The 72,089-nt window shown below is 36.5% G+C and overlaps 1 long non-coding RNA gene across 1 annotated transcript; it reads right to left on the bottom strand.

The window, feature by feature from the left end:
* Positions 1 to 22,075: 22,075 nt before the first annotated feature.
* Positions 22,076 to 45,140, bottom strand: LOC121063476. The gene is made up of 3 exons (XR_005816020.1): positions 45,060 to 45,140; positions 39,245 to 39,249; positions 22,076 to 22,124 (listed from the first exon to the last, which is right to left on the bottom strand). It is a non-coding gene; the product is annotated as an uncharacterized LOC121063476 (long non-coding RNA).
* Positions 45,141 to 72,089: the final 26,949 nt, after the last annotated feature.

Below are 72,089 nucleotides of genomic sequence, written 5' to 3'. Positions count from 1 at the left end.
ATGAACTAGTATGGCCACACTTAAAGAGTTTGGTTGCATTCAGTGAGAACTACCACGGCTAGATTTAATGAGTAGTGCAATTTATTAAAGCATCAGGTACACAGGTTCTTCGGATTGCCGGTGATAAATTCACTGTCTGAAAAGTACATACAAATATCAAAAGTATGAGCAACTCAGCCAGGCTATAAACACATTAAAAGGTATAAAGTGACTCTATAGAGATTTCTAAGTTTTTTGGAGAGGCACTTGGCATAACCAAGTGTTCGAATCTTACCCAAAGGCGTCCCAATGGGGAAGGAAGGGAGGTTCAGTCCGTTGACTGATCCCAGAAGTCAGAAGGCATCTTTTGCGATGGTATCTTTCCTAACATCCCCTCTCTCTTAAGTCAATGTGTATTATTTTCTATCTTTTAGATTGAGTGACTCTACTCATGCATATCTTGATTATGACTGGTGTGAAATTTTCTCACTTTGCTTTAAAGTTATAGACTAGAAAAAAATTAAAGTGCAAGCTCAGTGAGGCATGGTTACACCTTGGAGGTGGGTAGCCTTTGGGATGGAGGTGTGTTTTGGTATTATAATAATATAATGTGCAAAGTTCACCAAAGTACAGCATTTTGTCAAAAACATGACAGACTACTCATTGGCTCAGGGTAGCATATGTGCTGCTTATCAGTTTTGGTGTGCACAAGAACAATAAAGTTCCCATCTTATCACAGAGCCTGGATGCAGTGTCTCCTCTCTGCTCTACACTCTGTACTCTTCCTCTTAGAGTCAGCACACCAAGTTCGCCCGGTATGATCAACATCGAAGATTGGAGGCCTAGAGAAATTCTATGTAGTGCAGCTACACTGGAAGCTTCTTCAATGCTGTACCTTTTCTTTAAAATGTGAATATCAGTTTAATTTCCAAGTGACCTCAGTCAATTATTCCACAAGCTATTCTCAAAATTGTTTCTGAGTTCATCCAAGGAGCAGAAACCATCTTTTTGTTTTGTTTTGTTGTAACACCTTTGAAAAGTGATCAATTGTCTTTTTACAAAGATGTACAGAAACAAAGAATTTGAATATTTCTATTTGTTTCCTTTGAAGTTTTACATTTTCGATTCTGATATGTATAGGAATATTTAAAAAAAATGAAGAAAATAAAATCTTTGATTTTGTCAAGATCTTTCTTTTTTAATATTATTTTTCAGAGCTAAAGAAATTTGTTCCATGTTTCTTCTGAGATGTTTTAAGTCAAAGGGATTCTGAGCATGCTTCATTTACCATGTAGAGACTATGGAAAAGGCCACTGATCTGCAATGTCCTCAAGACCTTCACTGCAGCATAGAGATGGATGGAAGAGATGTTCATGAATTGTGGATGTGTTTGTGCATGCATAGACATTTTGGGGATTTCCAAGTATTTTAAAACTTGATGAGAACAAAGATAAAAAAAAAAAAAGGAAAAAAAAAAGAGAGAGAGAGAGATAACTTTTTGTTATAAATTTTGCAGGCAAATTAATGAAATAAAAACACTGGTAATGGAATATTCTTTGATTATGATACAGTTGCTGATGTGTTCAGACTGTATAGCTATAGGTTTGAAAATCTTAAGCATAGATTCAAACTGGGTACAAAACAGATTGAAATAAATACATTTGCTTAAAAATATAAAAATAAAAATAAGTAAATAAAAACAATACTATACCCATATCTTTTTCTCTTCTAGATATCTTGCAGATACGTTTTATGATATCTGGTAGACAAATATGTTTGATCTATATTTTGACCTCAATAGCATTTACACAGTCTAATAACTTTTACGACAGCTACTCCTAGGAATTAAGGAACTAGGACAAACCTTTTGAAAGACACTGCAAATTATGAAAATGTATTTACCACTGTTTTTCGAAGTATTTTTGAGTGGAAAAATGTAGCACCTCCTCAGTAAACAAGTCGTGGCATGTAAAAAGTTCAGGAACACCACGTGGGTAACAGCTGAAAACTGAAAAGAGTATGACTATTCTTTAAACACCCACGGTCAATATGTGTAACTTGATGCAAGATGGAAATCACAGGAGAATCACACTTTATCAGTGAAGTGAGTCATTGCTGGTAGAAGTATAAAACGTATGAAGTATAAAAAGTATGACAAAGCTGAAAACCAGAAACAGTTAAAAGTACATTTTTCTCATATTATCTGTGTAGATATTAAACTAAGGAAAAGATAACGTATTTTTAGTAGTTACGATTTTTATATTCTCCCTCTTAAGTAAAAAGAAAATAATTTCTTAGTTGCTGGGTTTCAAAAGTACCCTAACACTCCTTTATTAAAACCATGAGGTATATAATCCATAATCAAATCTTTTAGGCTATTTCTGCAGTAGGAGAAAAAAGGTTGCTGTGAAGAGAGATCATATTACAGCAAATTTTATTTGATAATAAAAAGTATGGAAGGGTTTTTTATTGGACTATAAATACTTCAGTATTTTTCAGTAGGGGTAGGATTAAATGAGAGCATATCCAAAACTAAACAAGCCTTCAAACTGATGTAAATATCCACTTGTGCTTCACACAGTGCCACAATTCTCTTCTAATGTCCCAGTGCAGGAAAAAGAGAAGAACTGGTTACTCATCACTAAAAAGAAAAGTGAAATAATACTTTGTGAGAAAGTTGCTGCTAAGGTCTTCACATGATTACCATAATAAGTAAATTGAATGCTTCTGTATAATGCCTCTGACCTCCCTCTCTTACCACAGGAATTTATTTACTTTTAAGGATATGTGCAAAAAGTTCTCAAGTGGCAGAAATAACCTAGCATACTTGATTCCAACAAAACTGTGGATCTCAACAGTAGTTGATTTTATTATTTAATTTATTATTATTTTTTTTTCCTCTGGATGAAAAATTATCACTTGTATTCTGATTTTATTTGATTTCAGCCATCAAAAACATTTATTATGTCACAACCATTTCTTTACTCAGACTTTTTTTTTTAATGAATTGTGTCTGGAATTTCAGAGAGATTACTGCAGTGAATGAAGCCAAACTAGACTAATTTTAAGGACAAAAATGTTGTTTGATTGCATACCTTTAATCATTACCTATCAGAATACAGATGTAATGGATGCTGTAGATGTAGACATTTCAAACAGCCTTCAGAGATCCCATGTTACATACAGAAAGCTCTTGAATTTGCCTGATAGTTTATAATTAAATATTTTTTATTAGAAAAAATACATCATGACCCACTTAGATGTGATTAAAATGTTTCTCAAGAGAAGCTAATCAGCTAATTACTTCCTTACATTTTCTTTCAAATAAGTCAGTAATTTTAAAATAAACGTTTCTGTACTGCAAGTTGGTAAATAAGTTAGTATTGTTGACAAGGTACAGATAGAAATTATCTCATTTATTCACAATTGGTTATTTCCTCCATCTTTGACCATAATTTATCACTTATAACAACCCACTTAGGTTCTTCACACATGCCCATTATATTAGACTGTTGCCACAGAAGAGCAGGAAAAAGCACGAAGAATCATAGATTCGTAGAATCATTTAGGCTGAAAAAGACCCATAAGATCATTATGTCCAACCATCACATAATACTACCAAGTCCACCGCAAAACCATGTCCCTAAGTGCAACATCCACACCTCTCCTAAATACCTTCAGTGATGGAGACTCCACCACTTCCCTGGGCAACCTGTTCCAACAACTAACAACTCTTTCCATGAATAAATTCTTCCTGACATCCAGTCTAAACTTCCCCTGATGCAACCAGGTCATTTCCTAGAGTTCTATCACTTGTCCCCTAACAAAAGAGACTGACACCCACCTGACTACAACCTCCTTTCAGGTAGTTGTAGAGAGCACTGAGGTCTTCCCTCACCCTCCTTTTCTTCAGACTAAACAACCTTAGTTCCCTCAGCTGTTCCTCATATGTCTATGTTTTCTGGGAACAAAATGTAACCCCTTGTAATATTCCCATGCATTATAAAGCTTGAGTTAATAAATAAATAAATGCTATCAGTGTATATTTGTAGGCTTAATTAGTATGAAAGGAGTCTGCATATAAACAGAACACATAACCTGTAAGGTTAATTAGTGCATCACAGTTGGTGTGGTTCCTTAGGTTCAGATGTGCTGTCAATAAGTGGCCATGTCTCATAGACTTGTTATCAGTTACAGTGGTCAAAGGAAGATTTTTTTTTTTTAAAACTTATTCCCATGATACTAAGTCTCACATTAATCCAAATACCTTCTAGGATGTTACACTATGTCTGTGACAAATATGCCTCCTTATGTGTCAGATTACCCTTAATAATTTAGTTAAATTTCAGAGGAATGGATTATCAGTTTGCAGTAATGGAAGAAAATACCTAAAGGTGAAACAACAAAAGCATGACTGAAAATGTTTTTAAAAGTTCACTTTGGGGTTCTTCTGTGTCTCTACATTTCTCTGAGATTAAGCCAAAATTTTCATCTGGGATCCAACTCCAGGCTATAGACATCTGAATGAGAATTAGGATATGTAAACTCACACAGATTAACAGAAATCTGATCTAAATCAGCTTGTATTAACACAGAGGTGTCTAGTAACATTCAATAAGACTTTGAGCTTAAAGCACATCTACACAGTAGAGGCAGGTATAACAAAACACTAATGGGAGATTCACGCCCTTCTGGAGTGATAGCTAGATGTCAGCTCTGACTTGCTGGAATGCCTCAGTAAAGTTCTGGTGTCGTTACATTGTAGCTTCTTTGATAAAGAGAGCTTTTGTCTCTTCTGACTGTAATCATCACTAAGAATAAGGTACTAACATAAAGCAAAAGGATACCTTTTTGTTTCTAACTGAAGCTGGGATTCTTTTATATATATATACATGTGTATATATTTTTTTTTTTTCTGCATGCTAAAAATAAATATTTCCCTATTTCCAATGTTATGGTGTTGATAGAACATGAAAAGGCAGACAATTTGTATTACAGACTGACTGCATGTTGTTAAAAATTAATGCAACATGAGATGAAAATGAGGGATTCTACAAACTTATTTCTAGACTTGTAATTAGCATTATTCTTTAAGACACTTTGAAAAACTACATGTGGTAGCCAAACTGATGAAATTTGGAATTTGATTTGGACAGGAATTCTTTAACTTCTTGATTTTGTAGCCTCTTGCTTTGATAGGATCTCTGGTTGAAAATCTCATCAAATAGTTTAGTACCATCAAATACAGAATCATAGAATCATTAAGGTTGGAAAAGACCTCCAAGATCATCTGGTCTAACCATCACCCTACTACCAATATCACCCACTAAACCATGTCCTTAAGCACCAGGTCCAACCTTTCCTTAAACACCCCAGGGACGGTGACTCCACCACTTCCCTGGCAACCTGTTCCAATGCCTAACTACTCTTTCTGAAAAAAAATGTCTCCTAATTTCCAACCTAAACTCCCCTAGTGCAATGTGAGGCTATTCCCTCTAGTTCTATCACTAGTTACCTGTGAGAAGAGGCTGACCCCCAGCTCCCCACAACTTTCTTTCAGGTAGCTGTAGAAAGCAATAAGGTCTGCACTAAGCCTCCTCTTCTCCAGGCAAAACAACCCCAGTTCTCTACTCTGCTCCTCATAAGACTTGTGTTCCAGACCCTTCACCAGTTTCATAGCGCTTCTCTGGACACACAGTCACATCCAACTCCCTCAGCATCCCATCGGGGCCCATAGATTTGTGGGTGTCTAGCTTGCCTAAATAACCTCTAACCCAATCCTCTTCAACCAGGGGAAAGTCTTCCTCTCTCCAGGTTTCCTCTCTTGTTTCCAGGCTCAGTAGTGCATGGGGACTAGCCTTAGCAGTGAAGACTGAAGCAAAGAAGGCATTCAGTAACTCTGCCTTCTCTGTATCCACCATCACCAAGGCAGCCACATCATTTAGCAGCACATCCACATTTTCCTTAGTCTTCCTTTTGCTGCTGATGTGTTTGAAAAAGCCCTTCTTGTTATCCTTTATGTCCCTTGCTAAATTTAGTTCTATCGGGCCTTGGCCTTCCTCATTGCATCCCTGCATTCTCTGATAATGTTCCTATATTCCACCTAAGTGGTCTGTCCCTTCTTCCACACCATGTATGCTTTCATCTTCTGTTTAAGTTTTCCCAAGAGCTCCTTGCCCATCCACGCAGATCTCCTGCCCCCCTTGCTCGACTTCTTTCTCGTAAGGATGCACAGATCCTGAGCTTGAAGGAAATGGCGCTTGAATATTAGCCAGCTCTCCTGGACCCTCTTTCCCTCTAGGGCCCTGACCCAGAGGATTTCTCCAGTTAGGTCCCTGAAGAGGTCAGTTAGCTCTCTTGAAAGCCAGGGTTGCAGTCCTATTTTTTGCCCTGTTTTCTCCTAGCAGGATCTTGAACTCCAAGATCTTGTGTTCACTGCAGCTGAGGCTGCCCTCAGCCTTCACATTTCCTACTAGACCATCTCTGTTAGTACCAGATTCAGCAATGCCCCTTTCCTTGTTGGCTCATCTACCACCTGTGTCAAGAAGTTATTTGCAGTGTTCTGCAGTAACCTCCTGGACTGTTTGTTCTGAGCTGTGTTGTCTTCCCAGCAAATATCAGGTTGGTTAAAGTCTCCCATAAGAACCATGGCCTGTGAACATGAGGCAACTGCCTGTAGAAGGCCTCATCCACTTCCTCTTCCTGATCTGGTGGCCTGAAGTAAACACCCACCACAATGGGGCAGCCATGTGTAATGGATACTACCCTTCTGTTCCTGCCACTGTAAGTACTGGGGAGAATAGAGAGAAAATGACTTGCACATCCAAGTTCCTGATCACCCATCCCAATTCCTTGAAGTCCCTTTTGATTTCTCTTGGGCTACATGTTGCCACTTCTTCTCCTCCCAGATGTAGAACCAGCAATGGGTAATAGTCTGAGGGTTGAACCAAGCTGAGAAGTCTCCTGGTGATGTCCTTAACCCAGGCCCTAGGAAGGCACAGACTTCCCTTACAGGAGGGTCCTTTCTACATATTGGACCCCCACCCTATTGTGGAATCACCCACAACTAAAACCCACCTTTTCTTCCTCCTGCTGGTGGTTGTGATAGAGGGGGTTGGCCTTTCTTATCCTGGCAGTATCTCTGGTGGAGAGGGATCATCGCCTTCTTCATCCATCAATTGCCTCCAGGGCTTCAAACCTGTTGCTCAGGGCTACCCAATAGGGTGAGATGGGTGAAGGCAGGTTTCTCCTGACACCTCAAGCCTGGACTTATTTCCATTCATTCACATCCTTGCAGCTTCTGCCTTTGTGTCTGCTGGGGGATGGATACTGCATTCCCTTCTTGCTGGGGAATTCCTGGTGCCTGTTCCTGTCTCCGAGGCCAGAGCTTGGCACCACCAGTCTATCTCCCTCTCTCTGAATCCCATATGCCCCTGAGTTTTTCCACCTCTTCTCATAGATCCGCTACCATGCTGAGCAAGTCTTCACAGCTCATGCAGTTTCTATCTCTGCAGCTGCCCAAAGGTGGTGTGAAGCTTTGGCACTCCCTGCAGCCTGACACCTGGACAGCTGCATGCTTTTTCAGAAGCTCAGTTTGGATCCCCACCTCCTTTTTGGCAAGTATGGCCATGGTCTTCCACCGTCTGTTTGCCATGACCAGTCTATCACAGGAGCTCACCACTGTATCCTCCCTGCATGAACTGCTACGCAAAAGGACACACCATGATCTGTTTGCCTGCCCTGTTCACTGCTCCTGGTTGTTCGCATTGCCTAGGGGCTGCCTTTATAGGACAGGCTGTGGGGGGGGTCCTGGCTCCACCCATGCCTCATCAGCCACCCTCGTAAAGGCTGCTAGGTCCTGATGGCTCCCTCAACTGCCTTGATGGGGCCTCAGTGACGGGAAACCCCTGCATGCCTCAATACCCGCTCCGCTGCAGAATGTGTCTGCCCCGGAGCCGATTGCCATGGCGAGTGTGTCTGTTAATATCTGCACATTTATTGTTGTACAGTTAATATCTGCACAGTTATTGATATCTGAACATTTATAATTTAACAGTAAACATGAGGGACTCACATAGTTTCTTTTATGCTTCCAGTTGCAAGATCAACATATGCATATATTGTCTTTTAGTCAACCCTGAAACTAGGAAAATAATTTCCTCTCATGTCAGGACTTTCTCATTGTGCCTCCAATGGCTTCCTCAGCTAAGGAATAAATACATGATAAAAACACAACGTCTTGTTGTTGTGGTCTAACAGCTGCTTTTTTGTTTGTTTGTTTGTTTTGTTGTGTTTTGTTGTTGTTGTTGTTGTTGTTGCTGAGCATGATGTCATTTGAATACTTCTCCTGCACAATATTCAAAAAATCCCCAAAGTACATTAATTCATAATAGTAATGGGTGCTTATATTTCAGTCAAACCATTGAAAATTAAGGCTTATATTGTAGTCCATTGTATTGGTTTCTGTACGTAATGTAGGAGTAAAATCAACGTAGCAGCGAAATTTGCCACTTGAATTGTCAATGCAGAAATTCAGATGTAAGCATATAACATCAAAAACATTTAACTACTTGTTTGTTGTAAGCATATAACATCAAAAACATTTAACTACTTGTTCTTTATGCAAACTGATGCAAGCCACCACCTTCAACAACTTCAACCCACAAATATACTAGCTATGCCTAAGTCTATCCAGTGAATATAGAAACTGATTTTGGCAATGTAAAATGGCGGATTTACTGTAATGCCCATTAGGATTTGCTGATGAACTTTGAGTTAATTTCACAGAGTATTGGAGAAGATATCAGAGAACAATAACTTGGAAGCCACGGACTTGGACTGGATTTAAATAAATGATCTAATGCCTTTTATTCTCCCTCCCCTCCTCCCCAACAAACTGCTTAAGTAATAATATTTGGTTTGATTGATAACTCTGAAATAAGCAAATTTTTTTATTTTTTATTTTTTTTTGGGTAGGACAGAAATGTGGCAGGAAAATGCCTACATTTCTACTAAATTTCAACTTTCATTTAATAAGATGTAAATTGGAATGATGAACAAAAGCATTTAATCAAAAACTTGAGAGAATTCTGTAATGCTTTTATGTGTTGAATAATATTAATATAAATATTAAAAAAATGCAGCATACATCACTTTATGTGGGTCTGGCACATAACTCAAACATGATTTACATTTTCAAATATTTACTTGGAATATTGTGGAGGTATGATATAGAAACTACAGAAACCGTTAATCAGGCTATTTGATTCTGAACACTGATATTAGCTCATTAATTTCCCTGCAGCTCAAATGTGTTTCCATTAAGTCAAAAATTTGCCATTAGCATTAAGCATGAGTCAAAAGGTTGATATTCCAACTTCACTTATACTGTGTTCTATGAATGTTCAATCTGCAAGCTATTAAGCTGAGATGTACCAATCTGAGTTGAAAATCATAAACACTCCAACTCCTGGCTGGGTGCATTTGATTGCAATCAAGAATCATACAATCGTCTAACCAAGAGTGCTGGAAATAAAATATACTTGGAATTTTGCGAGATCTCACTTACAGGGTGTATAATTCTGTCCTCCTTCATTCTGACCGTTTTGGTTTCCAGTTTGGTTGTTTTCCTACTCATGCAATGATCCTTTAACAAAAGAGAAATTATGTCCACAAGTACATCTGTATTTCATATAACAATGTCATAATACAAACATCATCTTATAAATACATTTTAACGTATATAGCATTACACATGAAACAAACACATGTTTAAAGATCATTTTAAATGAATGGAATAAAAAGTAGTTTGTAAATAACATAAATTTCTGGGCTTTAGGAAATTTTATGGCTAACCAAAACATACATATTTTGTGCTTTAGTCAATTCTTCCTCCTTGTTTCTTAGCTTCTGATTTAGAAATTTTTAATAAAGAATAAAATACATTTCAGACATGTTTTGACATTGGTTTATACAAATCCTGATGAATTCTGGTTTTTTTTTTTTGTTTGTTTTGTTTTTTGTTTGTTTTTTTAAAGCATAGAAAGAAATAGCAACACAAAAATATTTAAATAAAATATATTTTTAGGATACAGGCATCATGATATTAATTTTGCTCCCTATTTTGTCTTTCTGACTTTGATGTGCAGATTTTTGTTATTTTAAAGACTTGTTACATAAAAAGGTTATTTTTACATCACAGCTGCCCCTCTCATCTGTAATGATGCCTTTTTCTAAGCTGAATAAGGTTTCTATATACTTATCATTAGGAAAATGAATTCTTATAACAATCCTGTATTAATATCCATCTTCTTTTAAAGAAAGTTAACAAAATTACAATTTCATGGATATTTTTATTCATGTATAATCAAGGAATAATAGAAGCTACTCAGAGATGACACCACTTTTTATTTCTGTAAAAAGTGCATTTCAGAAAGAAAAGGGAATTTATAGAAGGGAAACTGTTTAGTCCAGGAGGAACTAAGGTCTGACTGTGAAAAGTCTACAAATATTCTCAAAGAGACAACACTTGTTTTCCAGAGTTCCAATTATTTCTGTAGGTCAGTTGGCATCAGACATAATGTCTTAGAGTATTATTAATACGTGTTACTCAAAATATAAAGATATAAAGATATAAAAATGTAAACCCATTTTTAACTTATTATTGAGTTTGTATATATATATATATTTGCTATTATTCAAGCAAACCATATTCTGTTCCTTTTTACAAGTTATTCTCTCAATTTCTTCCAAAAGATCGATTTTGATTATACAAATGCAGTATATGACAAGAACTCATTGAGAGCAACCCTGCAGAGAAGGACTTAGGGGTTCTGGAGGACAAAAGGCTCAACATGAGCCATCAGTGTGCACTTGCAGCCCAGAAAGTGTCGTGTTAAATGGTGTAGCCAACTGTCACGAGTCTGGTCAGATTCAGGGTACTGAATTATCATGGTCACGGATTCACCAACAATGTAACATGCCCTCACTCTAGTTGCGTTCAATGAGAACTATCACGGCTAGGAACAATGTAATTAAGTGCAATTTATTAGAAAACAATTTATTTAGCACCAGGTTGTTGTGGTTTAACCCGGTCGGCAGCTAAACACCACACAGCCGTTTGCTCACCCTTCCCCCTCCCTCTCTGGGATGGGGGAGAGAAACAGGAAAGTGAAGCCTGTGAGTTGAGATAAAGATGGTTTATTAAGACAGGAGAATAATAATAATAATAATAATAATAATAATAGTACTAATAATAATAATGTGTATGAAACAAGTGATGCACAATGCAATTGCTCACCACCCGCTGACCAATGCCCAGCCTATCCCCGAGCAGCCGGCCCCCCAACCTGGCTAGTCATCCCTATATATTGTTTAGCATGATGTCAGATGGTATGGAATACCCCTTTGGACAGTTTGGGTCAGCTGTCCTGGGTCTGTCCCCTCCCAGATCCTGCTGCACCCCTAGCCTACCTGCTGGCAGGACAGAGCGAGAAGCTGACAAGCCCTTGGCTTGGTGTAAGCACTGCTCTGCAACAATTAAAACATCAGCATGTTATCAGCACTCTTCTCATCCTAATCCAAAACATAGCACCCTACCAGCTACTAGGAGGAAAATTAACTCTATCCTAACTGAAACCAGGACACAGGTACACAGGTTCTTTGGATTGCCATTGATAATTTACTGTCTGCAAAAGCAAGCTAGCATGCATGAAATACACAGGTACACAGCCTGGCTATAAATGCATTAAAAGGCACAAAGACACTGTAGAGATTTCTAAGTTTCTGTGGAGACACCCAGTATAACCAAGTGTTCAAATCTCACCCAAAGGCATCCCAATGCAGGGGAAAGAGAGGCTCAGCCCGTCGACGGATCCCAGAAGTCAGGATGGTATCTTCCCTCATGTTGGTATGTTACCTCATGATGGTATCTTCCCTGACATCCCCTCTGTCTTAAGCCAATTTATATTATTTTCCATCTTTTAGGTGGAGCTTGAGTGACTCTAGTCAAGCATATCTTGATTATGATTGGTAAAAAGTTTTCTCACTTTCATTTAAAGGTATAGGCTCCAAGAAATTCAGAGAGCATTCTCAGTGAGGGGTGGTCGCACCTTGGAGATGGGTAGCTTTTGGGATGGAGATGTGTTTTGGTATTATAATGATATTATAATGAGCAAAAGTTCACTAGAGTACAGCATTTTGTCAAAAACATGACAGGTCTTTGACTCAGGGTAGCAAATGTGCAGCTTATTGGTCTCGGTATGCACAAGAAAAATCAAGTCCCCCTCTTGTCAGAGAGCCTAGCCACAGTGTCTCCACTCTGCTCTACACTCTGTACTGATTGTCCCCCTCTACTCTGCCCTCATGAGGACTCACCTGGAGTACTGTATCCAGGTCTGGGGCCCCCAGCACAGGAAAGATGTGGACCTGTTAGAGCAAGCCCAGAAGAAGGCCTCAAAGATGGTCAGAGGGCTGGAGTATTTCTCCTGTGAAGAAAGGCTGAGAGAGCTGGGGCTGTTCACCCTGGAGAAGAGGAAGCTCTGGGGTGACCTCATTGCAGCTTTTCAGTACCTAAAGGTGTCTTATAAAAAAGAGGAGAGCAACTCTTTACACAAGTACATAATGGTAGAACAAGGGGAATGGTCTTAAACTAAAAGAGGATAGATTTAGACTAGACATTAGGATGAAATTCTTCACTGTAAGGGTAGTGAGACAGTGGAACAGGAGAAGATGTGGATGCCCCATCCCTGGAGGTGTTCAAGGCCAAGGTGGATGGGACCTTTGCCAACCTGATCTAGTGGGTGGCATCCCTTCCTATGGCAGGGCGGTTGGAGTTAGACCTTTAAGTTCCCTTCCAGCCTGAGCCATTCTATGATTCTTCTCTTCTCTTCTCTTCTCTTCTCTTCTCTTCTCTTCTCTTCTCTTCTTCTCTTCTCTTCTCTTCTCTTCTCTTCTCTTCTCTTCTTTCCTTCTCTTCTCTTCTCTTCTCTCTCTCTTCTCTTCTCTTCTCTTCTCTTCTCTTCTCTTCTCTTCTCTTCTCTTCTCTTCTCTTCTCTTCTCTTCTCTTCTCTTCTCCTGATCCTTCTTTTTGAGGGGATGAAGGACACATTAAACTTTTCTACTACTACCAAAGCTTGTAATATATTAGTTGTCCAGACACCTGCAGAGTAAAGTACAATATAGGTGATTTCAGGTGACGAGGCTTTTTTTTTTTTTTTTTTGACGAGGCTATGTAGCATTCATATCTTACAATGGATTAATTATAGAAATATTTATCTTTATTGACCACAGCAAGAAACTAGGTGGCTACCTATACAGTAGATGACCAGAGAGATGAAGAAAGGAAAGAGATGAACCCTTCCTAAACAGATTAGAAGACTGACTTTCAGAAATATTCAAAGTAATTTGAGAAAAGAGACAGATTTTGAGGTTTTGTGTATGGTTTAAAACATATTCACCCCTCATTATGAACTCTAGAATTTTCAAGAAAAAATTGTTGTTTCCAGTAACACCCCCAAATGATCCTTTATCTTTCTGGTCAGAACATTATGTTTAACATCCCTCTCAAAAACCAAAAACAAACAAACAAATAAGCAAACAAAATCATTACATTTTTAAAGTCTGAGGGTTAAAAATTCTTCTAGAAGGAAGTAAAAGTTGGTATATAGAATCTCAGACTCATAGAATGGTTTGAGATGGATGGGACCTTTAAAGGTCATTGAGTGGCAACCCACCTGCCAACACCTTCCAGTAGATCAGGTTGTTCATCCAACCTGAGTTGGAACAATTCCATGGAGTGGGCATCCACAACCTCTCTGGGCAACCTGTTTCAGTTCCTCACCACCCTTGTAGTAAAGATTTTTTTCCCTATGTCTGATCTAAATCAGAACTTTTTGTTTAAAACCCTTATCTCTTGTCTTATTAGTACACATCTGGGCAAAGAGCCCTTCCTTATCTTTCTTGTGGCCCCCCCTTTATGTATTGGAAGGCTGCAATAAGGTCTTCCTGAAGCCTTCTCTTCTCAAGGCTAAACAACCCCAATTCTCTCAGCCTCTCTTCATATTAGAGGTGTTCCAACCCTCTAATCGTTTTTGTGGCCTTCCTCTGGATCCGCTCTAATAGATCCATTCCTCTCTTGTGCTGGGAAACCCAGAATGCCACGATGGTACCCAGATGATGGAAGTATAAAAGATACAACTTTCTTTTCAAGTCTGGTAAATATACTTTCTATTTTAAGTAAGCTTATCGTCAAGAAAAATACCTCTGATGAGCAAAAAGTAATACGTGGTTTTCATACACTGTAACGTGTCACAGTTCTGTCAAATCAATTACTGTATTTCCAAGTGAATTAAAAAAAAATCAAAAAAGCATTGACAGTGATGCTTAATTATGAATGCTTTAAAAACATCTTTAATGTTTTTGCCCAGATTATTTTACTACTCCTATTTCTAATTAAAATACTAGCTCTCCGTTTTATCTAGCTAATGAGAAGTGATTCTTGATAGACATTGTAGAAAAGCCCAGTGGTAAAACTGTAGAAGCAGAGGGAGTTGACTTATTAAAGTTTTAAAGTTTACATTAGTTTTGTTAAGCAGGCTGCTATAAAATAAGTGTATCCGTGCCCTCCATGACTATTATCATCTGTGAATACTGCCTTATAGAATTCCTTGAACTATATCTCCAGCAAGTGGTGTTGCAAAGAAAGAAATGGATCACTGTAAATGTAAAAGATGATGGTAGGAAACAGACAACTTGAAAAATCACTTCCTCTAACTCAGGCCTTATCTTCATGGACGTTTTTAGTAAACCTGTGGTCAAGTTACTTTCAAAAGAAGCAGATTATTATTTCCTTATCCCACAGTGCCTTTTTCCTTCCTTCTATATGAAAACAAAAAAGCAAAACAAAACAAAACAAACTAAAACTAAAACTAAACTAAACTAAACTAAACTAAACTAAACTAAAATAAAATAAAATAAAATAATAAAAATGCCTGTGCTCTGATCAGTGGACTAATACACATTGGAATTGTCTTCCCTACATGTGCATATTCTCTTGGGTTAGTTTTGTTCTCTACAAGCTTTTCTTCACCATCTGCAAAGGAAGTCTAGGAGACTAATTCAGAGGTAGAAATCCAGAGTATAAACTCCTTTATTTGGTCAGATGACTCTCATTGATAATGTCTGGAGACAGCCCTAGGGTTTTTTGCATCTCAGCCCTTCACAAAAGGAAATCACTGTGTTACTGGCAAGTGACTGGCAATCAACCATCAAGTACGCTAGCAGCAGTCCTCTATCATGTAGAAACCACCACAGACTTCCCATTACAACTTCTGAGTCAAAATAAGTAAGTAATTTCTGTCACTGGATGAGACATTAATAAAGTCTGGTTCTAAGAAAAATAGATTTCTTTATTTTCTTCCCCATTTTTGAGACAGCATTGATGCAGCATAATAATTCATCATGTCTTCCTAATCTCATTTTGTTGTTTGTCCCTCAAAATTAAACAAACAAATAATCAAACAACCCATTAAGTTGGTGCAGAAGAGGACTCAAGACCAAAATTATTAAAAAAATAGACACTGTTTTTTTTTTTTTAATTATTTTTCACCTAAACAAGAAAACACAAAGCACTGAACTATGGTGGAGTCTCCAGCTGGCAGTAATATAATATGAATATGATACTGTGTTTTTTTCCTTAAGTTCATCATTAATCTAGACTAATCATGCAATGTTATATTTGCTTTATTTGGTAATCAGAGAATAAATTTTCATATAAGAATATCTGAAAGTAAATCAAAAGCCTCAGGTGCATCTGCTACAAATCCAAGAAAATTTAGTTGAATGCACTTTTTAGACCCAGTTTCTCTCAATTTCTTCCAAATAAATTAATAATTTCAAAGCTAATTTTCAGTGATGTTTGGTTATACAATCATAAAAAAAAAATCTGAAATATTTCACAGATTTTCTCTCCCCATGTTTATTATTATTATTATTATTATTATTATTATTATTATTATTATTATTATTATTATTATTATTATTATTATTATTTTATGTGTCCATTTGAAAAGCTTAATTGGCTTAAAAGAGACTATTCATAATACATTTTCAGTTTATTACAAACCTGTACGTACCATTATTTATAATGTAAGACTGCTGTTGTATTTTGGAAAATTTGTGTTAAAGAAGGCTTTGAATTTTAATAACATGAAAGAATGGTATTTATTAAACAAAGAAAAGATTAGTGAGAATAATATGTAAAGGAGATTACTCAACAGTAATACACAATAAAATTAACACTCTTAACTAGCTGTTTTTCAACTACTCTTTCACAACTCTCTTTATAAATTAAGGTAAAAGTTCAGAAAATCCCTGAAGTATGTGTTTAACTTCAACCATACATCATGCTTTAAATACATGCTTAAATACTTTAACTCAGGATAAATAAAAAAGTATAAAAAATGTTGAAAAAAGTATATTTTCTAGTATGTAGTATAAAATGTAATATATAAGTATGCAAAACTATATAAATTAAAGTATATTTATAGTATATACACTAGTAGAAATAGTATATTTTATACAATTCAAAATAGATTATTTTTTTTTCAGTATATGTATGGGTTTTTCAAAATGTTCAACAAGTCTATGAATTTTCAGTGCTAAATCCTATAAAGGTTAACTTTCGTGCTCTTTTATATTTAAATTTTTAATCATTTTCTTCATCAAAAAGCATGGCATTTCAGAAAAGTAACAATCTGTAGATGAAATTTGAATTATTTTTTTTTCAATTTTTTTCAATTTGCTAAATTGACACTGGGTTTTATGTTTGCATGGTGTGCAATCTTTCACAATTTATTGACAACATATAATTTTCTGTAATTTTGAAATACTTTAAAATACTTTTATTTATTCATTTATTTTTATAGACAACCACTTTTAAGCATTTACTTAAAGTGAAAAATATTGCAAGGTAATAACCTGTAATCTTTCAGTGGATCCATCCAAACATAAAGAAAAAAGTTCTTTATTGTGAGTGTTAGGGTATGTAGATGCAGAGTGTCTGCTCCTTGAATGGTATCTGGTCAAGGACCTTTTCAAATGTATCAAGGGATAATATGAAAAGGAGGAAGTGGTGGTAACCAGGTCTGGTCAGTCACACTGATGGATAAGGGCATGTGAGAATGTGGGAATGTTTATGCCAGCAAGGTTATCTGATTGGGGACTTGTAAATTGGGAGACAATGACTAGGAAAAAAACAAACAAACAAACAAACAAAAAAACTAGTCAGTTCTACTAATTTATAAGGAAAGGAACGGATCATGGGAATGTTTATTCAAGCAAAGTTGTCTGAGTGAGGTTCTCTGGATCAAGATAATAAGAAATAAAGTGGGAACAATAAGCAAAAATGCTTCAACACAGACCTGACAAAGCAAAAATGGAGACAGTGACAAGAAACAAACCTCCCTGTCACACTAGTTATCAAGCTACAGAACCACTTTCAAGAAGCGCAACCTGGATATCGCAGCTGATAAGATTATGAACCAGGGCAGGGACCAGACTGGGAGGGTGTAGAAACTACAGAGCTCTGCAGATCCCTGGGGGGGATGTGCAGGGAAACAGGGAGCAGGAAGAACTAAGAGGGGAAATAGGTTGAAAAGGGTATAAAAATTCTGGTCTCAAGTAAAACTGGGTCAGTCAGTACTCTTCTGTGGCCTGCACCTGATCACTGCAATCTGCCCTATCTTCTTATTTCTCTCATTAAATATTATCTTAATTCTCTCTCTTTCTCTCCCTCTGGGTATTCACACTCCCTCTCCCATGTGCATGCATGCTGCAAGGGATACATGCCAGTTACTGGCAAGACCTGTGTCTGTGTGCATGGCTGGTGACAGCTACTGGAGTGAGGTCAGAAGAAGGCATGCTTAGCCCATGGTGCCAGCTATTGGAGTTAGGCTAGGAGTGTAGGCCCATGAATTGTGCTGCTGACTACTGGAGTGAGTTTGCCTCCTAGAACCATAGAATCGTAGAATCTTTAAGGTTGGAAAAGACCTTCAAGATCATCTGGTCCAACCATCCCCCTACCACCAATATCACCCACTAAACCATGTCCCTAAGCACCACACCCATCAGTCATAAGAGAGGTCATAGTTCTCTAGATCTGAAAGGGTCCTACAGACTTTTTGCCCAGAGTGCCAGCTACTGGGGCACTGGTGTGAGTGGAATTTAGTGCCAGCTAGTAGAGTCAGACTGAGGGTGTACGCCCCTCAAGCTGTGGTGACAGCTGCTGGAGTGAGTGAGGGACGTTAATGCCTGCTGCTGGAGTGAGTCGGGTATTCTACTCCTAGACACTGGGGCAGGAGTGGTTTATGGGCCATAGATCTCTGGATCTAGTAAGGTCCTACAGAGTTTGTGCCCAGAAAAAAAAAAAAAAAAACAACTACTAGGGGACGAGAGTGAGTTAACTTGGTGCCAGCTGTTGGAACCAGACCAGCAGTGTAGGCCCTGCAGACTGAGGTGCAAGCTACTGGAGCAAGTCAGGATCTTAGTATCTGTAGTTGGAAGGGGTCCTCTCTGTACCTAGCAGAGGGCTCCAGAGTGCCAGCTGCTGGGAGATCTGGTGTGAGAGAACGGGGTGCCAGATACAGGAGTCACACTGGGGGTGTGGGTCCATAGACTGTGACGGCAGCTACTGGAGCAAGTGAGTCTTAGCATCAGCTACTGAAGCAAGTAGGGGGGTCTTCTACTCCCAGCCACTGGCATCAAGTCATATGTGTTCCCAAAGCTGCTACAGGGAAGGAGGGGAACTGGTGTGAGTAAGGTGAGTGAAGGGCTCTGCACTGGAAATGGAGTGGGGCTACAGGTCACAGCCAATGTGCCTGATGCTGGCTGCTGAAGGGACCAGGTGTCTGTATGTTCCCCAGACCTGGTGTGCATGGGGTGTATGTGTATATTCACAGCAAAGTTTAAACTGGATTAGACAGTAAATAGCAGGGGCTTCAGGTCTGATCTGGGATATCAGGTGAGTGGTGGGTTCATGCCAGTACATCCAGGGGGAATTGCAGATGTGGTGTGCATGAATGTGTGCATGTTTCCAGTGAACTTGAAGCTGGACTAGCTGGCAAGTAGGCAACCCACGAAGCAGGTACGATGGCCTGGGATCTGGCTAGAGAGTGCTGGGTGGACAGCTCTCCCAGGCCCCAGCAACCAGTCAGCAGTGGTCCTGGGCTGGAGTGGTTGGAGGAGGCAGCCACACATATTGCTCTTTACCTTACTTAACAGTGAGGGAAACTGAGTGTTTATTACAGGTTTCCCAGAGAGGCTGTGGAGTCTCTATCCTTGAAGCCATCTGGACATGGGCGTAGGCATCCTTCTGTAGGTGACCCTGCTTGAGCAGGGAAGTTGGACAAGATCCTCCAGAGGTCCTTTCCAACCTCAACCATTCTGTGATTATGTGATGCTTCATAACAGAGCTAAAAACAACTGTTTCTCGACCTGAATTTTTTCATTTAATCATGCATCATGCTTAATTGAAACTATATTTTTGGTCTTCTTTTATATGAAATTGATTGTGTTGAAAAAGTTTTATGGGTTATTTGTTTGTTGCAGTGGTCTGTAGTATAATCTTTTTAGAGCACATGTGGAATTTGACTTCATACAGATATCAAAATAGACTCTATGAATTGCATCCACAAAGGCATCTATTTCTTTCCTTGATAATGAAGTAACCTGACATGGGCAAATTTAAGGTGGACTGATGTCATCTTACTAGTCTTCTATAAAATGATCATAAAATTATGTTAACAAAAAAGATAAGAGATGACATGCAAAGCAGAAAAGTCTTACAATAGGAGGATGTCTCATACTTCAAGGGGAAAAAATATATCATTAGTAACCAAATGCAACAACATAAATCATGGTTCATCTCTGACATAAAGAAGGTCCTCTATGTTGAAGAAAATTAAAGGAAACTAGTCTAAAATAATTAAGTAATCCAGGCCTGCTAAAATGAAAGAGACAATCAAACAGCCATCTTTTATTTTAATATTAAAAAAAAATGATAATTATATAAGTGAATGCAATACATCTATACAAAACTTATCAACATTCTTCTATACATTCACATACTTATTTCTTTCTCTTGCCATTTCTTCTGTATTCTAGAAAAAACATCATCTTCTCATCATCATCGTCATCATCAAAGCATGTCCTGAAATCTAAATAAAGTATTCTAATGGAAAATGTGCTGAAATCAGGTCTTGAACGTTATCATTTTAAATGTATACAAGGATAGAATTTTAAAAATAGCTCATAATAAATATTTGATTCAAACTTGGTATAGATATATATTAACAATGAGCAAAATAATAAAACAACAGGCTTGTTTATTTCAACTAAAGCCCACAGTGCTATTGCTCTTATTCCTGCTTGGTTCTGGGAATGATAGGCAAGACTGCACCCTTTTATAAAGATACATAGCTAACAATTTTTAATTTCTGTGACTGTTGAAGAGCTCTTTCAGCTTTTCTGAATTACTGTCTTGTCCAACATAAAAACTCTGAATACTTCTCTACTGTCATAATCCAATGAATGTGCCTGATAGTTAATAGTTAAAAAGGTTAAAGGCAAGTCAAAGAAGAATATTATTACTATTTTTCAAATCTATCTCACAAAAAGGTCAGAAATAAATTAATTGCTGCAGTTAATAGTGTATATGTGTAAATGTGACATTAGAAGTCTCAGGAGTACCATTCAATAGCCATTGGCACATGGATTTTAGTAGAGTAGAAAAAATAGAGCACTGAAGCAAACCTATCTCTTGAATGAAGATGGATTTTCCCTTAGTTTGCTGAAAAGACTATTTTGCAATATTTCTTGCAGAAGAGAGAAGCCCAAAACAAAATTCAGTGTTTCATAGAGCATTTTTTATAAAGATAAGTTTGACGTAAACCAAGAATAATCATTTTAAAAATAACACACACAATTCTTTCCAATTGCAATCACATCAGAACTGATTTATCTATAGTGTAAGAGAATGCTGAGGCAGACATGAAATGTACTGTTCAGAACTGCTTGTCCTCAATAAGGATTATTCAGTCCTCTAAGCAATGCTGGTTGCTCATCACACAATGAAAGTTGTGCTGATGTGAAAGTAGCTCTAATGATGCTTCACATATACATTCATGCAGCTCCCTTTCATTTTGCTACTGAATGACTGGACACTTTACGCAGTTTCTCTTAAAACTATCAAATTGATTGATCAAAGCCTGGTAAAGTCTTTCATCACACTTCCAGGTGCTAATTCTGTTTGATGAGCAAGGTGATGAATCAGACTTAAATTTTGGAACTTGTTTCAGCCTTTACTTACATCATTTACTATTGGTTGTTTCTCTGATTTCTTCTACTTTGCATTTCAAGAATATTTTCCTGGAAAAGTGAAAGAAAAGTGATTAAAAACAGAAACAGGCTTGAGTATGACTTCTACCGGTTTTGGTGTTTTTTGTTTGTCTGTTTTTATGTTGTTTTTTTTTTTTCCTCCTTCCAGATTTTTCAGAAAGACAACATAAGAGATATGAATGTCTGTTTTCTTACAAATGAGATCGTCCTGTCAAAACACTAAAAACGTCTCAAGAAATTTAGTAGCAATGACTTAATACTATCAGCATACATATTGCATCCTGGATGTAAGACCAAACTTATTTTCAGTAAAAACAATAAATTGATAAATCTTAAAGCTCTTTGACATGTTATCAACACCATGGAAATCCTTTAATTTGTTAGTATATAGAAGCTTATATCAAAGTAGAAAATATTGAGAATAAATGAGAAGTAGGTACCCATTGATTGGCACTGGGAGGAAATCCAATTTAATTAATCTTCTGGCATTTTACTATATTTATAGAAAACACATAATAGCAATTGTAAGAATGCAAGGTAGACATACATAAACAAATCTGATATCATAGAATCAAGAATGACTCGGTTTGGAAGGAACCTTAAAGATCATTTAGTTCCAACCCCCTGCCATGGGCAGGGTTGCCACACACTAAATCAGCTTGCCCAAGGCCTCATCTAACCTGGCCTTGAACACTTCCAGGAATGGGGCAGCCACAACTTCTCTGAGCAACTTGTTCCAGTGCCTCACCACCCTCTGAGTGATGAATTTCCTCCTACCATCTAATCTAAATCTCCTCTCTTTTAGTTTAAAACCATTCCCCCTTGTCCTGTCATTATCTGACTGAGCAAAGAGTCTCTTTTCATCTTTTTTTCTTTAAGTACTGAAAGGCTGCAATGAGGTCACCCTGGAGCCTTCTCTTCTGTAGGCTGAACATCCCCAGCTTTCTCAGCCTTTCTTCACAGAAGAAGTGCTCCAGCCCTCTGATCATCTTTGTGGCCCTCCTCTGCACCCGTTCTAACAGGTCCACATCCTTCTTATGCTGGGTGCCCCAGACCTGGATGCAGTACTCCTGGTGGGGCCTCACAAGGGCAGAATAGAGGGGGACAATCACCTCCTTCAACTTGCTGGTCACACCTCTTTTAATGCAGCCCAGGATGCAGTTGGCCTTCTGGACTGCAAGTGCACACTGCTGTCTCATGTCAAGCTTTTTGTCCACCAGAACCCTCAAGTCTTTCTCTGCAGGGCTGCTATCAATGAGTTCTCCTATTCTGTACTCACATCTGGGATTGCCCTGGCACAGGTGCAGCACCCTGCATGTAGTCTTGTTAAACCTCATTAGGTTCATGTGGGCCCACCTCTCAAGCTTGTCCAGGTCCCTTTGGATGGCATCCCCTCCTTCTATCGTATCAACTGCACCACTCAGCTTGGTGTTATCTGCAAACTTGATGAGGGTGCACTCAGTCCCGCTGTCTATGTCATTGATAGAGATAGTAAGAAGCACTGGTCCCATATATATGAAATACTTTTTCTCCTTTTTATCCTTTCTTGTTCTCATTGTTACTAAGGCTCAGCAGAAATAAAAAAAAAAAAATATTTTATAAAAAATATTTTAGTTTATAGACACTGGAAGTCACTTGAAACAGTTCAAGGTACTATGAAGATAAGAGAACAATTATATTGCCTACGCTTGAGTATCTAGAGCCATTATTTCAAACCTAAATATGTAACATTGGCACAGAGGATATGACTTAGCAGAGCCCCATGGAAGAAGCAAGAGTTCAAGAATGAGAGATAGAATATTTTTAAGCAGCTTACTTACACCCTGAGGTTAAAATTTCCAGCTGCTGAGATGATGAAGTGGCATAACTAACCTAATTTCTGTCTCAAACCTCATTTTAGTTACAGATGCATCATAATGTGTTGTATAAGCAGATGTGCAAATGTACTTTAAAAACAAAACAAAACAAAACAAAACAAAACAAAACTTGTTTGACGGTTTTCTTTCATACTGATGAGATTTTAACAGGAGCATTGCTAAACATCCAGTAGTTATATGAATGTCTTAGTTAGAATAAAAATGAATACATTAATGTTAAATGTAAACTTTACATTTTATAAGAACACTAAGGGAAAAGACAATTTTTTATTGTATTTGTGTTTTACTAGACATTTGCCTAAGTCTACTGTACTATGACAGATCAATTTAGATTTTTTAAACATCCAATTTATATGTTCTGAAATTCTGACAAATAGGGAGGCACAAAGATATATAAATCACTCTAGGGATAAGAACCTATCTCTGTTCATCAGAGTATTCATAGTTACTCTGTCTGAAAAAGTATATGAGGAAAAAAACAGAAGATTACAAAAAAAAAAAAAAAAAGCATTTGTACAGTACCTCACTGATTTCAGTGAGATGTGTATGCATTTGTCCAAAATCTAAAGTAGGCAAGAACCATGAGAACCCAGACTTCCTAAAAATAGTTTGGAAAACAAGTTAGAGAAAAAGATTTTCACTGGGTTTGGCTCATGTCAGATGGGTGGAAGAAGGCTTTTATCAGCAACAATAAATGATACAGCCTAATTAATACATGTGCAATATATGCATGGATTTACCTCAAAGTAATGTTTGCCAAAATAACAACAACAACAAAAAAATGAAAACAAAAAACCACCACCACAAACAACAAAAAACATTAAACAAGAATCAAAGCTAATGAACACATATCTAAATAAATAACATTGTCATACTTATCTATTACAAATCTGGTGTATAGTATACAGAAAGTAATTTCATGCTTCACTTTCCACTTATTTGCATTTTTAGATAAGCAGTTGATGTCCTTCCAGCTGTTCCTGAATATTGTTGTTACTGGGAGTAGTTTTGTGCATACCCAACCTAAATTAATTAAAGGCGGAAGAATATTATGCTTGTTCAAATTAGCTTTCTAAAGCCATACTGATTAAATGGAAAGGTTTATCTAGTTCAGTCTTCACAGAGTAACCAATGGGGAAAATCTACGGAAAAAATGTGAGAAAAATCCCATAATGGTATTTCTCTAGAAATTTCTACCAAACCTATATGAAACACAGAGACTTTCTGAGTTAAAGGTTTTGTCTTTGCAGTTAATCTCAATATATAGTGAAGGGGGGACAGAAGATTTTCAATGGGATGGTCTTCATTTATATTAAGATAGTCATGTTTAGCTGACAGATGAATTCTGCCGTAGTTAGGACCACCAATTCACTAGGCTTGTTAAGTAGGTGCACAGGTTAAGTGCCTAAACTAGGTGATATGGTCCTACCTTAAACAAATGTGAGTATAAAGGGGAAAGGCTAAAAGTTCTCTATATGATTAAACCAATGTAACTTTGACATTTTGAAGAACTAAACACAGACTTCAAAATATATAGTTCAGAATTTTCTTCTCATATTTTATGGCAAGACTGCATATTTTCTTTTTATTTACCTGACACTTTTAGAAAGGGAATGGTTATAGACAATGTCAGAGTTCATAATATTTTCTGTTGTTACACTGTACACGTACGTCATTTACCTTTTCTGAATTTCTTGACTTGGAATACTGCAGCTGTTTAAATTAATGAATCACCTTCAAGTTTTTCATTTTGCATACACTGAGCATTTTTCTTCATAGTTAGACGTGTAAAAATAAAGTAGACATTCATTCCCTCCCTCATAGTAGAAGTCCACTTCTGAAGTCTTTGCTATAGTCAGTTTTGTGTGCTGAATGTGAATTTTGACATAGCATTAGAGAATGAAATGCAGATGCAAGCTAAATGTTAAGAAGAAGATGCAATAACATTGGTCAAGGAGTGTTCATCACTGTTTTTCACAAGTATCTATAAAGAAGAATCCTCCTAGAATCAGAAGCTAAGGATGACATATATGAGTCTAAAAGAGTACATTAAGCTCAGAAAATAAATAAATAAATAAAAAGGGAAAAGATGAAAAAAAGGGAAAATCACAAAGGATATGACATTAATTAGATCAAATAATACAATCCCACCCAACAGTGGCATCTAAAATATGTTATGCAAGTATGCAGAATACTGCTTTTTGTCTTTTAACAGTCTTCAGCTGAAGCAGAATGGTCCTATACCTAAGATGTGCACAGTAATTTCAGGTTCATAGGAGACCCAGTGCTCCTGAAGCATCTTTCTACACTAATGATGTAGTATTATTTGCAAACAATAACAAATGCTTATTTGTAATTTCTGCCCATCCACTCTTAGGAAACAGGAACAACCAGCTAAGGCTATAATTCTATATGTATATATACATATATATATTAATATCATTCAGGACAGATTTTTTTTTTAATGTATGCTTTTTTGTTTGTTTGTTTTACATACAACGGCATTGGACAGCTTATAGGAATTAATACTATTGATTTCCCAAACATTCTCTGCAGTTAACATCCAGGAAGCTTAGACTGGTCATCTTACTTGATTTCTTTTTATTGATTTCAGTTTCTGAGCCAAGACATGTGCACTGATCCTACAGCTACATAAGCAAAAAGCTGATGACAAAGGGATTCACTTCATTATTGTCAGTGAAAGAAAGCAAATAATCATAAATTTGGGGAAATAAAGTCTCTTTCAAAAACAAAACAAAAAATTTTGGAATTCCTGACAAATAGAAATAAATGTGTATGTGTATGTAGATGAAGTATGCAGCCAAGCTTATACACAGACGTGAAAAGGTGTGAAGAAATAAAGAATGTTCTCTTCTTTCAAAGCCAGAGGTTAATCAAGAGATTGAATTATGATTTGGGAGATATGAAATATGGAAAATAATTATATTTTTTGGTCAATTCATTTGCATTAGTGTGTATAAAAGAAAAAAAATATTTTTATGTTAATAAAAAATAAGAAAAGGCTTAATAAAGATATGTTTATCTATTATATGCCAGAGTAATCAAACTGATATACAAATTCACAACAGCCAAAAAACTTATTGCTAAATCAACAATAACAGAACAATTGAACAAACAAAAAACGGTGAACTCGCTTGACTGAAATGCAGTTTTGAAAAGAGGTTCCATGTAGTCTTGATCAATTTATATTTTTGAAAACACTAGTTACATGAACTGATTGTGGTTGAAAATTAGAATGAAACAGGACTGACTGCCTGCAGCTTCAAGGACTTTCTTTTACAGACAGGAATCAGAAGTTCTCAGATTAGCATCCCATTCAAAAGACTGGAAGCTCACTCTTACAAATCTGAAATGGTTCACACACAGTTCTAATCATACTCTTATAGGAAAAGGTCCAGTTTAATTGTCTTTGGCATACATAGTTAAAGACTTAAGCCTTTAGACCACTCTGAAAACTGAAGAGAAATCCTGCCAACTCATATCACAAAAATATCTAAGTTACTTTAAACCTACTCAATGCCATTCCCTATATGATCCACTAATATTCTAACACTCTTCTCACGTTTCCTGTACAATCAGCAGAATCAGATATATGCTGGTTATTACTGTAAAACAAGACCAGTGTATGCTTTATGATAAATTGCAGCCCTTATTATCCATAGCTAATGTCCTTAATGCCAATGGGAATTGGATCCGTTTAATTTATCATATTTTCCTGGCTTTCCTTCAGCAGAAAATATAGAATGATGGTTCTAATCTTATCTATGTTTTCTCACTTGCTGAAGTCACTATCTCATGTCAAAGTTTTCGCTATTCTTAGCATGCAATTCCAAAGTAGAATGAATGAATAAATAAATAAATAAATAAAATCATGTTAATCCTTGGTGTTTTAAACCTATTTCATTTTTTCCTAGGTATATTTCTTTTTAACTTCCTATTTCTGACTTTGTCTTGTTTTTTGGATGGACTTCTTTAATTTCCTTATACCTTTTGCTGTGATTACACAACATACTACTTTTCATTTATTCTCTTGTTTATCTTCAATTTATTTTGCGGGAACATTACAAGATATCCAAACACTATTTCAAGCAATTTCCTTTCCTCCCCATCCCTACCCTTCTCTTCTCTTTCCCTTTTTCTCTCTGCCCCTATTACATATATACAACATCCCAAATTTGCTTTGCCTGGCAATTAAGTGTTCCTTGGATCTAGTCTTCATTAGCCAATCCCGTTACAGGTCATGATGCATTAAGAAAAATGGCTTATGATCGTATGTTGAATTTAACTTCATTTTTTTTTCCTTTCCTCTTCCTTTTTCTTTTTTTTTTTTCATCTTTCCTCTTCCTCTGTCATTCCCCAGCAACTGATGACTTTTTCATAACCTCCTAAGAACATTCTAAACTTCTATAATCTCTATGTTTCAAAAAGTCACTCCAAATCTCTATATCTATCACTGTACTTAGTTCATCAGAAAGATTAAAAAAGTCTGTCTCTGATGAAACTTTTAGTACATCATCAGATGTTTCAAGCATTGCATTACAAAAAATGCAGTCTCACCCTTTACTTATCTCAAGACCAATAAATAAATAAATAAACACATAAATACATATTGTATGCAAATTCTGAGCTCCAACATTGGTACCATGCCATTGTATGCTCTTTGGGAACACAGTAAAATCCATACTACCAAGTTTAACAGAGTAGATCAACACATAGTATATGCATTTGTGTGCATTAGTCAGTCATAATTCAGCTGTATCACCTTCATATGTAGCCCGTGTATTGTGCTTTCAAACAAGTGATCACAGCAGAAGTATACACTTATAGGAGAGGGAAAAGAAGTACATAATAAAGGAAATTCTTTGACAAAATGAGTGAGCAAGGCAGTCTTTGATAAATGTTTGCAAAAATACACATGAGTCAAGTACGTTTGTCCCTTTGCTGTCTGAACTTACATCCTATGTACAGGGTAATCATTCGTTCTTGTCATTCTCAGCCATAAGACTTGTCAGGTAAACTTCCATGTATACTAAGGTGGATTACAATGCCTATCAGAAAGTTATTTTTGGATGTGTACAATGGAAAATTGTCAGAAACCTAAAACCTACTTAACACAACGTATGCGACATTCATTAAATAAGCTGATTTAACACTTGACAAAATAAATGATCAGCTAGCTGCTAACAATTAACTAAGAAAAATAATGGGCACACCCATGAGAGAATAAGATGGGAGAAAGGGAATAAACTCTTTGGTTCTTACTGTAAGAGTTATTGTTAACTCTCTGTTTTCACATGGGACTATACTAAAATACATAAAGGCTCCTGTAATGGGTCATTCACAGATTTTTTTAAAGCTAATTTCCATTAATTCCACAGGGAATTTCACCAGGGTACAATCAACCTTTCTTCTTTCAGAAGCACAGAACATTATGGAATCTGAAATTTCACATTTTGAGAGAGGCCAACAGGAACTTCTCAAATATTTTTTTCATATGTTCATGAAGTGCAATGTGCTAACAGACCTGTGTACAATGCAAAAAAAGGCTGTTCTTTTTGTGCTCTGTGTTAAGTGTTTTGAGATACATCTTACCTCTACAGTTACTCTTTATAATAACAATATGCTAAAGTTTTCGATTTTAGAAGTGTCCGTGTTCTTAATGCTATTGCTACTATTTTTAGCAAGTAATGCAATAAAATTCTGTATATCTATAACTCAAAAAAAAAAATACAGTAATTACATCACCATATAGAGCCACTGTATCCTAAATATAATCACAGGCAGATGTTTGAAAGTAAGTTAAAAATACAAAGATTTACAAACATCTCATATATTTGCATCACATGATGACAGTAAAACTCCTTTTGCATTCTTGAGATAATATAACTTGGTTGCTGTTTCTAAGGTATGTAAAGCAGAATAAAATTATCCTTTAAAAATGTTATGTACATTATCATGCAAACATTTCCAAGAAGCTAAAACTCTATTATTGAAATGATTACAACAATGCTTTATCATTAAATTTCTACACAATACAAGTACGGTGCTCATGCACAACGAGTAGGTGGACATGTACCCATTTTGGTAGTACCTTTCATTGGAGGATTCACTCCATGGCTTTCAGTTGCATTCCTCTGAATCACTGCTTAAAAAGATTACATAGTCTGGAGTGTTGGTATTTTACACACATAAACAATGAATGGATTCTTTGGAGCAAACTACTACTTCAACAAATTGGATGATTTTTGTCAGTTCTTATTTTTGAACAGTCCAGATGGTTTATACAAATGAAAATAAGCCCTAGCTTAAAATATATGGTACCTAACTGCACAAATAATGTTGCATATTCTGAAAAGCACTGCCTAAATCTTGCTCATATATCTGCTACCATGCAATTCTTTTCTTGATTCCTTTGTGCTCACTCATCTGTGTTATCTCATAGCTCTTATCTCTGCTACCACCCTTCTCTTTGTATTTCTATGCTACCTAGAACTCCCCAGTCACCTCAGTGTATCAGTAAGCCAACCTCTTCTTTTAAATGCTTTCCTAAAATGATTATTTTGTAAAATGCACCAATGTTAATTTGGGTCAGAAATAACACTTTCACCATATTAATAAATACAGTTTTATAAACAGCCTAAGAAACTTCCATTTCACATCCTTATTTGTTTTGTATTGATTTCCTATTAAAATGTTTAAAACTTTTGGAGTAAATGTAAAAAGTCAATGATGGACATCAGTCTGTGGACAATAATCATCACATTGAAGGAAAAAAAAAAAAGATAAATAAATAATACATTGATTTCTTCACACTTAATATCTATAGCTGTCCTTTAATATAACATAATGTGGCTAGTACAGCACAGAAGGGACCTCTGAAACTGATCTTTGTCTATGAAAAAAAAAAAAAAAAAAAGAGGAACATCTGATTAAAGCTGAACAAAGAAAATGTCCCATGCTGAACAGGGCAGTGGATTTAGTGACAGTGGGCACAAATGACAGATGAGACTGAGGTAGTCAACATCTTCTACTCCTTGATTATCAACAAGGTCTCACAAACTTCTGTGCTTAGTGAAAGTGTCTGAGGAGAATGACCCAGTGGATTAGGATGAAGTCAAGGGGTTACTATACATTATAGCACAGAAATAGATACAGAATGGAGGTCATGTGCGGCAATCCAGGCTGGAATATACTATTCCCATGTATGGTACATGTGATTGTTTCCAGAAAAAGGATTAGCTTCAAGAGACTTTCTGCTGTGGTTGTAGCCTATATTTTTGGGAGTGCTCTTTAGTAAGTGTAGATTTATACACTCACTGATATATAGATTTATACACAGTTATAAGTTATATAAGCTGCATCATTTCTCCAGCCACTACCCACCACATCAAAAGTGAAAATTCATAAATTTGAGTACAATACCATTAATCCCTTTCATATATCCATCCTCACATATAGACTACAACTAGTCAGTTATTGACTTGGTTCCTTGACAGGTAAAACTGTGGTGGTGTGTAGAACACAGGAAGTCTACAAAAGTCTCCTGAAACTTGCAGGAAGAGGCTGGGGCTCAACTTCCTTGTTTGCTTTTAATATTGATTTTATTCTGAGTAGTGTTATTTTTTCTTTCTTAAAAAATACATAGAAAAATTTAAGCTCTTATCTTACATAAGAAAATTAAGAAATAATTGCATTACAGAGCTGCACTTTGCAGAAACATAGAATAATTTAGGCAGGGAGGGACTTCTGGAACTACAGCTCCCTGGCCAAAATAGTGTTGGGTTATATCAGATTGCTCAGGGCTGTGTCCAGTTATGTTTCAAATGGAAAGGATGGAGACTCTACAACGTGCCTGGGCAGTCTGTTCCACTGTTTGATGACAGCCACTGCGAAGATTTTTTTTTTCTTTATATTTGTTTGGAATTGTCTTGCTGTAACTTGTGCCTGTTGCCTATTGCCTTTTCAATATGCACCTCAGAGAAGACTTTGACATTTAGCTAAGTGTAAAAGCAGAGTACTCTAAGACTCCTGCAATCATGCAAGAAAGGAATACAACATCCAAAAGATTTTCAATACCAATTCCAGGCAAGAGCAAGTATAAGCAAATGAGAAAACCAATCTACAAGAAAAGAGAGAAGAAAAAGTGAAAGAGCTGTTGAAAATTAACTTAATTTTCTACTGGCATTCACTAGGTTGCTGCAGAGGAGAAAGAAGAAAAACCTGGAAGCAATAATTCCAGAGGAGTGAAGTCTAATATAGATCAGACTTGTGATAACACAGATTCTGGAAAATATCACTTAATACCTGAGATAACCCACTACAGTAACTCCACAGGACTCAGGTTTTGGAATACATTTCAAATAAAAGAATATATAGAGTGCCTAACATCTTAAGAATTAGAGTCTTTTCCAAGAAGATATCCTTGTTGACAGAAAATGTCTTCAGAGAATTAGTGAAAGCAGTAAGAGCAGATGAGAAGCTGACTAGATGATTAGAGGCAAGCAGAGAAGAAAGGCAAAAATGTTATCAGATGTGTTTATTGTAGTGGTTAAACTGAAAGCAACAACAACAACAAAGCTTTTGTGCTGGAAGCCAAAATAGGAAAATTCATAGTATTTAAGAAGTCAGTGAGACAATCAAAGGAGAAACCTTAGATGTACAAATGATACTGACTTCATAGTCCTATTCAACAACTATCTACAGAGAACGACAAGACAAACTGGTTAAAGCCTTGCAGAAATCACTTGAAAACAAGATAAAGCAATGGCTTAAAAAGAGCTAAGTTAGATGTGTGGTGGAATATACAGGATGAAGAGGTCCTTCCAGTTACCAAAAGGAAAGGCATAGATAAGAAAGCAATTAGCTAGGTTTTTATTATGAGATTCAGAAGCACTTCAACTTTGAAGGTCATGATGCATGAACCAGAGGTCTCAACAATCCATAGTGAATAGAGAATAACTTCAAAAGTACACCAAAAAAAGTGCACAAGCCAGGGCATGCTCCATTAGATCTCCATTAGGTTTCTTGAATTTGCAGGAGACAGAGACTTCTGATAAGTTCCAATATGCCCAAATGTTGGCACTAAAAACATTTTTTTTTCTCCCTTTTATAGCTTTTTTTTTTTTTTTGATGTTGTAATTAAATATTAGTAAGAACTATCCATCTGAAATGACCAAGTTTGTTGAAGAAAAAGAAAATAATTCCTTTAAACTTTTAGTGTTTCTTATACAAATAGACCTGTTTGACCATATCAATAGCAAAAATTTAAGAGCAAAGTTTTGTCTAACTTTTTATATGTTACGTTGTTTTGATATAAAATTCTCACTTCCTGTATGGTTAATACAGATTTGTTTCAAGGTACATTTGTTATATTTTCAATTACATTTGGCATGAAAAACAGCCAATTTTGAAACAGAAAACCACGCCATGAACATAAAATAGGAAATAAGGGTTTTAAAAAGAGTTTAACTCTCAAGAACACAGCAGATTTTGTAAGTACCTTTAGAGCTCAGAGAAATGGATGTTTTACACTTTCAATAATATGTAATCAGGGTTGCTTCCTTTGGAAGTCTCCATCTTTTCTGGACACCACATAAAAAAAAGACTGAAGAGATAGTGTTCTTTCACAGCCTTTACAAATAAAGGAGGCTATATAAGTTGTTTTTGTTTTGCTCCATTGTTTCTTTTTATTGTCCTTTGGACAGTTGGTATAACAGCTGAAGTATTTTAGCAGAATTAAATGATTCTGCTAAATCAGTCATCAGAGAGTCAAAGTGTCTCCTTCACTCTTTGTGGGTTGCCAGCATTGGATAAAAGCTGTTGATTATGAGACATGAGGGCTGTTGCTCACCTATTGTTCTGACATGGCCCCTGTCTCTGAAACTGTTCATGTCAGAATAATTCATTTTACATCACCGAAATACGTATTTCATGTACGTTCCTTTTCTTTCCTCATCTTTTCCCTCCTTTAAAGATGTCAGCACTTTTTAAAAATGTCAAACCCTAAAAACACGAGTCAGACTTCTCTGGGTCTCTCTGCTCTATTATTGTCTCCAACTGTTGTACCATTTGTTATAGCAACGTTTCATTTGTTATAGCAATGTTATAGCAATCTACAAGAAGGGCACAAGAGAAGACACAGGAAATGACAGACCTGTTAGTCTAGCCTCAGGCCCTGGAAAACTTATTGAGAAGATTATCCTGGGAGATATTGAAAGGCAGTTAAAGAACAAAGCAATTATCAGGCATAGTTGACTTCATACGTGTTCATGAAGGGAAAGTCCTGCCTTAATAATTTGATCTCCATCTATATTAAGGTCACCTGCTTGTTGGATGAAGGGAAGGAGGTGGACATATTTTAGTAAGGCCTTTGATACTGTCCCTCACAGCATCCTTCTGGACTTATTTTCCAACTGTGAGATAAACAAATTTGTTCTACACTGAGTGATGAACTGACTTAATGGTAGGGCTCAAAGGTTCCTGATGAATGGGGCTGCATCTGGCTGATGGCCAGTCAGTAGTGTTATATGCCAGGGCTAAATTCTAGGTCCAGCCCTGTTCAACATTTTATCCATGATCCAGATGCAGGAGTGGAATGTATCCTCAGCATGTTTGCTAATAATACTAAATGATAATGCCTTTAATAACATGCTTTAACATTTGGTTAGCCCTGAAGTTGTTGGGACTTGATGATATTTTTAGGTCCCTTCCAAATATTCTATTCTATTCTATTCTATTCTATTCTATTCTATTCTATTCTATTCTATTCTATTCTATTCTATTCTATCCTACCCTATCCTATCCTATCCTATCCTATCCTATCCTATCCTATCCTATTAATTATTTCATTCTTAAGAACATCATACTCTGTATTTTTGATCTCTTACATCCATCCTATTCTACCTGTGATGATTTTAACACAATTTTCCTTTTTACTTCTGCTGACTAAAATAAGTGTTTATTTTTATTTATTTATTTTTTAAAGAAATTACCACACTGACAAATGATAATTCTTTTCTTTATTTACTATTTACTGTACACTTGCTCAAAGGATGTGTCTGGGTGGCAGAGAGAAGGTTGCCTTCTATCCAAGTGCTAGCTGATGTACTCTAGGTCAGACACTTTTGGAAAGAGAGAATGCCACCTGATCTTCTGGAGTGACAAAGAACAAAGAGACACTAAAACAGGGATAAACAGAGTACTGCAGAATTAATGGAAACTGGAAAGAATAGTGCAAAGAACAGATACACCATCAGCCCTCAGATTTCAGAAAGAGTTGTTTTTTTCATTCGTTTGTTTTCTAATTTTGAATCTTTTGATCCTCTACAGATCATTATTTCCTGTTAAGCCCCCATTCTCCCTTCATTTCTTCTGCTGAGGCACAACTTAACCTGGGAAATCCTATGGATGACATACATAATGAAAAAGTAAAGGATCCATGCTTCTAAGCATTTTCACTCTATTGGCGGTGAGGGATGGTTGAAAGGGACACTTTGGGGTCTGCTGTTCTCATATTACACTGGAAGTATCACACCAACAAACATTTCTGATGATGTTTAGAAAAAGGCATTTACCTGGGAGGGATAAAGAAAAAATTGTGAAGTGCTGAGTTCCATCCTCCCATATTTACTTTAAGAATGCACTTTTGCCCCCACCCTGGGAATCTGAAGTGCCACTGAGAAGAGAAAGGAAAGGCTAGTATTCCTTGCAATATCCTTCTCTCTACTCTTCCTTTTTCAATGCCTGTATTCAGTTTAGACTAGGGTTATATTTTGGTTGACTACTTTAATCATAGTAGAGCTACACAGGAAGCACCCTGCAGTGAACCTGGTCAGAATTATATACAATTGTAAGCCTATAGGCTTAAAATGCACAAAAAACAATTTTAAGAGTTCTCTGTGAGATGTAGGCAATATGAATTTTGTGTTATAACACAAAAGAAATAGCAGATACATCTGCTTATACTAAACCTGTCTAAGCAGCCATGGAATCTCTTGCTAAAGGAGGATTATCTTCTTGCCAAGTATTAAAATCTATAGTAAGAAATATAATAACTGAATGGCCTTGGTAGGTCTTTTTGCATTTGGTTTACAAGATAATCCTCTGAAGAACAAAAGCTTGCAGAGAATCAGGTAAAGTAAATGACAGAATCGTTGAATTCATTGAAGCAAGCATTCAGTACAGAAAGCTTTTAAGGGATTTGTCAAAAAGGTAAAAGTTTTGAAACAGGAGAAACTAGTTAAGTGTTATCAGTACTTAAGCAGTAAAAGGTTGTGAGGAGCTTTGATAAGCATGTGGATATAAAAGTTTGAGAAAGGTTAATAAATGATGACAAATAAAATATGATTAAGCTATTTATGTTTGTCAGAAATTATACAATTCTTTTCTGGTTAAAATTTCACTGGATTACTAACTCATTGGCCAAATGGGCTTAAAAATATTTATAGACCACTGAACAACAATTGTTTTGTAACTGGATATTCTCATAAATGTTACTGTTTTACAAATCTTACTGTTTTACAAGAAATACTTTTGATGAAGTCATCACTACTTAGTTTAGGAATGACAGTTTAGCTTCATGACAATATTTAAGGTTTCAAACCTGATTTATATTTCATACTGGGAGCTTTTTTATTAAAAACAGAACATTACACTGAAATGCCCCGTTTGGGACTGTTTCAGGTAAGGTTTCTCACTCCCTTCTTTTTATTGAAGCCTATTCTGAGTATCCAACCCTCTACAAACTATTTTGGGAAAAAATAAAAAATAAAAATGGCAAGATTCTGCAATTCAGCTTAATGAAGAAAAACATGAAAGAAGTTAATCTCTTACTGACAAAATGTCAACAGAATCCATAGACCACTGTCCACTTAATTATTCCAGTGTGGAAACACTACAAAAATATTTATGTTGTGTAAAAAATCTATTGAGAAAATGTCTCATTCCACAGAACGTTTTTGGGATGCTAAGAATATAATTAGCCACAGTTATCTGATTATTTTTCTCCCACAGCCAAAAAAATGAATGGACCATTAGGGTTTACTTTTTAAATTAGTTCACCTTATCTAGTAGCAGACAGAAGTATCTGTGAATCAGTGAAAACGCATTTTTTCATTATTGCATTTTCATGCAAAATGCAAACTAAGAGTAGTAAATGTCTTCAGGTGTTAAAATAATATCAACAGTGGGAATAATCACAGCTGTTCGGCTACTGATTTATTGGCTAATGACTTAATGTCAAATATTTAAATAGTTCTGAAAAGAGGTTTAAGGCTTTAAAATGGTAGACAGGTGTTAAAGTATGGGGGCACTAATTATATTAATATTTTAACTGAGAAAACAAAAATAAAATGAATGTATGTGTTACTATTTTATTGTTTAATAATAGTTTAGCAGAATTACAAGTTTCCCTATTGAAAGAGCAAACACATTGTTCTCTATACCATATGACTAATAAAGACCATTTTCTTATGGATTTACATTCTATATTTCCTTCATGTTCTGCTGCAGCCAAATCTATGACAAGATCTTATACCTAGAATGCTATTTTTTTCCATGTCCCTCACTCCTAGCTACAGAATACATGTAGTTTTTTTCAAGATTCTCAGCTGGTTGAGCAAGCAACTGCAGATCTGCGTCTGCTTTGGAACTTTGATTCTTCTGTTTGCAAATATCTGTAAAAATAATAATAATAAAAATATATAGAGAATGAATAATTTCTCTTAATTCTTCTCTAAGTGCAATAATAATAATAATATCTGTATGTTCCACCTTAGTTTTTCTGACACTTGAAAATTTTTAGAATAGAATTTAGATCTCTAGAACTGGTTCAAACCAGTTACCTTAAGGCAGACACCTAATATCTATTAAGGCTATTTGAGAAATCAGAGCAGATTCAACACAGAATATACAGGAAAACAATGCATTTCTGGGCCGGTAGCTCGAGGTCAAGGAGGATAGTTGAGGACACTCCAGATGGCACTGCATGCATAGTGAACACTTAATGAGAGCAATGAGTATAGGATTCTGCATGATTATACATGATTCTACAATCTAATCTAGTGGGTGGCATCCCTGCAGGGAATTCCATGGCAGGGGGATTGGAACTAGATGATCTTTAAGGTCCCTTCCAACCCAAGCTGTTCTATGATTCTATGATTCTATGATAGTTAGATCTCTCAAATCCTATTATATTTAATGGTGAGTCAATAATCAGTTACAGATCAGGCTAGAACACTATCCATTCTAGTACAAAGCAGATACTTACTAAGAGATTAAACAACAATCTTACGTGTAGTTTTGTAAATATGGGAGTCTAACTTTACACGTCTGTAGTCTGGAAGATGAGTCCGTTATTACGATTCAGTACAGCTGTGTCTACTCATGCAGAAAAAAGGCTGGTCAATTTGGTGATGAGAGTTTTGAATGAAGCACATCAGGGAAGGCAGATGATAACTCACAGTTAAGTAACAAAGCAGTGGACCAGGTTAGCATTCAGAGATTGCAGAATGATATGGAGAAAAGAGATCCTGAAAATAAAAACAAACAAACAAGTAAAAAACCCACAGGACTGAAGGAGGGACCACCTTGAGCATCTGAATAAAAATAAGGAAGTGTTGAGAGGACAGTATTAAGGCGGAAGCTCTCACACTTTTTCTAGAAAATCAGCATGACTTAAATTTTCTCTGAAGTGCCTGTTCACTGATGCATGCAACACAGGGAACAAATTAGAGTTATAGGGCTGCGTACAGCTGCAGATCCCAGTTTCACTGAGATCACTAATAAATGGAGGGATAACTCATATGACTTGGGTACCATAATAGTCAGGATAGCAAAGAGGAGTAGCTATCTATTTGTGAGGAAGCAGTGGGAATGCATGGAGCACTGCTCAGAGATAGCCAGTGAGCCAACTGAGAGCATATGGATCGGGATTAGCAGGCAGACCAATGTGTGGGACAGTCTCTGTGGGTGTCTGATATAGACCACCTGATCAGGAAGAAAAAGATGATTAGGCTTTCAGACAACTGGAAGAAGCCACAGGCCCTGATCCTCACAAGAGACTTGAACCAGACCAAGACTCTGCTGGAGGGGCACAAAGCAGGGCACAATCAATGTAAGGAGTTACTGAAATGTGTTGATGACAACTTCCCGGCACAGGTGATCAAGGAGATGATGAGGGACCTTACAGTTACAGACAAAGAAAACTTGGTTTGGGATGCAAAGGTTCAGGGTCAGCCATGGCTGCAGTGACCGGATATGGTAGCTTTACCTTACTGAGCAGCTGAACTCCACCACAACCGCTCTCTCATTCCCCCTCCTCAAAGGAAAAGGGGGAGAAAATATGATGAAAAGCGCTCAAGGATTAAGATAAGAACAGGGAAATCACCCAACAATTATTGTCACAGACAAAACAGACTCAGCATAGGGAAATCAATGTAATTTATTGCCTACCACTAACAGACTAGAACGGTTAGAAACTAAAAGCAAAAAACACCTTCCTCCCCATTCACCCTCTTCTACCTCCTCTCCCTGAGCAGCACAGGGGAATGGGGAATAGGGTCTGCGGTCAATATTTAACGCTTCATCTCCACCACTCCTTCATGGTCACTCTCTTCCCCTACTCCAGCATGGGGTCCCTCCCATGGGATACCATCCTTCCCGAATTGATCCTGAGTGGGCTTCCCACAGGCAGAAGCTCTTCAAGAACTGCTCCAATATGGGTCCATACCACGGGCAGCAGCTCCCACCAGATGACCCGTTCCTGTGTGGGCTCCTCTCCATGGGTACAGTTCCAGCCCAGAGTCTGCTCCTGCGGGGCCTCTCCATAGGCTGCGGCCTCCTTCAAGCCACATCCACCTGCTCCACTGGGGGCTCCTCCACGGGCTGCAGCATGGAGATCTGCTCCATGTGGGACCCATGGGCTGAAAGGAGACAGCCTGCTCCACCAGGGGCCTCTCCACAGGCTGCAGGGGAACTTCTGCTCTGGCACCTGGAGTACTTCCTTCCTCTCCTCTTTCAGTGATGTTGGTGTCTGCAGGGCTGTTTCTCACTCCTCTCTCTCACAGCTGCTGTTGTGCAGCATTATTTTTTTTTCCCTTTCTTAAATTGGTTCTCACAGAGGCACAACTAGTTTTGCTTATTGTCTTGGCTCTGGTCAGTGGTGGATCCCGTTTGGAGCTGGCTGAAACTAGCCCTTATCTGACATGGGGCAGCTTCTGGACTCTCTTCGCAAATGACACCCCTGCAGCCCCCACTGCTAACAAATCCTTGCCATGGAAACCCAGTATATTCCATGAGTCACCTGTATGAAAAACATATTTAAAATGGTGAAGTTCAGGATCCTGAAGGGAGGGAAAAATGCTTTAACTTTCAGTTTTAGCAAAACTTTCAGCAGTGCCTCCCATAACATTCTAACTGACAAACCGATGAAGTATGAGTAGAAACTTGTTTGAAAACTGTCAGAGAAGAGCAACATGAAAATCCATCTGGAGACCAGTCAATGATGCTGTACCCAATATATAGGGGCCAATAGTGTTCAATATCTTCACTAAAGATCTGGAGAATGGGGTAGAATGCATCCTCAGAAAGTCAGCAGCTGATACAAAACTTGGGGGAGTAGTTGATACACTGGATGTTTGTGCTGCTATTCAGAGGGACCTTGACATGAAGGAAATGAGATGAGAGTAATCTCTTGAAGTCCAATAAAGGAAAATGCAAAATCCTGCCACTGGGAAGAAGTAACCCTACATTCCAGGACATGCTTTGTACTGACTGGCTAGAAAGCAACTTTGCAGTGAAGGAAGGGCCTGTAGACAAAAAGTTGAACATTTTTTAGCAACGTTCTGTTGTGACAAATAAGACCAACAGCAACCTGGGTTACACTAGAAATGGAATCTTCAGCAGGCTGAGGGAGGTGACCCCCTCTGCTCAGCACTGGTGAAAATATATTTAGAGTCATGGGCAGACTGGAGTGAGACTAGAGAAGTGCCATGGGGATGATGAAGGGATTGGAACATCTATTATATGAGAAGAGTCAGAGAGAGCTGTGGTTCTTTAGCCTGAAAAAAGCTTGTGGGGGTCTTATTAATACACATAAATAGATAACTGATTCTTCTCATTGGTGCCCAATGAAAGGACAACAGGCAGTAGGCATTAACTGAAATACAGGAATTTAATTTAAACATAAAATAAATAACTTTTGTACTGTGAGGGTGGTCAAACACTGGATCAGGTTGCTCAGAGTTGTTGTGAAGTCTCCATCCTTGGAATTATTCAAAACTAGAATGGACATGGCCCTAAGCAACGTACTTTTTTTGACTCTCTTTCTGATATCCCTCATTATGGTGTATATACATGTTTATAAATAAATTTAGATAGAAATCTATCTTACTTACCAAACAACAAAACAAAACTAAACTAAACAAAACAAGACAAACAAAACAAACAACAATAACAAAAAAGAAGTCCATGTTACCACATTAACCACTTCATATTATTTGAAGTAGAAGTATTGATTTTTGTTGTTTGCACTATAAAGCTTACATGCTTTTTTTTTTTTTTAATAAGACTCATATCTTTAATTAGATTACTTAGATTTGATTGACATTTCATATTATACCATGTTTTACTTCATATGATTATTCCAACAAAACTTATTTGAGTGCTATTGGGTCAAAAATTTGCCCCATTTTATTTGTCAAGGCTATTTAAACATTGAATAGAGACGATTAACACTCTAGAAAGGAAGATATTGATTTCCATATTAGACCTCTACAATAGGTAGAATGGCTACCTGAAGACATCTAGTTTTCCTACTTAATATAAAAAGGTATAACTAACCTAAAAAAAAGATTGATTTTTTGTTGCCTAAACTTAAGTGAAACGTAATTCAATTTTTATGCTTAAAACAGTTATGTAACTCATTATTACTGGAAACCAGGGTTTAAAATCAGATTTGTGTATTGTATGCAATTTCATATCCAGAAACAAAGAAGGTGAATCCCTTTTTGTTACTAGCAAATTAAATTTGATCTCTGCATGACTTCAAATGCTATATTTTATTTTCTCTGAAAGCTAAGTGTCTAAGTAGGCATTCAGAACTACATCAGCAATGGTAGATTCTTTGTCCAAATATTGCATAGTTTAAGCATGTATTTGAATATTTCCAAGTTAAAATCTTGTCTTTTACAAATATATTTGATGAATACAGAGGTTCTGTTGGCTGATTAGTTTCTGTCACATCTGTTTGGATGGCATCATGCCCATAAAGTATCTCATCAAAACCTTTGCCCAAGGGCAAAGCTGCCCACCAAACAAGCACTGGTTAAAAAACAAACAAAGAAAAGAAAAGAAAAGAAAAGAAAAGAAAAGAAAAGAAAAGAAAAGAAAAGAAAAGAAAAGAAAAGAAAAGAAAAGAAAAGAAAAGAAAAGAAAAGAAAAAGGGCCAAACAATAAGATACAGTTGACTAAAATAACAGCTTGTGAGAAAAAGAAAATAGGAACTTTCATATATAGTTTAAATTTAGAATAACCTTTGGTGATTTTCAACATGAAACTTGGAGTTGGAGAAATGTTTTCCTAGATTAATGCCAGCACAGCAGAGTTGCTGAAATACTATCTGATTTAAAAAGACATGTTTTGTTAAAGGTATTGTGTCATGGTAGGGACATATGTGTGCAAATAAGTACAAAAACAAATATTAATTTTGTTAACAAATGATTTAGAAAACACATTAATGATGATACTAGTAGGATCAATAAGCAAGCAGATGGTGATGCACGTATTCGTAGTACTTCACTCAGCCAGCATTTGAAACATTTTAATTAGTTCAGCTGTCCAACCCTCTTTCTCCCCCATGTCATTCTTCATGTATGATGTTGACAGACAAGGAAATATTGGAATTATTATCCATATGGTACAGACGGGAAAAGTGTGACAGAATGATACAGAGGCCATAAAACAAGACTGTAGAAATGCCTTGTATATAATACTATATATATATTAAATAAATAAATAAATAAAGATGGAAAACTTAAAGTAAATAAAGAAGAATAGATTGATCAAGATAGATAGAAAATTAACAAAAGCAAAATAAATGACATTTATAATCACAATAATTAGCTGTACTTAATGTGTATTTTAAGTTAGAGTAAAATAAATAAATAAATAAAACCACACAAGTATTTAACAAGAAACTCCAATTAAGGAACTATTATTGAAGGAAATGGGAGTAGTTGCTAATAAAAATTAAAATTGCTGTTATTTGGACAACAGTCTTGGACAGGGGAAAAAAAAGAAAAAAAAAGGAGGGTTGTTTCACTCTAGATGTATCAATTTTTTGCACCATACTACAACTTTTTTACATACAATGTTAGTAAGCAAGTATTGCACAGTATTTCTGTGCAATTCCAATTCTCACATTAAACTTACACAACCTGTTATAAATTTTTTAATTTATTAAAAAGAAGGGAAATGAGAAACTGCATGTGTACTTTCTGAACTCAACATGTATATACTGATTTCTACTAAAAACTCTTCAAGACATAGAGCTCTAATAATCTGATGAAATAGACACCAGTTGTAAAAGGAGAAAATGAATTGTCTCTATGTTTTGGCACTTCTGGGAACTCCTAGTCTAATCAAAATTAATTAATAAATTAACATTGAGTTATTGAAGACATATTTCACTCCTTCTCCTAAAATTTCAACTATTTTGATCTATTTGCTTTTTCAGTGGAATTAACTTTGTCTTTTATTGTATAATTACCAGTCTCCCCCAACATGTGGTGTGCCCATGATGTTCTGCACAGCTGCAGTTTACATGGAGTCTTTGCCAGTGTGTAAAGTAATTTCACATGTACTGTGGCATGTGCCAGACCAAGTGCTGGCTGGTAATCATGCTTGCTTCAGTGATTTTCTTCATGGAAATATTTGCAAGGTTGTTTTGTAAGCAAATCTGCAACTTACATTATTTAATTTTTCTAAATTAAAAACCAGGACAGAACCAATTTTCTACAATGAACTACAGTAAAATTGGAATCTATGAATGCATATGTTTAAACTGTGTCCACCACTGCTTTATAGAGTACAATTTAATAAATAGCTTGTGTTATACCAGAAGATTAATCCTAGAAAACAATGGTAAAGTTACATTAACAACTCTCAATTCAATTCAAAGTTTTGTCCACATAGGTAATATTAGAGCAATCCTATTAGCTCTAGTACCACATACAATATCAAATTAAAACAGAAGATACATGTTAATTGGAAAGCAAATATGTACGTATACTGTTACTGGCTTGATTTTAACCCATCTAAATTTAGGCTATACAATGAAACATCTAGTTTGCACTTTGGTCATCCCTCAGTAAATCAATGTGAAAAAGTGGACATCTATACAGATAATTACCTGCCTAAAACCAAAATTGCTTTGAGACCTGAAGGTAAATAGGACACCGAGTGAGATATCTTGATGAAATATTTATGGATGCTCACAAATTTAAGGTGAGCCTTGTCCCATGCTTCAAGGGCTACAAGTTTTAACACAGAAAACTACAATGAAACCCAATACAGGCAATAGGTTATTCAACACAACTAAATTTGGCAAGGACATTTAATTACAGATTGATACAACTAACTTGTGTCTATATGTTAGCTAGATGACTTCATAATCAATATAGTCAGTATTGATATATAGTCAATACAGTCAGCAACCTTAGGAGAGATCCATCTAATCACAGTCTGTTACTACAGTAACAGACTACATACTCTGTGCAATTTAATATGAGCTGCAGAAACACTCTTAGTATCCAATAGTTTACTGTTGGTCTACTTAAAGTCTCTACACTCTATTTACAATGATACCACCATCTACAGTAGAACGGATACATTGAGTCATTTCTTAAAACCATTTCTTAAAAGAAAGTGCTTACTTCCTCTTTGTCATGGTTTTGACTGGGATAGAGGTTTTCATTTATTTATTTATTTATCTATCTATCTATTTATTTATTTATTTATTCACAGAGTCTTGTGAGGATGCCGTGTTTTGGATTTTTGATGAAAATACTGGTGATAACACACCAATGTTTTTAATTGTTGCAGAGCAGTGCTAACCCAGAGTCAAGGGCTTTCCTGCTTTTCGTGATGCCTTGCCAGTGAGGAGACTTGGGGTGCACCAGAAGTTGGGAGGGGACATAGCCAGGACAGCTGACCCAAACTGATCGAAGCGATATTCCACACCATATGACATCATGCTCAGAAATAAATGCTGGGGTAAAGGGGGGTGCAGACATGTTCAGAATGATAACATTTTCCTTCCCTAGAAACCATTACACATGATGAAACATGCTTTCTTGGAAGTCGTGGAACATCTGCCTGCCAAAGGAAGGAAGTGAATGAATTCCTTGTTTTGCTTTGCTTTGCCTTTGTTAAAGCAAACGTGTTTTTTTTTTTTTTTTTTTTTTTTTTTTTTTTTTTTTTTTTTTGTTGCCAAGTAAACTGCCTTTATTTCAACCCATGAGTTCTCACACTCACCTTTTCAATTTTCTCCCCATCCCATCTGGGGAGAGTGAGTAAGCAGCTCCGTGGTACTTAGCTGCCTGATGGAATTCATAGAATCATAGGATGACTGAAGTTGGAAGGGGCCTTAAAAATCTAGTTCCAACCCCACTGCCATGGGCATGGATGCCACCCACTAGATCGGGCTGCCCAGGGCCTTGTCCAACCTGGTTGTGAACACCTCCATGGATGGGGCATCCACAAATTCTCTGTTCCAGTGGCTCACCACCCCACAGTGAAGAATTTCCTCCTAACATCTAATCTAAATCTCCCCTCTTTTAGTTTAAAACCATTCCCCTTGTCCTGTCATTATCTGTCCGAGCAAAAAGTTGCTCTCCAACTTTTTAATAAGCCCCTTTTAAATATTGAAAAGCTACAATGAGGTCACCCCAGAGCCTTCTCTTCTTTAGGCTGAATATACCCAGCTCTCTCAGCTTTTCTTCATAGGAGAAGAAAGTGGGTCAAACCACAACACTTTCTTCTCTCATTCACAAACTCCACACTGCATCCAAGTTTCACTCTGTATAGTGTGTTTCACAAGTACATTCTTTGTTTTCTCTTTTTACCCTGAAACTGTTTTCACCCATCTCTAAAGGTTGTGTTCCTTTAGTGATCAATAATTAATCATTAGTAATTTGTGTTTTTAGCCTATGACCTTGGCTATTGTCCCATACTTGCACTTTCAAAGCCATTGCTGTCACCTTGTGCTTGCTCTTTTTGGAGTTCCTGTTATGCTCTTGTTAATTCCTCAGTAACCTTTAACCTGTGGTTTTGTTAGCACAACCCAGTTACTCATGAATACAATTCTAAGGTCAGTAAAAAGCTCACAAAAATACAGAATCCATTGGAAGCCTTATACATATTTATTTGCAAAATCAGATATACTGTTCTGCTAAGTACTTATAATCATTCATCTACTAACTACAGTCACACCACTGGCATGCCACTAATTTTGCTCTACAATGCCAACTACTGGTTCTGAAGCCTTTGCATAGGCTGCAAAGCATGTTATTCAGCTTCAGACGCAAGATCAACTCAAACTCTTTCAGGATTTGTTAACTCAAAATTTGAAAGCTGTGAATTCATAAGCTTGTGGCTCTTAGAGAAGAGGAAGACAGTTTCATAATATTTAGGAAAGGAAGCACTGAGACATTTTGCATCTTTTTCATTTAAGAGACATCTAAAAAATTTCAGTTTCAGTTTAACTACAAACCATTTCAAATTCTCAGCACCTTTACTGAACTGTTTAACTCACCCTTAATGAGAAATGCTAGTAATTTGCAAGGTAAATTTGCATAACAAACTATTTCAAGTACTTTTGTTTAATCTGTGTTAATTATTCATGACTTTTTGCTGTCCATATTTTTAAACTCCTGTCCTCATTTTACTATGTGACCCTTTATAGACTCAACACCAGGATACAAATTTATTTTCTGATTAAAATTCTGAATGCTTTGCTGAGGCATACTTACAAGTAACTAATACCCACTACTGTCTTTCTTGGAGTTTTTTTTTTTATGGATTTCTATTTCACTACGATTTCTACAGCTATTATACATAATTCTACACAATGTTTTGCCTAAGAAAAATCTATAAAAAGAAGCTGTCATTTTTTGTTTGTATGTTTTTCAATAGTTCAGAAAATCAGAAATCAGTGCTTTGTTTTGTTTTGTTGTATTTTAAGTTACTGTCTGAAAATACGACTTTGTAATTTTTTTTTCTCTAATTTTCTTACACTTCTACGAAGTACAGAATATGAAATACGGTAAATTTAAATAGATAATCATGCCACAATTAAGCAAACATTTAGTAAAAAATAAAGAGTAGATCAGCTAGGGGTTGTTGAACGTGGTAGCTGAGTAGAGGCAAGGTTTCTTTAATTCCCTGTTCCCCATTCCTACCAATACAGTGGCTGAGCATGTATGTGTTCTCAGTAGGCACATGAGATACATGATACAATACCCATGTACTTATACATATGGCCAGACATACAGTTAAACACAGTCAGAAAACAGCACTCATGAAAACATAAACAGCCTTGTCCTGTTCTCCTCTCTGGCAGTTCAGGATGAGGGTCTGTTAGTGGGTCCATTCAGTCTGTCCCAGTATCCTCAATCCTTCCGCTTACTGAGATCTTGGCATGTAAGCCACTGAGGCCTGCAGTGGCACTCCACTTCCTGGAACTATGGTTTACTTGCATATGTGTACACATACATGTTATTTATCCCTCCAGTAGCTGCCCCTAATCAAATATTCTGTCTTTGTAGGAACAGGCACTTGGATCTTCTTGTCTCCAGTTTCCTCATGTGAACACACACAGGCAAACAAGTATCTGTCTCTGAGAGCCTCTCCAGCAGTTGACTGGGGCCTCTTTGTCCCTCCAGTAGCCAAACTGCAGACCCCTTCATCTCTCCATTATCTGGCCTGGCCTAGACTTATGGATACCATGCTTCTTAAACAACTTGCTGGTGTGATATTTGCTGGTGATCATATACCAATATATATACACCCTCACTTGCTGCAGCTGCTGGTACCAGAATTATAGAATCATAGAATCAGTAAGGTTGGAAAAAAACCTCCAAGATCATCTGGTCCAACCATCGTCCTTGTGAGAATCAAAGTTGTGTTTTTCAGCAGAATGTGTTTTTTGGTAGAATTTTTTTTTTTCAGTAGAAAACTAACTTTCTAGGAAAACGGGAATTATAGATTAAAAGCATGTTTTTCAGAGTATCCCATATATATTATTTTATTCTTAGATTCAACAAAGTGCAGAGATAAATAATAGTATAATGTTTAGCTGTGTTAAAGATAAAAGAAAAGACAAAGAAGTGTGCTCTCATAAGTAATGTAGTGTAAGACAATGAAACAAAATTTATGATGTAATACAAATAAAGGAATGTATAACTTACTTTGTGCATGAAAAGTAAATAGAGCTAAACTGCACATCACAAACATTGTTCACATGACATCTGAACAATATACAACATTCAAAAAAGAGAAAATTTAGCCTCAGAGAAGCAATATCACCCAAAACCCCATAATTATACTTCTCAGTGATAATTATACTAGCCAGTGGATGCTAGGAAATGCAAAGGTGGTTGTTGTTTTTGCTTGTTTGTTTGCTTGTTTGTTTTTCCTCCAGGAATATGCTTTTTTTTTTTTTTTTTTTTTCTACTTAAGCTTTTTTTGCAATTTCTGAAACAGACTATTAGAAATTCTTCAGTTGGTGACCACCTAGTTGCTTAGGTAAATTTAAAATGTGGAGATAAACTGCGCTGCCCACTCTAGGCATACAAGTGCAACTGTTACTGATTCCTCAGGTTTTAAGCAAGAACATTATGATAAACCATTTAATATGTGCTTCTAAAAGCAATAAATTATTGAGATCTCTCGAAATAAACATTTTAGGGAATGAAGCTTTCTCTTCTAAAGATTTCCTGAATACACGTTAATAAATAAATCATCATAAACAAAATTAGTATCATGAGAGGGAAAAAAAAAAAAAAACACATCAGAGTAAACATGTTTCTTTTCCTTTTTCTTTTGAAAGAAAAAATAAAGAGTTACTCAATTTTCTTGTTTCAGTTATTGAGGTTGACTCACCTCCTAGAACCCTAATCGTGCTAAGTAGAAACCATACTGAATGAGAAGGCAAATACAGTCATGGTATCAATCTCATGTATCTATCTAAACATGTTTATATTATCTGTAATACATTTTTCATGAGCTGGATTCATGCAAAAATATTGCCCTCATTTCATGAGTGCTGCACATGTATGTGTTTAATCATCGTGTATTTGACATATTCAGGGCATGCTGGATTTATTCAATTTATACAGATTGTTGGCATCATCAACAGGTCGTACTTATAAACAACATGCTAGATATATTTCAAGTATATTATGCCGGCAATCTGTGTACTATAACATATTTGACGTTTCTGGTTCCTGTGGCCTTTTCAAAACTGGAAATTCTGAACAACATGTCAGAAGTCCTCAAGCTTCTATTGAATCAAAATTTGTTTGGAGAAAGAAAAAAGAAATATCTTGGCAAACATGAACATACGGTAGATTGAGTCTTATTTTCTGCAGTCTTATTGTCTAGAAAACGATGAAGCTGCAGGACATTGAGTATGAATCAGCTTCAGAAGTGTTACCCAGGAAACCTTTCAAGTCAGAATTCATAATTGTTCTATTCTGCTCCTGTCTATTTGATTAGATATATTTCACACCCTCTCCCCACACCACAATCTTAAGAGAATAGCAAGGCCTAATTTTCTTTTTCTGGAACATATTTAAGAAAGACTTCCAGGGGTTGAAGTTCAAAATACTTCTGTTACAAATGTAAATGTAATTAAGGTCATATTTACTCAAATTTAAAGGATTATTCTGCTTTTTTTTTTTTTTTTTTTTTTTTTTTACATTTTTTATTCTAAAATGATCTGTCTTCTTAATTTTTCATCTGAATACAAGATAGCTCCAAATTTTTTATGTGAAAGGAGGCTGTCTGCTCTTTTGGAGGCATCTGGTCAAAGGAGCCACAAACCAAAACGCAAAGAGACAACCTGACCAACATTGTACGGGAACTCATGGTAAGAACAAACCTGGTCAGTGGCATAAGCTGCTAAGGAGTGTGAAAATGTTTATTTTTTCAGATGGGAGTACAAATAAAGAGAGGGAGACAAACATACAGTCATAAAAGTTAACTTTATCAAAGACAATAACCAGAAATAAAACTCATCAGTGGCACTATTTGATTGCCTATCAAGAAACTGCAGGCAACGCTTAGGGTAAGGGGGAGCAGGGAACAAATAGGACAGTAGATGGAAAAGGGTACAAAAGGGGTTGGTTGTGTATAAAATGAAGCTGGTCAGAACACTTGTCTGGCTGAAACATGTGCCTGATCATCACAGCCTGTTCTTTTTTATTATTAAATCCTTTCTTAAATTTCTCTGCTTGTAATTTCAGTCTCTCTCTTATGGATATGTGTGCTGCAAGGACTAATTGGCAGTTCCTAGTCAGGGGGGTGGGTGTGTTGGTGTGTGCGTGGGGGTGTGTGTGATGGTGGTGGCGGGGTTGTTTGTGTGTCTGTGTGTATTGCCTGGTGCAGACCTAAGTGTGAGTGCCCCTGGTCTGCAGTGTCAGCTACTCGAGGAGCCCAGTGGGGTCTCAGTGCCAGCTACTGTGGTGAGTGGTGTCTTAGACACCAGCATCTAGGGTAGGAACAGTGTGTGTCCCAGAAACAACTACTGGAAGGGCCAGGGTGAATAAGGTGAGTGAAGGGCACAGTGCCAGGAACTGGAGCAGTGCCACAGGTTTGTGTGCCTGGTGCCAGCTTCTGGGTGCAGCGTCTGTGCCTGCCCCAAGCTGGGTGTGCATAAGGGGTGTGTGTGTGCATTTGCTGGCAAACCCCAAGCTGGATCAGCCAGCAAATAGAGGACCTGGGTCCAGGATCGAGTAAATTAAATTCACCCCCGCATGGAAACAAAGCAAATTAAAACAACAAAAAATTCCCAGGCTTTTCCATTTATCCATTTATTTTCTAGAGTTAAACCATTCTCTTGTTCTTTTTTTTTTTTTTTTTTCCTTTTCCTTTTTCATAGCTATAGAACAGAAATTGAGAGAACTGTTTCTAGGTAAATAGATCAAATTTGTTAACAGAATTTGAGTTGTCATTCACTATACAAGTTGTTCTAGCACTATACCGGTAAGAGACTGATTGCCTAGTAGCAAAAAGTACTCACATAATTGATGAACCTACATTATTAATTTTGCAAAGTGATGCATCATCTCTTGTGGGGGTGGTATTAAGTACCGTGTCTTTCATGAGCGGAGGTTTGTGCATAGCTCTTATAATACTACTGTTCTGAAAACTGACTAATTCTGCCATAAAACTCTCTGAAACATCTCTAAAACTGGAATCATTCAAGATTTATGAAAGCATTTCTCCTTTCTACAGCTGCAAATACCCTGTTGTATGAAACCATGCAATGGGAGTTGAATCACAATTTTGACACAGAGAAAATCTACCCATTTCCTGGAGAACATAATTGCACAGATCAATTCCTCATTCCCTGTCTTATCCTACTATTCCCAGAGGCTAAAATTTTTATACAAAATTATTGCTATTGTCTCAAGGAGAGGAAGAAATGATTCCTCATAGACATTGCTGTGCCCTTTTAGGTTTTGAAAGCTGGATGTGCAAATAGGTTCCATCGAATGCTAGTAACAAAGTACTGCATATTTACTATGAATTTATAATTATTATTTGCATTTTTTATTATTGTAGCACCCATTGGTTTTAACTAGAGATCCGTACAACTTCTAGCATAACAACTTGCTGGAGTTTCAAATTCTGACTTCTTAGCATTATTAATTTCACAGATTTTCCTAAATGTAACACCTAATAACAAAGGATCCTTTGCCGAATAAAATTTTTAGACAATACTGCCATCAGTTCAAAAGAATTTTTGCCAGCTTACAGAGTGCAGTATTTCTGCAGCATATTTTTCTAGCAATCCTTTTTTTTTTCAGACTGGCTTCAAAAAAAAAAAAAAAAAAAAGACAAAAACAAAAAAGAGAGACTGAAAAACACAGTTATGTGGTATGGTAAAATATCTATTTACACTGGGACTGAGTGGAAGTGCATTCTATGCAGCCTTCCCTCTGAAATTATTTTCAACTGAAGATAAAGAAGTGATACAACCTACAGTGAGATAGGCATTCATAATCTTTGGATTCAATAAGTTCATATTTCAAAATTGACATCTTTTATTCTACAGTGTTTCTTTTTAAAAATGTTTGGATAACACAAAAATCTTGCAAAAGTTAAAAAAATGTATGTGATTTTTATGCTTATAATTACTTTATTATTTTTTTTATTTTTACTTTTAATGCAATGCAGATAGAACAGTATATATTTTTATTACTGATATTTTTATGGCCTTTCTTATATCGGATATTCTTTCATAACAACATAAGATGTTCTTTCAATATAAAACATATGTTAATCTTATATTATTACTATTCAAAGATGCATTGGGTGTCAGGGGTTTGGCAGCAGAAGGGCTGCAGGGGTGTCCTCTGTCAAAGAGTTCAGAAGCTGCCCCATGTCAGAGAAGAGCCAGTTTCAGCTGGTTCCAAAAGGGACCCACTGCTGGCCAGAGCCAAGCCAATGAGTGACACTGATAACACCTCTGTAAGAGTAGATTTAAGGGAAAAAAAAAAAAAAAAAAAAAAAAAAAAAAAAAAAAAAAAAAAAAAAACTGCACAGCAGGGAGAGATGAATGAGAAAATGTAAGGAGTAACAACCCTGCAGACACAAAGGTCAGTGAAGAAGGAGGGCAGGAGGTGCTCCAGGCACCAGAGCAGCAGTTATCCTGTGGCTGGAGAGGACGTTGGTGTAACAGGATGTTCCCCAGCAGCCCATGGTGTACCACATCAGAACAGATCTCCACGCTGCAGCCTGTGGAGGAGACCACAGTGGAGCAGGTGGATCTGGCCTGGAGGAGGCAGCAGTCCATGGAGAGCTCCTGCAGGAGCAGACTGTAGGCCAGGTAGCCCATGGAGAGGAGTCCATGCAGGAGCAGGAGGTCTGTTGGGAGCCGCTGACCTTGGGGGATCCATTCTGGAAGGACTCCAGAATGGACTTCCTCCTGAAGGACTCCAGAGGACTTCCTCCTGAAGGACTGAACCTCATGGTATGGACCCATATTGGAAGAATTCTTGAAGAACTGCAGGCTGTAGGAAGCCCACATTGGATCAGTTTGGGAAGGGCTGCATCCCATAGGAGAGGTCCCACAACAGAACAGTTGAAGAGAATGAAGATGGGAGCACCAGAGACAAAGTTTTATGGACTGAGCACAATCCCAATTCCTCATTCTCCTGCACAGCTTTGGTGGAGAGGGCAGAAGAGAGTGGTTGGATGGAAGATGTTTTCAGTTTGCTTTAGTTCTCACTACTGTAGTCTGTTATGAATAAGTAGTAAATTACATTAATCTCCCTTATTTTGAGTCTGTTTTCCCCATGACATTAACTGGTGAGTGACCTCTCTGTCTTTATCTCAACTCACAAACTTTTTCATCATATTTTCTCCCCCTGTTCCATTGAGGAAGGGGAGTGAGAGACCAGCATGTTGGGGCTTGGATACCTACCAGTTTGAAACCACCACAGAAGAATGTTCATAAACAACTTCTGTTGACTTTATTTAGAAAGTAATTCATAGATCTTCTATTTGTATTGTATCTTAAGATAAATTATAAGTTGTTTGAAATCAAGTCAGCTTATTATGTAGTTGAACCAGATAATTTATATCTGTGACAAAGGATACATTTAATATAAAGTGATAGATATAGTTTATGATGATGATTTAAAAGAAAGTGATGTCACTCAGAAGCAAATCTCAAAAAAGTCAGTTAAATGATTTGTCATTGCCAGTAGCTTCCTTGTTTTTGAAACAAATCTGACTTTTCTCCAATTCTCATGTATGTAAAACTAAGGAAGCCATTCATTTACATATTTAGTATAAGGCTCAGAAATATCTACAATGCACCACTTGCATTGCAGAGCTAAATCTGTGCTAAAAGTTAAATGATTTTGTCTTCAGAAATTAAGATATGGAAACCCAAAATCTAAACCATGACTCATGAAATGTGCTAAAGCATAGAAAGTAGTGTCAAGATTTCCATAATAGTTTACCCTCAAACATACTGTCTGGTAACGAATTTAACAGACAAAGGACTTAATTAAAAGGTGAAGAATACTTCTGGTTAACCAAAAATAAAAGCCATCTAAGTATTAAAAAAATAAATAAAAAAAATTGCATTGCATTTCCCATATAAGGTAGTTCCATGTAAATACTCTGCATTAAATTCCTGTTTCTATTCTGAGGAAGGGCAACTTTCTTCCCCTTATTCCACTATGATTTGTTTAGATGATAATAGTTTAGTGGCTGGAAATTTAAAAAAAAAAAAAAAAAAAAAGAAAAAAAAAGAGCCATTATTTTTGCCTGTACAGTTAATGCTTCTGGAGAAATAGGTTAGATACATTTTCAGTATTAAGCCATACTGTCAATGAAGTACTTCTATTCTTCAGCTAGAGCTCTTTACCCGAGATGCAGCAATCACTTAAGCCTCCATTAAACCTTTCCTGAGGGGAGTTTTGATGCCCCAAATGCTTCTCTATCCATGTTTTTATGTGTCCTTTAAAAATTAGTAGAGAGCTCCTCTTCTTCGGCACCACCTTATACTTTTGCTATATTACCTAATTAATACCATTTCAAGTAGGTAAAGGATATGCCTTTACCTGGAGCATAATCTCATGATCTGGAGCTTTTTCAGGCTGCATGAGAGGAAACTATAGAATCATCGACACTTAAGATCACCAAGTACAACAATCAGCCTGATTTACTGAGTGCCATCGCTAAACCATATCTACTTGTTAAGTGTCATGTGATTGGACTCAGCCCATCAATCTAGCCTATCTGGATCCCTCTGCAAAACCTTCCTACTCTTAAGCAGATCAAAACTCCCGTCCACCTTGTTGTCATCTACAAACTCACTGAGGATGCACTTGATCTCCTTATCCAGATCATTGATAAAAATATTAAACAAAACTGGTCCCAGTACTAAGCCCTGGGGAATGCCACTGTTGGGCAACCACCAACTGGATTGAACTCCATTCAATATACTATTGGAGCCCAGCCATCCAACCAGTTCTTCACCCAGCAAACCATACACGTGTCCAAGCCTTGAGCAGTCAGTTTCTCCAGGAGACAAGTGTGGGAAAAAGTATCAAATGCTTTATTAAAATCCAAGTGAACAACATCCACAGCTTTTCTCTCACCTGCTAAGCGGGTCATCTTGTTGTAGAAGGAGATCAGGTTAGCCAGACAGGACCTGCCTTTCATAAACCTGTGCTGGCTGCATCTGATCACTCGTGATCACATCATCTGATTCTGTATGTACTGTGTGGTGACATTCAAGATGACCTGCTCCATGACCTTTCCTGGCACCAAGGTCAGACGGGCCTGTAATTCCTCAGATCCTCCTTCCTACCCTTCTTGTAGATGGTCATCACATTCACTAACCTCCAGTCAACTTGGACCTCCCCAGTTAGCCAGGACTGCTGATAAATTATTGAAAGTGGCTTGGTGAGCACTTCTGCCAGCTTCTTCAGTACATGTGGATGAATTCTGACAGGCCCCATGGATTTATGAACATTCAAATGATCACCTACAGCTTTACATTGGACTATAGAAGCTTCATCTCAGTCTCTCTCACTGTTTACCAACCCTGGCTGAACTCAGAGCTGAGTACCCTGAGAATAATTGGCTTTACTAATAAAAACTGAGGAAAAAAAAAAAAAAAAAAGGCATTAAGCATGTCAGCCTTAAACTTATCTTTTGCCACTGTTTCCCCTCATATCTAATTAAGCATGGAGGTTCTCCTTAGTCCTTCTTTTGTTATTAATGTTTCTAAAAGTATTTTTGTTGTCTTTCACTCCACTATCCAAACTGATTTAAAGCTGGGCTTTGGCCCTTCTAGTTTTCTCCCTGCACAACTTGTCAACAGCTCCAAAGTCCTTCTGCATTGCTTGCTCCTTCTTCCAGTGTTCATAAACTCTCTTTTTCTTCCCGAGTTCCTGAAGAAGCTCTCTGTTCAGCCAGGCTGGTCTTCTCCCAGGCTTGCTCAACTTTTAGTGAATTGGGACAGCCTGCTTCTGCATCTTTAAGTTTTCATTCTATTTTGCAGTTATCTATTGATAGCAATTTCAGGATCCAATATAGTTTCAAGAAGTTTATGAACCAGTGACTGTATGACATTCTGTTGTATCCTCATTTAGATGGGTTTAAAACAAATGTCAAATCACACCTCAGGATAAGAAGACTATATTTAAGGAGTGATAGACTAACTTCCATGGCCTGTGATTTTTCCCTGATGATTGTCTGAAATTATCAGCACTCTAGTATATTGACTTAGATATTCAGGAGATGGATAGAGAAATCCATAAGCAAGAATCCATATAAAGATTTAGAATTTCTTGTAATTTCTTGTAAACTCCCATGGAGAGTATTTCCAAGAGTAAATTGTGCAAACTGTCATTAGGTGCCTAAATGTGGTGTTTTTAATTTGTAGAATACTGTCATTAGAACATTAAGGCAACAGAACAAATTTACTTCATACTCACTTTTTTTTTTTTTTTTTCAGTTTTCCAGTCCAAAAAATGTAAAGTATAAACTGCAAAAAAAAACAGAATAGGAAAGACACCTCAGGTAGACATATTCTTCTTAGCTACATGTTGAATCTACTGGAAAGCTAAGCTTCCTTTAGTAGTGCCTTCTTCTGAACTTGACAATATGTTCTTGACTTCACAGTGATCCAGTTTCAAAAACAGTAGTGGCTGTTCTGTCTAGTAGATGGGTTGTTGAGGATACTTTTTTTTTTTTTTTTCCCTAGGAAAATCCTAGGGGTCATGCCTTTCAGTATGCTATAGTTCTACAGAAAACTATTAAAAAAATAATAATAATTCTCTTTTGTTCTCTGTCTTCCATTTAAAAGGCAGTGCTATAAACTTCATGTAGAAAGAAATATATATTACAAAACCACATATGAATGACCTGTTCTAATAATCTTTCTGGTTTCTTATTTATCTGTCTATCATGCATTAAAACAAGTAGAGTCGTTTAAAATTGCATTTAGTGGATGTAAAGGGAAAGATTATCTTTAACACCCTGAGGAGACTTTCAAAAGTCTTGTTTTCTTCATTGACAGTAGAGAGAGATTAACTCTTAAATTAGGAATGCAAAGAACTAGTGACCTGTGTGAAGCTGAACTTTTATATTAGAAAGCCAAAACAAGTAATTAAGTGTAAGAATTTAAAATTGGTTTACATGTTTATTTTACTATTGACCAGTTCTTCTCCCTCCAGCGCAAGGATATATGACCCTTAGCATCTATAAATGTAACTATAGAGGCTTCTTCTGGGAAATGTAGACAAACAACCCACTTGTATTCTGTCTGTTATTCTTTCCAACAGAAAAGAAAACAAGACAATTTTAGTCTATTATAAGTTTTTGAAAATAAATCACATTTTTTTCCCCTTGTCCTTCTGGAAATGAGTTTTAGTCATGAACTGTACTCTACTCAAAATCTGGCCATAACAGACACTAATTAAACAATTTGATGCACTCTAAGAATATATATTTTTCCCCTTTTCACTTACACTCATTCAGGAAAGGAAATGAGGACACGTTGTGCCATCTTAAACATCAGAAATTCTCATGTCTCAGGAAACTGATGAAACTTTATTTCTTCAGTAGTGTTGATGATCACAGGAAAAGATAACTACCAGAAAAGTATTTACAAGTAAGATTTCATTGATTAAAAGATATAATGGAAAATAAATTTAAATATACATGGTTTGTTTCAGTACAAAATAAGGCAAACACTGAAAAAAATATGCATGGTCCAATAAAGAGAGAAGAGTAGGTATAAAGAACTTGGGCTGAATGACACTGGTAAAGAATCTGAGAAACAAAACAAACATACAAACAACAATAACAAAAACGCAAAAGAGGAAGAGAAAAAGTATCCTGACACTTGAGCTTTCCTGTGCACAAATGGAGAAAAGATGCTTCTCTATTTTTTTACTAAATACATAAATAAATAAAAAGATCAAGAAATCTTGCAACAACAACAAAATATGAAGTTTTCAAAAATTGATTTTGTTGAAAATGGTTAAAGTAACTTTGATAGTGAACAGGTGGTTTTGTAGTAATTAGTAAAATATTAGTTGCAAGTAGTTACACTAGTATCATCTCTGTACATGTTTAAAAGCATGTATAACTTCTACTGGATAGCATATTTTTGTGAATTTTCAGTGACCTTGGAACTGTATGTGTCAGCGATTGAATTGTGCTAATAAAACCACTAGTTACTTAAGAAATATAGGATTGTTACAGGGGCTTTCAAAAGAGCAAGTACAATGTGACAGCAATGGCCTTTAAAGTGCAAGCACATGACAGTAGTCAAGGTCCCTGGCTATAAACACAAATTACTAATGATTAGTTTCTGATCACTAAAGGAAAGCAACCTTAGGAGCCAGGTGAAAACAGTTTCAGGATTAAGAAAGTGAAAAGAGAATAAATCTCAACTATTTGTAAAACACCCCCTGTAGTGAAAAACTTGAATGCAATGTGAAGTTTGTGGATAAGAAAGAGGAAGTAAGCAATTTGTTTTGGGAAACTTCTTCTAAGAAATGACCCAAGTAGAACCAAGAGTGAGGAGAAAGAAACCATACCAACAACATTGCACATGGTCCAGTGAGCACAAGGAAGAAACATTTATCATTATCATCATAGTCCTCCTGGTGAGGAACTGGGGTGATAGCTATTTACCATGGCAAAGTGTCTGAAGGATAAACAGGTACTAGAATTTTTGTTAGTTGGTTTATGTGTGTCAGTGGCAATAGGATCATTTTTTGAAATGACCTATGACACCTGCGTCCCTTGACTGGATCATTTTAACTGGTTTGTAGATTTAATTACACCAACATGTGTATTATTATGTGTGCTTCTGAAGCCCATCTAAAATTGTGCAGAGTACGTAATCTTGTACTCCAACTTTGAGAAACAGTCTTTAAAATTGAATGCAAAGATTAATTTTCAGACAAACTGGCTGTATTTTGTAATGCAACTATATGCACAGTTCACAAACATTTTGTCTTTAGTTCCTGTTACTTAACTGAAATTAACATTTACTATAGCATAAAGTCTGTAATTTGAATGCAGTTCAGGTGAAGATTCAGCTAAAGATGTAAGATCACATCTGGATTTTCCCTACTGATCTTAAAAAAGACATGTGAAAAAGGGTATTCTATGCCACTTTGATTTGTTGGAATACCATCTGGTAGACAATGACTCCCAACAAGACCTCTGTTATCCCAATACTGTCATTAAAAGGTTTTCTGAAGTTGTTTGTATGCCATTCATCAAACAAGACTACGCTGAGCTACATCCCAGTCTTATCTAATCTAACCTTATCTAATCAATCAGTATTTGAGACCAAATGCCAAGCATTGCTGTTAAGGTGAATTAATACATTGCAGCTGTTCTAGCAGCTTTCTGTTTTAAAATGTTAAAATAAATTTTTGATCAGGAAAAAAAATAGATGCATATAAAATGCTTACCTGTGATTTTAAGAATCAGCATTCAATTGTTTTCAAGGAATATTTTTAATACATATTGACTTTTTTTTTTTTTAATTAAAAAAGGCTTTTTCCTGTTTTATTTTTATTAAAGAATTTTAAGATCCTTAAGTCACTGCTAATGCAAAAAAATCTATGAAATTTATTTTAGTTAATAAATAGCAGTTGACAGCTACACTGAAATGGGAAGTATTTAAGTACCTATTATTACTAATATATGAAATAAAAGTACCTATTATTACTATTATTTCATATTCTTAGAAGGAACATCCAGAAAAATAAATTGTTAACACTTTGTAATATAAAGTTTACTGAGATACCAATGTGAAATTTCATAGATTTCAGAAGAAGTTTTACCTATAGTTTTCCAGCAAATTAATTAATAATTTTTCCTTTTAATATCTGTGATAAAAATATCTGAAATACATAGATTACTGGAAATATAGACTTAAATGAGACATGAAACATCAATTCCTTGGAATTTGAAAAAAGACCTTTGTGATACCTAACCAAAATGCCTTCCCAGTTTGTCTGTGATCACTGATTTGCACCTAGAATGCATGTTTTTTTCCCCCCATCCCCTTGCACATTATCATCTTGTGATTATATTTAAATAATGTTTCCTAAATTCAGTTATGAATTGATGTGTGATAGTGACAGCTATAGAAAATGAAGTTATAACATATATATTTCTTCCTTTGTATCCAACAATGAGGCTCATAAGGAATGTAGCTGGATTCGTTTCATACTTTTTAACAAAGCTGTGTTTGTTTTTCCTAAACCTACATGCCAAAAAAAAATGGTTGTTTAATAACACATTCCTAAATCATTTCACAGATTAAAAAATTAGGTTGATGTATAATTCCTCTAGTCTTCCTTTATTTCTTAGGGCATATCCTTTTTTTTTTGTTTGGTTGGTTTTTTTGTTTTTAGATTATATAAGGTAACACACATTCCTTTAAATGTCCTTTTGATTAGTTCTATTGCTTTAGGGTCAATTTCCTTACACTTTACTCTAATGAAGGTAACTAAAAACTTTTTTTTTCTTTCTTTTCTTTTTTTTTTTTTTTTTCTCCTGACCTGTATTCTTATTTCCTTGTCAAAATTATTTATATGTAGCATATGATGAAAATAAACCTTTTAATATGGTTAGGACTGAAACAAGAAACATAAAGAACTATTAAAATATCTATTATCTTTTCTCCTTTCCTCTGTACTTTCCATCTGTACTAGTCGTCTCTGTTTACCTATATAGGAAACCCTTCCTTGTTAACAATGTATTTTACTAATATGCACTCATTTTGAATCTTACTCTTTCTAGCTTTATCTTCACTTACTTGATCTACTTCTTATTAATCCTTCATAATGTGACCATTTTTCCAGGTTCACAATCTTAGTTATTTCTGAGTCACTCAGCAACTCTCAATGCATTCCTAACGATATCATGCTCTCTTTATTCCATAAGGACAGACTTTGTCATTGTCAAGTTAATTTACATCTTTAAATAAATTCTAGTTCATTCCACCGTTTTAGCCCACAGATTTTTGCTAGTGATCCTATATACAACATATTTCAAGTACTAACCATGTATTTAATAGTTAATCCATTGACCCTGTATTTTTTATTTTTTATATATATATATATTTATTTATAAATATATGCTTTATTTATTCCAACAGGACTTCAGAATGAATACTCAGTTTACAATATCCTCATCAGTATTTTCAAGGGATTGCTTTGTGTTATATTTCTAATTACAGGAGTATTGCCTATTTGAGAACCTGGAGGTCTCAATGAAACAGTTGATATTCCCAGAAGAAAACCTATACATAAATGAAGGTATGTTGGAATTGTTAACAACATCTCTTCAGTTTAAACAGGCAAAAAGATGGCATTTGTGGTGTTTATGTACAGACATTAACAAAATTGCACAAATGCATGAAGGCTCACCCATTATTTTTAAGGAATTCAGTTTAATAATTAAGAACAACCATATACTTAAGTATCAATGCAGTATTTTTTATACAAATTCATTGTAATTTATAAGAAGAAATAATCAATTACAGCTCTTTTGAGTCAAAGAACAAAACAAAAATAAATACTCCAAATAAAGAAATAAATGAATATATGCTTGAAACTGGAACTAACATTACCTAACAGTTAGTGCATCTGGTGTCCCACAAAACCTCCTTCCACAAATTGGAAATGTTACCACTCATGAGTAATCTTGTCTAAACTTTTAATCCATTCTCTTTTCAAGTGATACATATGGTGGGATTCAAGTCACAGATTAAAACATCTATAATCCATTAGAAATGTGTTCTGTATAGACATAGCATATCCAAAAATGCTGTCTCCATGTAAGCAAGGTACTTCACCTCTTATTATAGCCAAGAGAGACTTCATCAGTACAATCAACACTCTAGAAAACTATTTAGTAGATTGGTTGCATGTTTTTGTTTCAGGGAGGACTGTGTAACTCCATGGACTATTCTCCCCAAATATCACTGAGTAATGGGAACTTAACAAAACTAGCTCCTATTTAAACATCTATTTTCAGTGCTTTACTCTATAAGTAAAATTCTATCTTTAAGGCTTACTTATTTTCCCAAAGCATAAAGGGCTTGTCTTCACATTTCCAATGGATTACACATTTCCAAAGGGTCTGGGCATACCATTCATACTGTGGAGAGTACTGTGAGTGACTTATTAGTGTCACTGATAAGCACCAGCCTTGGGCAAAGGGGAGTTGAGCAGCTTGCTTCTGCTTCTCTCATATACAAAATTTTTGGATGGAAGTATGCAACGCTTGGTGTGAGAATTTGACGAAGGTATTGTCTGATAAAACGTTCAGATTAGTTACCCAGTGTGCAATAAGACAAATACACACACTAGGTTGAGATATTGTTTACTTGAGTTGTGCAGGAACTTAGGAAGAAAAATAAAATGTATAACTATTGGAAGAAGGGACAGGAAACTCAGGAGGATTACAGAGATGTGAGGTTATGCAGGAAGGAAATTAGAAGGGCCAAATCCACCTATAACTTAACTTGGCTATTTGTCTTGTTTTTATCTGGGATAGAGTTAATTTTCTTCACAGTGGCTGGTATGGTGCTGGGTTTTGGGTTTAGGATGAAAATAATATTGATAACACACTGATGTTTTCAATTGTTGAAGAGAAGTGCTTACACTGAATTGTGGACTTTTCAGCTTCTCCTGCTACCCTGTCATCAAGGAGGCTGGAGGTACACAAGAATCTAGGAGGGGACACAACCACAACAGCTGACCCAAACTGGCCAAAGGGATATTCCATAACATAGAATGTCACGCTGAACAATAAAACTTGAGGGATTTGACTAGGGGAGACTGTTGTTGCTCAGGGACTGGACTGGCTGGGCATCAGTCACTGGGTGGTGAGCAATCACATTGTGCATCACTTGTTTTGTGTATTCTTTTATTATTATTATTATCATTATTATCTTTTTCTGTATTATTAAACTGTCTTTATCTCAACCCACAAGACTTTTTGTTTGTTTGTTTTTTCCTTCAGATCTGTTCCCCTTTCCACTGTGGGGGGAGTGAGCAAATGGCTGTGTGGTGCTTAACTGCCTGGCAGGTTAAGCCACAACACTACTGAAGTAAAAGACCCCCCAAAAAACCAACCAACCAACCAAACAAACAAACAAAAAATTAAAAGCATAAATGAGGAAAGGAGGACTGAAGAGGCTGTGTATCCTTTACTGAATGTGCAGGGAAACAGAATGACAAGAGATGAGGAAAAGGCTGAGGTACTTGATGTTGTCTTTGCCTCAGTCTGTAGTGGTAGTAAGACCAACTGCTCTTGGGGTACCCAGCACACTGAGCTGGAAGAGAGAGACAGGGAGCAGAATGAAGCTCTTATAATACAAGGGGAAACGGTTAGCGACCTACTACATCACTTGAACACACACACGTCTATGGGGCTGGACAGGATCTACCCACAAGTACCGAAAGCTGGCAGAAGTGCTCACCAAGCCACTTTCAATAATTTATCAGCAGTCCTGGCTAACTGGGGAGGTCCCAGTTGACTGGAGACTGGCAAATATGATGCCCATCTGCAAGAAGGGCAGAAAGAAGGATCTGAGGAATTACAGACCTGTCAGTCTGACCTTGGTGCCAGTGAAGGTCATGAAGCAGACCCAGTAAGCATTGGTTTATGAAAAGCAGTTCTTGACTAACTTGTTATCCTTTTATGACAAGATGACATGCTTAACAGATGAGGGACAGGCTATGGATTTTGTTTGCCTTTTTTTAGTAAAGCATTTGATACTGTTTCCTGCAGCCTTTCCCTGGAGAATCTGGCCTGGACAGACATTCTGTCTGCTGGGTAAAAAAATGGATGGCCAGGTCTAAAGGATCATTGTGAATGTAGTTAAATCCAGTTGGTGGCCAGTCACAAGCAGCATTCCCCAGTGCTCAACACTTGGAGCAGTTTTATTTAACATTTTTATCAACAATGTTGATGAGGGGATCGAGTGCACCCTCATAAATTTTGCAGACGATACCAAGTTGGGCAGGATCTGCTTGAGGGTAAGAAGGCTTTGTGGAGGGATCTGGATAGGCTAGTCCTATTTTTCTTAGCCATCCTCATTTTGGAACACTGGAACCTTCTACTGTCCTCTTATCTGCTTAACATTCCCCACTGTTATGACTGCACAATCACTTTCGAATATACAAAGTTCACAGAATTTTCTACTGCAAAACCACAACTTTGATTCTTACAGCAGCTGAGGGAACTGGGGTTGCTTAGTCTGAAGAAAATGAAGCTGAGTTGAAGCCCAGGATGAGGCTCATCGCTCTCTACAACGAAAGGAGGTTATAATGAGGCAAGTGTTAGTCTCTTTTCTCGGGTGGCAAGTGATAGGATGCTAGGAAGTGGCCTCAAGTTGCACAAGAGGAGGGTTAGATTGGTTATCAGGAAGAATTTTTTCATGGAAAGGGATTGGAACAGGCTGCCCAGGGAAGTGGTGGAGTCACCATCCTTGGAGGTATTTAAGAGACATGTGGATGTGGTGATTAGGGATGTGGTTTAGTGATGGACTTGGCAGTGTTACATGATGGTTGGATTTGTTGATCTTATGGGTCTTTTCCAACCTAAATTATTCTATGATTCTATAAATATATTATCTGCCTCTGAGTGCAAGTGACACAATGCAGGTCATAGCTATTCTGGATTGCCCTTCAAACTGGAGCGGATCTTTTCAAGCTGCTTAATGCTAATGGTTCCTGCCCAAGTCAAGCCCTTAACTGTGCCCAGGCATTTTTCAGGAAAGCGCAGTTTGACCCAGGTTACCCCATGCTGGGATTCTGCTAAAGCTTTAAAAGTAAAGGCAATAAAATGTGAATGCTGTGGCCTGTGCCTTTGCCTTTTTACCTTAAATAGCAGAGATACAGAAAAAATGTGCACTAAGATTGCCATGCAGTGAGGTAAATCTAAAAGTGCTCCTATCAAATGTAAGGGTACTAATCAGATGCTTAAACTTAGGTGTGTACTTATGCTTTTTGTTGGATGAATGCCATAAATGCAAAGAATCTGTTGAACCTATTTAATCACATTAGGAAATGTAAATTGTAAATGTGATTGTATAATATATAATCATGTTCTTGTTATTTTCTATGGCAATATCAGTATGAAAAATAAAAAATAATGTTTTTATGCTACAGTGAAAAAAAATAAAGAAATAATCAGAAAACACTAGAATCTTGTAAATGGAAAAAGAAGGCTTAGGAATCCATAAAGGAAGCAATAATTTGAAAGAAGTGTCATTGGACAAATTAAAAGGCTGATTTGTACATATTTTTTATTTAAGAAAAAAAAAAAATATATGTATTATATATATATATATATAAAGGATTTTTTCTTCCCTCTTCCCTGAAATGGAAGCATCAGACAGCAAGAACCACATATAGATTCATAGAATCATAGAACATTTTGAGTTGGAAAGGGCTGTAAAGATCATTTAGTTCCAACCCCCCTGCCATGGACAGGGATACCATCCACTAGACCAGGCTGCTCAAAGCCCCATGCAGCCTGGCCTTGAACACTTCAGGGATGGGGCATCCACAGGTTCTCTGGGCAACCTGTTCCAGTTTCACCACCCTCTGAGTAAAGATTTTTTCTTATATCTAATCTAAATCTGCCCTTTTTTAGTTTTAAACCATTTCTCCTTGTCCTATCACTACACTCCCTGATAAAGGGTCCCTCCTTATTTTTTCCTGTAGGCCCCCTTTAGGTACTGAAAAGGACACTATAAGCTCTCCCTGGAGCCTTCACTTCTCTAAGATGAACAACTCCAACTCTCTCAGTCTGTCTTCATAGGACAGGTACTCCAGCCCTCTGATCATCTTTGTGGCCTTCCTCTGGACCTGCTTTAAGAGTTCCATGCCCTTCTTGTGCTAGGGACCTCACAGCTGAACATACCACTCTAGGTAGGTTCTCACAAGAGTGGAGTAGAGGGGTGAATCACCTCCCTTGACCTGCTGGTTGTGTTTTTTTTTGATGCATCCCAGGACATGACTGGCTTTCTTGGCTGCCAGCACACTCTGCCATCTCATGTTGAGATTTTCAATCAACATTTACAAGTCTTTCTCCATAGGTCTGCTCTCAATCCACTCATCACCCCACTTGCATTCATGTTTGGAATTTCCCCAACCTGGGTGCAGGACCTATCGCTTGGCCTTGCTGAACTTCATGAGGTTCATGTGGACCCACCTCTCGCGTCTGTTGAGATCCCTCTGAATGACATCCCTTCCCTCTGAAGTGTCTGCTAACTGGCTGAGACTGCACTCAATCCCACTGTCCATGTTACTGACAAAGATGTTAAATAGTACTGGTCCCAATTCAGATCCCCGAGGAATACCACTCATTACTGATCTCCACCTGGATGCTGAACTGTTGACTGAAACTCTTTAAGTGTGACCATATATAGTTCCTTACCCATCAAGTGGTTTATTAAATCCATGTCTCTCCAGCTTAGAGACAAGGATGTTGTCTGGGCATTGTCAAATGTTTTGCACAAATCCAGGTTGATGACATCAATTGCTCTTCCCTTATCCACCGCTGCTTTAAACCCATCGTAGAAGGCCACCAAATTTCTGAGGCACTATACGCCATTAGTGAAGCCATGTAAAAGTATCCAAACCAGAAATCAATAAAATTAAGTATAATTCCAAGACAAAATTAACCCCCCTGAAGACCTAAGAACTGCCAACTTCTTCTAGCCCCATGTTTTCCCTGATACTTAAGATAAAGGGGTGGGGGTGGGGGCGGGGCCAGGGCAGGGCAGGGCAGGGCAGGGCAGGGAGTTTCTTTTCTGTCCTGATCAAATTCAGTCTCTGCATCTTTTCCTTTTGACTCCAGTGATATTTCAGACAACTAGCGTATGTGTCTTTTAGCTAACTGCTAAAGAAATTTAGATTAAAAAAAAAATCTTGGAAAGGGAAAAGCTCCTGATTAGAAACTGATGAAAGAAGTAAAAGGAAGGAATGTCAGAAACAAAAAATGTCTTCTGCATTTTTCTTTTGCATCATTTTCCTTTTATCACATCTAACATTCCACAAGCAGGAGACCACCTTGACAAGCACAATTAATTTTGAGATGAGCTATATTTTAATATGATATATATCTCAGATGAAAATCTGAGGGAGAAAGAAGTCTTATAAAATGCTTACCAAAGATCTAATATACAATCTAATATATAAGGAAATTAAGAAATGTTTTACTTTAATAAGTTTGTATTGGTGCAACATTATCTAAATATATCTTGAAATATATTAGTAATCTTCATAAGTTGTAATGATCAGGATCCTCATGAATTTTGTTTTTAAAAAAAGATTTATTTTTTTTAATGTACATGATACTCATTCTGCCACTTCTGAAATCTAAAAAAAAAAAAAAAAAGTCACAAACAAACAAAAACAACAAAAACTATTGCTTTAATACTCTTATTATTATTTTCACAAAACATTCTTGAGAGAGCAAGGACTTAGCATATCCAATGAAATAGTCAGAAAGACCTTTTTCAATATTTTTTGTAAACAGAGTGGCTCTAGAAAAAAAATGCCAAAACAAAACCTGATTTTAATTACTCTGCTTTAAATTATTTTTCCAAACTGTATTTTCTCATTATCTCTTCATTTCTATTGTGATCATCACATACATTTTTTTCTAAGAATTTCTGTAGATTCATCTCTGAATTTCCAAAGACATTGAAGTCTGCTTGTCTTGGCAACTCTTTTACATTAATTTTAGTGAACAGCATTGTAAAGGAGATGAGTGGGTTTTATTGTGTGTGTGATTTAATTAAAGAAAATCTCTAATTTCTCCAATTTCTACAGTGGGTTGCAGATCCGAGGGGTGAAAATAACATGATTTTTCAGGAGAATGTGGAAAAATTATTCTAGTGTATTTTACGCACTTAATATCAATCACAAAAAAAAAATATTCAGTCCATCAAGCCTACTGATAAAAAATAATGCTGTATTTATTCCTTGTAAACTGAAGACATCATAGACCAACAATTTGTGCATGTAAAAACAATAATTCCTCTAAGATCGTCCCAAACTCTAAGATATTTTAATGACAGGATAATATGCACACAAATTAATGTTGTCCGTAGAACTATTATTTCAACATCAATGTATGTTTTAATTATTTTAAACAGAATTTGTAAGATGCATTTTAAATGGTTGGACTCATTTCTTTCCTTTTCAGTAAAATTTTGTTTCTCCTTTTATTTTTTATTTTTATTTTTATTTTTTCTCCTTACTGCTATTTCTCAGTAAGAGAAAAAAAGACTCTTTGATGAGATGTCAGCACATCTCATATCTGAAGACAAAACCCAGAAGCAATAGGCCTGACAGGGGCAATTACCTGTTATTTATTATTAAGGTATTGTTATAACCTTTCTCGTATACTTAGAGTAAAATTTATTTATGTACTTTTTAAACCAGCATCCATTTTAAAATTGGATTAAACATTTCATCCTGCCCTGCTCTCCCTCTACTCTTCCATATTTCTTTTACTTCATATTCTTTCCTTTATATTTCTGTGTGCACATAAGTAAAAGTTTATAAGCACATACTGTATTACCATGTTATCTAATACATAGGGCCTGCTTTGTAATGGCATGTTCTGCAGATACTTCAAAGAGTGTTAGATAATACAAATCTATAAAACTGCAGCATCATTTCTGGATTGTGCAATACACATATGTTAAATGAAATGAAGAATGAAAGCAGTATTTGGATATGTTTTATTCTTTTATCTTAATATATATATACATATATATATTTATATTTTAACATGATGAAATAAAAAATGTATTAAAACATTCTGATTCCGTTCATTCACAGTTGTGGTTTAACCCAGAAGGCAGCTAAGCACCACACAGACATTTGTTCGTCCCCCCACAGTGGGATGGGGGAGAGAATCAGAAAAAGGTAAGTCATGGGTATAGATAAAGACAGTTTAATAGGACAGAAAAGGAAAGGAAAATAATAATAATAATAATTAATATGAATAATAATATTTGTCCCAAACCAGGACAAGACGCATTTATTATTTGCCTAAATTAGGGGCATAGACATTTAAACATTTTTTTTTTCCATTTGGCCTAATCAACCTACGCAATGCCAGAATATATATTTATATATAATTTGTTTTTACCCTGGTTTCTACAGCTAGTCAAGACAGAGGCAAAATAACATAATTAGGCTAAAATTATTGTGGCAGTTTGTTGTGTTAATGACCTGGTTTTAGCTGGGAAAAAGTTAATTTTCTTCATGGTGGCTGGTATGGTGCTATGTTTTGGATTTAGGAGAAGAATAATGTTCAGAAGAATAATGTAACGCACTGTTGTTTTAGTTGTTGCAGAGCAGTGCCAAGTCAAGGACTTTTCAGCTTCTCCTATGGCCCTGTCAGTGATGAGGCTAGGGATGTACAAGAAGCTGGGAGAGGACTCAACCAGGACAGCTGACCCAAACTAACCAAAGGGATATTCTATACTCTATGACATCATAACAGAATCACAGATTCGTAGGGGTTGGAAGGGACCTCTGGAGATCTAGTCCAACGCCCCTGCTAAAAGCAGTTTCCCTGCAATAGGTTGAGCAGAAAAGTTTCCAGGCGTGTCTTGAATATCTCCAGAAAGAGAAACTCCACAACCTCTCTGGGCAGCCTGTTACAGTGCTCTGTGACTCTCACTGTAAATAAGTTCTTACACATGCTTGTGTGGAACTTCCTGTGTTCCACTTTTTTGCCATTACCTCTTGTCCTATTGATGCACACCACTAAAAAGAACTTGGCCACATCTATTTGCCTCTCACACTTGAGATATTTATAAACATTGTTCAGATCACTTCTCAGTCTTCTCTTCTCCATGCTGAACAATAAAAATTGGGTCAGGGGAGGTGGGAGAAGTTGGCGGGGCAGGTTGTTGCTGCTTTGGGACTGACTGGACATCATGCGGTGAGCAATTGCATTGTGCATCACTTGTTTTGTATATTATTATTTTTATTATTATTATCCCTACCTTTTTCTGTCCTATTAAACCGTCTTTATCTCAACCCATGACTTTTACCTTTTTCGCAGTTCTCTCCCCCATCTCACTGAGGGGGAACGAGTGAACGGCTGTGTGGTGCTTATCTGCCTGACTGGTTAAACCACAACACATGCATAATCTGATTTGAATGAAGTCAATCTGTTGTATATTACTATACACAAACTGAAATGCACAGATAAGTTTTGAGTGGGACCTAGAAGCACCATAAGGTCTCTATTAGTTACAGAGCTAGTTTCCATGTCAGGTCATTTTGTAAGAGACAATGACAATTCCTGTTGTCATTGTCATTGTTTGGCTGGGATGGAGTTAATTTTCTTCATAGAAGCTCCCACAAAGCTGTGTTTTAGATTGTTGATGAAAATAATGGTGATAACACACAGATGTTTTTGTTTTTTGCAGAGGAGTGCTTACACAGAACCAAGGAGGTTTTTTGTTGTTTGTTTGTTTGTTTGTTTGTTTGTTTTTCTTATGCTGCCCTGACAATGGAGAGGTTGCAGGTGCGCCAAAAGCTGGGAGGAGACACAGACAGGACAGTTGACCCAGGCTGGCAAAAGGGATGTCCCATACCATATAATGTCATGGTCAGCAATAAAAGCTGGAGTAAACAAGGAGTGAGGGGGAGACATTTGTCTTTCCAAGAAACCATTGCACATCATGAGCCCTGCTTTCCTGGAAGTGGCTGAACACCTGCCTGCCAATGGGAAGTAGCAAATGAATTCCTCCTTTGCGGGCACACATGTTTTTTGCTATACCTAGTAAGCTGTCTTTATCTCAGCCCCCGAGTTCTTGCACTTACCTTTCCAATTTTCTCCCCTATCCCACCTGGGGAGAGTGAGCAAGCGGCTGTGTGGTGCTTAGCTGCCTTCTGGGGCCAAACCACAACACTTGTGTTTCATTTTGTGCCTATTGCCTCTTGTCCTGTCACTAGACACCACAGAAAAGTGTGTGTCTGTCTCCTTTACATCCTTAACTGAGGTATTTATGTACATTGACAAAATCTGCCCATGAGTCTTCTTTTCTTTAGGCTGAACAGACCCATCTCTCTCAGTCTTTCCTCATAAGGGAAGTGCTCCACTCCCTCAGAGATCTTATTGGTCCTTCACTTGACTCACTTCGGTAGCTCCATGAGGAAGCAAAATATTTAACATCTTTTTTTTTTTTTTTTTTTTTTTCAATATTCACACTACTAGTTCCAATGACTTCGGTTATATTATTGACATGAGCAAGATAAACAATCTGGCTCTTCATGTTTCTAGCTTAGAAATGATCACTTTCCGCAAATATTTGAGGATTTTGAACACAGAGAGATGTGCTGTAACATCAGTTACACCTATTCAGTTTCAATAAATTAATGGAAATGCTCTGATGAAATTGGAGGAATTTAACATTGATTGTGAAAGCTGGCCACTTTGTGTGTGTCGTGTTTGTTTTTTACTTCTACTGACTGAATCTGCATTTCATTCAAAGAGTAGAAATGACTGTCAGAAAAACAAACAAACAAGCAAACAAACAGAAAATGCTTGAGATAAATTCGTTGATGAAGCTGAAGATTTAAAAACATGGAGAATTTTGTATGTGAGCATCTATAATAATTTCAGACTGAGTCTAAGTTCTTCGTTGAATATTTAGGAACAATTTTGTGAAATTTACGGGAACAGTAAGTATTAGGGAAGAGATTGAACATGAGAAAGTATATTCAAAGATTAGAGTTATTGGCTTTTTAACATTAGCAAAAGAGTTGGTATTAAGAACTCTAAGTCATTTTAAAATGGATTAGAGGAGGCTGTAAAGAATACTGGTATAAGCATAATCAACAATCCTGCACGTGTACCAGAATAGAGTGTGAACCCAAAACAGTGGGTCTTTTTCATTTCTAAATTCTGATTCTCTGGCATAGTTACATAATTACAATTACGTACAATTACATAACGTATAATTAAAATTATGTATAATTGCAAGTGCATGTGTGTAATTACAATTATGCATAATTACATAATTATAATAACATTCATGTTTCTGAAGATCTAGCATCAGTTCAACTGCAATAAATTCTGTTTTTTTATTGAGTAGGAGAAAAAAAAAGTATAGTCATCATGCAATAGGATGTAAAGCCAAACTAGGCACTTTAAAAGAAAGAGAAACTTCCACAGTTAAGAAAAATCAGTTAAACATAGAACAATTAATTTAATACTGGAATATATAAAGAAAGATAAATGTGATTGGTTCAGCCCAAGGTGAACTGCAACAAAATGCTTAGAAACTTCCCTTGCCCACTTCCTTTGATTTATTTTTTATTTTATTTTATTTATTATTTATTTATTTACTTATTTTTTAATCTATGGACATGCATGTTCAGTCCTAAATAACTCTATAGACATAGATAAAACATCTATAGAAAACCATAGGTAAATAAACGCAATAGACGTTACATACATAAAGACTGATTTCATTAGCAAGGG

The sequence above is a fragment of the Cygnus olor genome, chromosome 1 (genome assembly GCF_009769625.2).
Source record: "Cygnus olor isolate bCygOlo1 chromosome 1, bCygOlo1.pri.v2, whole genome shotgun sequence".
In the NCBI taxonomy this organism is placed as follows: Eukaryota; Metazoa; Chordata; class Aves; order Anseriformes; family Anatidae; genus Cygnus; species Cygnus olor.
This window is presented reverse-complemented; position numbering and strand designations above follow the sequence as displayed.